Source organism: Dryas octopetala, chromosome 6 (genome assembly GCF_963921425.1).
Source record: "Dryas octopetala chromosome 6, drDryOcto1.1, whole genome shotgun sequence".
NCBI lineage: Eukaryota > Viridiplantae > Streptophyta > Magnoliopsida > Rosales > Rosaceae > Dryas > Dryas octopetala.
The window spans coordinates 17579440-17651528 of record NC_141371.1 but is presented as its reverse complement, the minus strand read 5'-3'; the positions used below and the strand labels follow the sequence as shown (position 1 = coordinate 17651528).

The following is a 72089-nucleotide window of genomic DNA, read 5'->3' as shown; positions in this document are numbered from 1 at the left end:
AATCATCCATCTGCATGACCACAAGGTCTGTTTCTCCTTCTCACGACCCAAGCTTAATGTGCACTTGTTTGGCCATGCCGGTTGTTGGCAAAGCTTCAGAATTCACAACTTTCATACGCCCAACATCCTTCTCAAGCCTTAGACCCAACCTTTGGGCTTCTCCTTTTGAGAAGAAGTTGTGGGTGACACTTATGTCAACCATTACACTTCGAGCGACTTTGTCATTTATTGTTGCCTGCACGAACATGAGGCCTTTGTCCAAGGCTTCTCAGAATTGCCCATTTGCTTCTTCATGGCCCTTAAGAATCCCAAAGCTCTCATGTGACCAGGCTCCATTTCCTGTTCTTACTCCTCATTTGTTTGATGAGTGTGCATTTTGCATCACTTTATGATACTAATTCCTTAACCTAGAGTTTTAGAACTCGATATTTTGTGTTTCTTGTCTTGTTTTTGTATTTTTAGGTCAAATGAAGCAGAAATAGGAAAAGGAAGCAAATGGAGCCTTTTTGGGACATTTCCTGGTCAAACTAGGAAAACGAGTGAAATCCTGGTCAAACTAAGAAAACTGCAGAAATCCTAGTCAAATGAGGATTCCTAGTCACACTAGGAAACATCAAGCCCAGAACCATCATTGCGGAGCCAGAAATGAGAAATCCTGATTAAAAAAGGAAATCATGGTTGAACTAGGAAACCTAACCCTACTAGGGAAAGGAGTCCTAATGACACTAGGAGACCCCAGGGGCAATATGGTCATTACGAGAAGTCAAAATGGATAAGGAATCTTTCATTTACAAAGAATCCTAGTTGCACTAGGAGATGTTGGTCAAAGTCAACTCTACAAAGTGGACATCCATGAAAATGAATAGAGGGAAGAAATGAATTCAAATTCAAATAGAAATGAGAGGCAAAATGAAAAGTCAAAGTCAATGGTCAAGGGTCAAAGATAACAAGTCAACAAGTCAAATGGGTCATGGGCCTATGGGATGCCGAAGTCAGATGGGCCATGCATGCATGCATGCGCCTAATCCTAGCAGCCCAAGCCCTATGCGCATGGTCCAAGGTGGCAGCCCATGCATGCACATGCATGCCATGCAAACTCCATCAGCCATGAAGCCCAATACGCAAGCCCAAGACCAGCAGCCCATGAAGTGGAACCCTAGCCCACCTTGTGCAAGTCACTTCAGCCCAACATGCGAGCCCAATGCACCATCAAAGCCCAAGACCAGTAGCCCATGCGCAAGGAAGGAACCCTAGCTAGGCTAGGCGTGTCACTTAAGCCTAAAAGGCTTAGCCTTGCCGCAAGCTCATGGTGCTCCTAACCCTAGCTGCTGCCGCAAGTCATATTCTCCTTGCCTCTCAAGGATTGCACCTCTATATATACATCATATACTTCAGAACCCTAGACCTCTTCCTCCTAGTTTATTTTTCAGTTTTTATTAGGTTTAAATTTCAGAAAGTTAGAGTGAGAGAGAGCCGAAATTCAAAGGGAGTTAGAGAGAGAAGGTGGCATGACAAGTGAGAAAGAAAAGAAACCAGCCCTTGCCGCAAGCCCTAGCTCACCTTGCCGTGATTTCCTCCTGCTTGCTAGGTGCTTTCTTCTTCTTCTTTCCTTGCCGCAGCCACCCTTGTGTTGAATCTCTGATTTTTGTTTTCCTTTTCTTCTAGAATTCTGATTTTATGCTTAGTTTATGCTTTTGAATTTATTTAGTTTGTGTTTCTGAATTGTGCGTCAATATGAATTGGGATTTTGTTATTAGTTCCTTTTTTCTTTTATTTAATTTAATTATGTAGGTTTATTTATTCTATCTTGCATGTTAGTTGTAGATTGATTAATGGATTTGCATGCTTTAACAAATCGTTTATCCGTCTCTTGGTCTGTTAGTTTGATGTTTGCAGGTATTAAATTTTCATTATCTATTTGAACCCGTCATTAGTTGTTTGCATCCTTTGACTGGCCACCTTAGGGTAATTGCATCTAGTTTATTCGTTAGGTTTAGCTGTGAAATAGTCAAAGACACTAAACCACAAGTAACAAGGGAATAAGGGATTATTCTTGGTAATGGGGTTGGGCGACCTCTATAAGGAAATAGTCAAAACTTATATGTTGTGCATGTTTGACGTTTTCACGGATCTTAATGACTCTTACATGGGTAACAGCTGCCTTAGCTTGAACTAGGGAACATGTAAGTTAATTGATTAAGGAAGGCCCAAGAAGCTCTTAGTTTATGCCTTAGGAGAACAATTGCGAGAAAGTAACTAGCCAAACCTTTTTAGCAGTCAAACTTTAATACTTTGTGTTCAAATTAATTATCATTAGCCTTGGATGGTTATTGCATGTTTATCTGATTTGAAACTGAAAACTTAACATTACAAGATAGAATAAAGGGTGTGTGCGTGTGGTGATGTGTGCGTGTGTTTCCATCTCTTAAAACCCCTCATTTAGTTATTCTAGTGATTATTTGAATTGATTTGTTGTTTATTAACCATTCCCTGTGGGATCGACCTCGTGCTTGTATTTTTTGCTACTGATGCGATTCGTGCACTTGCGAGTATACTTGGAATGAAATAGATGTTTATTTTGTTCTAAGAAAACATTCAACACTGTTTCCTACGAATTACTAAAAGCTTGTAAATCATTTAATGCAGATTTATGAGGGCATTCGGCCACTAAATGTGGTCCATTACATAAAAAGCATGCGAGAGGTTTGGGTTTGAAGCCGGTTGAATTCTGTGGTCAGGATTGTATTGTGTCCCAAAAATTTGAGTTTCTTCTTTCAATCCCTCCTGAGGTTGAGCTTCTTGTCTCTGCTCCCCCACTTTTACTTTGGCTATGCTTGAAGGACTTGTTCCTCTCACTAGTGAAGGTTTGATTTTTCCTATCAGAGGAGTCATTGAAAGTATAGTTCATCAAGCGCTTAGCAGCAGTCTAAGCGGAAGCCAAATCTTAAATTTTTTTGTCTTTGGAGCTCTGTCCTAGCCCACGACTTCAGCCCTTCATGGAAGTAAAAGAGCTTATCTTTCTCGGACATGTCTCGAATATCCAACATCAAAGCAGCAAACTTCTTCACATAGTCCTTGACCATACCGGTTTGCTTGAGTTCTCTCAGTTGTCAGTGAGCGATGTATTCGACATTTTCATTGTAGAACTGGGCCCTGAGCTCTTTGCGCAACTCTCCCATGTGTTTATCGTGCACCTCCCATTTGGAACGTCATCATATTTCATTCTTCACCATAATTTTGCATCGCTAGTAAGATACATTGTGGCCATGCTCACTTTGCTCTCTTCTGAGTCTGCCTTCACTACTTGGAAGTATTGCACCATGTCAAACAGGAAATTCTCGAGCTCTTTTGCATCACTTGCCCACCCCACCGCGTGCGCGCGCGCGAGTAGATTTGGTGCTCAGACACCTTCACTCTTCGATATTTTATCCCTGGTAAGGCTGCGAGTTGGTTCCCCACTGCTTGCATAGTGAGGTTAAGCTTGGTGTTCATTTCTTAAATCTCTGCCTTGATTGCTCCAATCGTGCCTTGGAAGTCTTATGTTAGCTCATTAATAACTTTTGAAAGATCCTGAATAATATAATTCATCGGGTCAATAATAGTTGGGCCTGCTGCGCCCATGAGACTCTTTCCCTTCTCCAAAGCTACTACCTTGTCCGCCAAGTTTTCTAATGCTCCGACCTTGCTCACGAGCTTGGGTAGATTATAGCTTTGTATCTCAGCGGAGAGCTCGCCAAAACTATTTGGGGGTTTTGTAAGCTTACCCAATCGACTATCGATCTAATGAAAATGTTGCGTATTCGTGATTTGGGACATTGTTTTTTATTGTTGTGTAACCTATCTTTAATACCAACTGTCACGGGTCGGCTTTTCACAATACAAGATGGACCGTGCGACACTTGCTAACCTTCTCCTAGGTAGCAAGTCAGCTAACTGAGTACCTCGAAGGCAAAGATCAACACGATAAATTAGATTTGTGCAAGGACCAAGCAAGCAACAAATAACAATCACACAACGAAATAAAACGGAAAGTCTTACAGTGCAATAGATGATTGAATAATATGCTTCTTATATTGATAGAAAGAGAGTACAAGGGCTCATGTGCATGCTCTTACCTATGCTAGTGAGCTAGCTCAACATTCCATCAACTAGTCACCCCCTTGTAAAGAACATTTTGAGCCATTTTTATGATTACACCAAGAAACATCAAAATGTACGATGAGTCATAATTCTTCCTAAAAGAAAAATAACTAATTTGCTAATTACTGAAATACCCTTGCACACAAGTAAGCGGCCAAAGGCTTGACTAATGACCTTGGACAAGCTTGGTTGTGGCAATATAAAAGCAGCCTCTAACACAAAGCATGATGAGCAAGCAAATGAGTAGCCTTATTACAAGATTGAGACACAAACTTACAAACTTACAACAGAATATGCATCGATTCTAACAAAATACAGTTAAAACCAACCCTCAAAGAAAACTCAATCCCGCGCAAGATTTTCAATACTTCAGCTTGTTGTGGAGAGGTAATGCCAGTGAGAGGAAGGGTCATAGCCACCTCAACCTCCCTCATCCAATTACAGACGATAGCACTAACACCACCAGCCCAGAAACAGGATCATAAGAACTATCAACATTCAAATTGTAACACCCCTTAGGAAGGACGCGCTAAACCTCCACATACAACTTGTTGAACTGTGCGCTTGGGGAGACTTGAGCAGCCTTATAGTCACCATGATACCACATAGCCACCTCACACACATGTTCTAGCGGCATAGAAGTCTTGTGATGCACAAAGACATTCTTTTCAAACCACAACCGCGCAAGAGTCGCCTTTGGATGACGGTCTCTCCGTCGCTTTCGCATAACATGCACTATTTCATAAGCCACAATAACATTATCCGTAATAAGGCAATGAAGAACAAATGCACTTTGCATTTCAAAAATAACATAAGGCAAAACCAACTTCAATCGATTTGCAAATGGTCTTGGAGATGATTTTGTAAGCCACATTGCACAAGGCAATCGGTCAGAACTAGGAAACCAACTGCGACTTATCAACCTTCGGAACCAGAGCAATAATAATATGATTATGGGAACGCACACTACCCTCGTCATTCAATTCTGCTAAACAAGAACGCACTACATCCGACCCCACAATAAACCAAAACAGTTGATAAAACCCTACAAGCAACCCATCAATGCCCGGGGCCTTCCAAGCCGGCATAGATATAAGAGCCTTAAAGACCTTTTCACTAGAATATGGTCGAAGAAGTGACTAATTCATCGCATAGGTAATATGAGCTTCTAACAAATTCACCACCTCCTCCACACCATGCCCCTCCTGAGCTAGCAAAAACATTCTTAAAATAGGAGCAAAAAACTTGAGCTACCCTTTGTGGGCACTGCTGCAAAACACCCTCATCATCCATAATGCCATAAATTTGATTCCTCTTCCTATGCGATTTAGCCTTTACATGAAAAAACTTTGTGTTTTAGTCGCCATGTTTTAACCAAGAAACTCTAGCACGTTGCTTTCAAATAATTTCCTGATGCTCTAATAGCCGATCAATGGTACCATCCAACTCATCTTGGCGAGCCAATACTGCATTAGATGAGAGCAGAACTTGGATTCAATCAAGCTCACATTTCAACTCCTTAATTTTCCGTGGAATATTCTGAACCACATGAGAATTCCAAATTCCTCAAAAATTGAGTGCACAACCTTAGTTTATGCAGCAAAAAAAAAAATCACTCTAGGTAGCCAACCAAGTTTCCTAAACCACATTATCAAAACCACCCTCTTTCAGTTAACAAGCTTCAAAATGAAAACGAACGGAGGGCCGTCGAGTTGCAGGTGAAGCAAATAGAAACTTACATTCCAATAAGATGGGACGATGATTCGAGCAAGAGAAACTCCACATTTGAAACCCCTCTATCCAAATGTTCCCATAAATTAACATTGGGACACGTACCACGCCTCCAGGTAAAGGCATGACCCTGAGAAGAAATACCCACAAAACCACAGTCATCAAGAGCACACTAGAAGTTGTTCATGAGATACACTGACCTCATAGAATCCCCATCTTCTCAGATACATAACAGTTTCGTTGAAATGGCACATACAAAGCCAAGGCCCAGAAAAATATGAGGATAGGTGGCGCAAAAACTCCCAAGAATGAAATCTAAAACTTCTAAGTGGGTTGCCATAAAAAACCAGTAAACTGAAAAGGAGGGAAATTAGGCAGGACAACATGACAGTCAATATGACCCCGAGATGAAGAATGAATTCGGACCTCCTAATCCATATGCCAAAGCAGTACAAATCCCCCACCAAAGCCCACATGGTCCACCACATACCATTGATAACTCGTCAATGATCTCAACTTATGTTCCAATTGTAATCGAGTAGCCTTAGTCTCAACAAGGAAGACAAGACTAGGGCACTTCTCTCTCAGCAAAGAGCTGAGAGCCTGGAAAGTAAGAGGGTTCCCAAGCCCTTTCACATTCCAAGACAACGCATTCATGATGAGTGATGGGGTTGCAATGTAATCCTCGTCACCGGAACTTGAGTAGAATCAAGCATAGAACCCGAGACCTGTTGTCGCTTTGAATTCCCAGACCTTCCAATCACATCATCCCGAGGCTGCTTAACAACCCCTTCCTTTCACCCTTTTCCCCTAGTAGCAGAAGAATTAGTAGTAATACCCCGACCCTGCTTACACCGACCAGACTCAACCTAAGGCACAACTTCCTGAGAAACCTGCATTGTAATAACCTGGAAAATAATAAGAATAATAATAAATAAATGAACTTTTTTTTTTTTGGTAGTAGACTATTCCTTGAATGCGTTTCACAAATTTTGTGGACTTATATTTTGCTTGAAAACCTTAAGGCCTAAACTATTTTTCTTTATAAAGCCCAACTATTACCTTAGGTAGAAACAAACTCATATTACCCACCAACAACCCAAGGATCCTTTAGCAGCCCAACCCACATTTAAGAAGAAAAAAATAATGAGGAAGAGAAACATGAATGTAAACAACAAATCAAATAAGAACCTTTTTACACAAACTAAGGTCTTAACTAGCTAGATGGTTAGATATATAAGTAAATTAGGGGTGAGTCATGCCCCTAGTACTCCTAAAACAATAATTAGTGAGAGAAGATAAAAGAGACTCATCTAAGATAAATAGTAGTTGTAAAAGGTAACTTAGAGAGCAAACATAAATCTAAAAAAAAAGAGAAAGCAAGAGTAAGTGAAAGACAAAAGAGAAAGACATAAGAGAAAGAGAGAGTGAGAGAAAGAGAAGTGAAGGCTCTGTCAACATCAATAAGTAACTTCAACTCATCTTAGATGAATACTTGAAGTTTTAATTCCAACATAGAAGATTAAACACACTAACCCTTTATAGACTTTCTCTTCTATTTGTAGGTTATGATACACTAATAATCTAAGTTGACAGTGGGAAGAGAAGGTGAACTTAAGGAACCTATGGAAATATAGGTGTCCTTATCAAATTTTTCTGAAAAAATTTTGTTTTAAAATTTTGATTTCACACCTTGGTTTAATGTTGTAAAATTAAAAAATAGGTCGTATATAACCTTATTATAGCCTTAGAACATGTTTTGAGGTTTTTAATTGAAAGAAAGTGAAAAACAAAGAGACTTAAAAAATATGAATTTTTTTTTCAAAAAATTCACAATTTTCATATGGCCTACTTTCAAGCCTTATAACTTGAGTTCTAGAACACCGTTTTTAAATCTTTTTATATGGTTGTAAAGATCGTGTTACTAGCTTTAAAACAAGTATAAATTTATAGGATTTTATGAATATTTGATAAGGTAAAACTAGTAGAAGTTGGACCAAAAATTTGCCACAAACTAGAAACAAAGTGCTGGTGGTTGAAGATAACCTCTTCCAGCCAACTCCCAGTCGCACCACCGGCGTGTGTCAGCGTGTGTGGTGGTTCTCCGACGACTCTAGCCACTCATTTTTGCTTCTCTTAACTCTAATTTTTGAATTATGTTCAATGGTATAATTTTTGGAAACATCCAAAACCCAAAGGAAAGAGTGTGACTTACACTTTCTTCACATAGTGGAAAAGTATAGTTTTGCACTAATTAAATTGTTTCTAAAATAGCATTTTACTTGTTAAATAGTTCCAAACACATAGGAGAATCAACCTAGAGCATTTACGAGTTTGAACTTCTTCAACGAGATTGAGGTAAGTCGTACCCAATGATTGGCCTATATAATATATTTGTATGTATGAGAATATTGGATGAATTTTTACAATTAAACAATAGTATAGTTATATACTGTTATTAATTGATCTTATACTATTCTATTATGAGACAATAATAACTTAATTTCATGGTATTTGTTCTAAGTTATATATGAATATATACAATTTTATGTGAGTATTATTTCACACTAAACACTTGTTTTGTATAATTCATACCATGATATACATGTACATCAATAAAGGTAGATGTGCATGGGTGGTGTAACTAAAACCTATTAATTAAGACACTAAGGGAAAGATGATGTCTTAGTGGTCTTATTGTTAATGGTACTAAGGGAAAATGGATGGCTTAGTGACCACTGAAAATGAGAAGAAAGATGAATTAAACGAATCAATTGAGATTAAAGGAATAATAGGTGTTGATATATATATATAAGGTATTCGAGACCAAAGTGGTAAAATGCACGGTATAAGACGTGCAGGCTTGTTCGCCTTATATATAAGTTAACAAGGTTAAAGAATGAGTGTATTCATACATGCATATATTCTCATGCATTTTAATTAATTAATTTCATGTATGATATTTATAATTGGCCATGAGGAACTAAAAGTCCCTATTGAGCCCTAAAAAGCTCATGTTATTAACAATTGATGCAGATGCTAATCCTAATACTCAAGAGATGGATTATACAAGTGATGCCTAGGAAATGCTAGAATTATGATGTTTTTTGCTTGGAATAAATTATGTAATCTATTCTAGAAAAAAAAAATTTATGTAATTTATTAGGGTGTAGCTTAAACTACACATATTCTGATCTCAGTTATAACATAGTTTATCCATTCTCCGTTGGAGAATTTAATAATTTTTTAGTTTAATTTTAAAGAATAGAAAAAATATTATTATGTCATAATTGAAGAAATATTTACTTTACTTCAAATATGGCATAATTCACACTTCAATTATATTTTTAAAATCACTTCAAAAATTGGGGTGTGGCATGCACATCCACTAGCCCGACATTAGGAGGGGAAACAAAGGAAGCATGATGACCTCGATGACATGCAGTGCGCTCAATTGTAGGCCCCAAATTAAAAGGATCAATGTCCAACACCACAGCATTAGGTTGCGGCCCAAGCGCAAGGCGAGATATTTTAGGAGTTTTAGGCACCACAGTAGACGACAAAGGAAAAGGAGACTTCAGAGATGGCGAACCCGAATCCTCTGATAATGGTTGGTTCACCTCCACCCCATGCTCAATTGAATGACGGTTATGAAAAAAAACCTCAGCCAGGGTTCGAGCAATCCCAACACTAACTGGACCATCTGGAACCCTCATTCTCCTGGAACCCTCACCAACTTTGAACGAAAAACCAAACCTTCGCCCACCACCACTATAATTACCTCGATGCAGACTCTCTGACGATAATCAAGAACTATAAGAAGCATTAGAAGGAACAATCGGCGATTCGTCAAAGAGTGAGCAATCCTCTCCAATATGATCAAATAGTTCACACAAAAAAAAGTAACTCAAAAGACATTCATAATGAATATCAACCTTAGTGGCAGCCCTACCAAGGAGAACAACTATCAGAAACCTCCGCAAGGGCTTAGTAACATCAATCCCCACCCGAATACGAAGGTAGTCCCCTGAACAATCGATGCCCCATTTCTGTTCAATCCTGGCATTTAATAATGACCTAAGACAGGTTTTCAAAGCCATCCATACACTCCAGTAGCAAGAGCGCTTTATCAAAAGTCCAAGAACCACCTAATAGCACTCACCGACGCTCCTCTGTCGAAGAAAACACAAACAGAAACAAGTCCTCCTTAAAGGCTCCAAAGACATCGCATCATATTCGTAAACGCCACTTTATTACTATATCTTTTGGTAAGCAAACAACCCACCAAAAACACACAACCGGGAGAAACCTCAGTTGCCACTCCTATGTTTTGGTAAGGTGGAATTGGGTTCAAAGGTTTGCTGCCACTCCTATGTTTTGGTAAGGTTTGGGATCAATTTTACCTCTTTAATCTGGAGATAGGCAAGGTTATTAGCCTCCATTAGCTTCAGTTTGTGTGATAGCAGAGAGAGAAAGAGAATGGAGAGAGAGAGAGTGAGAGAGAGATATATATATATATATATAAGGAGAGGGGATGAGGGAGGTGAACTGTCGTTGGCAAGGGAAGACGTGGCTGGGGTTGTTACGCTGGAAAGATGGGTCACCGGTGGTGGTCTGGAGACTGAGTGAAATTTTCATTTTTTTAGGGCTCGAAATTTTATCACATTTCTCTTATTTTTCGAAAAAATTTCGACAAAATTTCGATGTACCTGCAAGTATGTTTTTGTTGAATTTGGGCGAAATTTCGATAGCTATGACTATTGATAGTTTGATACCTCACTGATTGCTCCCATCCTCATTTTCATCCACAAACTCAAATCTCTTTTTCTGTCTTCTCTTTGTCTTCTCCCCTGCGCGCAAGATCTCTATCTTTTCTCTAGTTCTCTGTCTTCTCTCTTAGTTCTCTCTCTCTCTTTCTTTTCTCTCTATCTTCTCCCTCTACCGCAGCCCCTTGCCTTCTCCCCCAGCGTGACCCTCTGCAAGATTTGTAACCTCCTCCCCTGGTGAGACCCCTTGCAAGGTTTGTAAAGTGTAAGTGCATCAGTGCATGAGCTTGATTGATTGATGCCTAATATTGCGATTCTTTGATCATATGAATCAAGAAATGAGGAATCTACTATATATGGCCATATGGACATATCCGCATATGGCTATTTTAGATAATGGGAAATATAATGTCTCTCCATATATATATATATGGTAAGAGGAGTGCTCTAAAGCTAACCAGTTAGCAAGTTAATACGAAGCTAACCATGCTTTTGGGCCCACCACATCACTAATCTCATAATCCGAACCATCAATTATTTAGGCCATACTTCAAAGATCATCATTGCAAAAAATCAACTAAATCGAAAATCATGTAGTCATCTAATTGAGATCAAATAAATAGACGATCAGTATTTTCGATAAAAGCATAGAAATAGTTGTTATTATAATCAAATGGCTAAATGACTTCCGATTTTGAAGATCTTTTACATGAATGATCTTTGAAGCATGGCCTAAACAATAAACGGTTTGGATTTTGAAATTACATTGTACAGTGGGACCAACAGGGTAGTTAGTTTTGTATTAACTTACTAACTAACTAGTTTTAGAACATTCTTGTATATGGTAATATTAATTGATATAGATATGTGATATGCGTGTTCTGCAACTTCTGCTTTTATTTGATATTGATAATATAATATAGTTAATTTCATATTGATATAGATATTATTTGCTACTTGCTACTACAGATGGGATCTGAAACATCTCCCATCTTATTCATTTTTATCCACCAAGATCTGAGGCCTCTCTGACTCTCTATTTTTCATTTTTTCGTTTTTTTTTATTTGCTTATTTGTAAAAGCTTATGAGATTAACTAGTTTACTTCTAATTTTGCTACTACTTATACTCATATTCACTACTACAAAAATGGTCATTCTTGGCGGACAATACTGGCGGATTAAAGTTGTGGGACAGAATACGGGTATCAATTTATTTTTTTTAAATGATATTAAAAGTAAAATACTTGTAAATATTTACTTATAATTGTTTTTTTTTAATCTTTTATGGATGTAGGGCACTATCACTTTTCGTGACGAGGATTTGGTAAAAAAGCCCGTGATTAAGACCATGACTTTGCACATTGCTGAACATGCTTATAAAGAATATAGTGCATATTTGAAAGGGAAGTACTACACTGGCAGGACAGATTAGCGGCGGTTGAGATGTCCCAATAATGTAGATCCTGTGCAATGGGCGAAGATGGTGGAACATTGGGATAACCCAAAAACTCAGGTGACAATCTTTAATCAAATATTTAATAATACTAGTATGTGCAATTATAACTAATTTATATTATGTTTGACCTTTTAGGAGATAGCTGTGAAAAATAAAGCTAATCGTTCTCAACAAACGATGAGCCATACATCAGGATCGTGGACATTTGAACGTCTTCGTGAAGATTATGTGAGTATAATTAATTTTTTTCATCTTATTGAGTTACAATTTTATTTAATTAAGGCACATAAATATATTCTAAATTATTTTTTTTAATGGTTTAAATTTTTAGAAGAAGAAGCATGGAGTTAAACCCGATCCCATTACTTTCTTTCGTGTCACCCACACGTGCAAAGACAATAGTTGGATTGATGTGCCATTGGAGGAGAGAGGGGTAAATATTATGCTAGTTTTTTTTTTTTTTCCATAATGTGTATTTTATGTTCTTAAATTTTACTTACAAATTTATCTAAATATTTGTTTATTAGATGTCCATGGAGAATTCTGTTGACTCACGGATTGAGTCTGGAGCGAATGACACTTCTGAACTTCACACAGAAGTGTATGTTGAGGAGATGGGTCCTGAGAGGAAAAATAGAGTTCGGCTCTATGGACATAGGGTGACACCTGAAATGGTGCCTTATGCTAGGGCTCAATCTAGTACTTCTTCTCGGAGATCATCGAAGACAAGAGAAGCACTTTTGGAGGCACAGTGCCTTGAATGGCAGAAGAAGCATGAGGCTGTGCAGGCTAAGCAGGATGCCCAAGAGGAGGCAATTGAGCTGTTAAAGACTCAGCTACAGCAGCAGCAACAGCAGCAGCAACAACAGATGATGATGTTTATGCAGCAGCAACAACAAGTGATGATGCAAACACAGACACACCCGCAGAGCTCGCATCTACAACAGCCTTATGGCCAGAGTCAGCCTCCACATTCTCCCTATGGAATGTTCTCGATGCATCCTATGTACCAGATGTCGTTTATGCCTCAGTCACCTTTGCAGATGCCTATGTATCGGCCAGAGGTACCTTCTCAGCCATCTCCTGATGGGTCACATCATTCTACGGGTGTTGGATTTTCCGGATTGCTTTCTGGTAATTTAGGTGATGATGAATTTATGAGACAGTTTGGTCCGCAGGGAGGATCAGGGTCACATTCAGCTTCCGGTTCAGGTTCTGCTGCGGGACTTGAGTAGATTATTTTTGTTTGCCTACTTTATCTTATCTCTATTGATGGAACAATATTATTTGACATGTATTGTTAATTGAAAGATTTTATCTTTATTAGTGTATAATTATTATTTGAAATGTTTTATATTAATTATTTCAAATATAATTTCATTTATTTTTTTTTAATATATATTCAATAATTTTGGCGGTTGTATCTGCCAGGAAAGGATTTTTTAATATATTTTATTACTTTTCCTAGCGGATACACTATCAACACCGGCGGATATATCCGCCAGAAAAGTATTTTTTTTAATATATTTTATTACTTTTCCTAGCGGATATACTATCAATGCCGGCGGTTATATCAGCCAGGGTTAGTTAATGCCGGCGGATATATCCGACGTGAATAAGTTAATGCCCGTGGATATATCCGCTAGGAAAAGTTTAATGCTTTGTGTTTTGCCTACGGTTTTAATGCTGGCGGAAACTCTATCCGCCACTGCTTCATAATCCTGGCGGATTTAGCTATTTTTCCGCCAGAAAATTGTTTTTCCTGGCGATTTAATTTTGCCAGGAATAAGTGCTTTTGTAGTAGTGATTGATTACCTTTTTTATTGTCTGAGTTACCAAACCTTTTCTTTTGTTCAATTTTGTACTTAACTAAAATGTCAAATGTCTCACCACAATAAATTGGACCATAATTTCATGCTTTTATTTAAAATCATCTCATTGCCTCTGCATAGATATGTGATATGTCAATAAATTCCAGTAGACCAATTTCATGTATGAAAAATTGAAAATTGAGAAAAGAGTTGAAATTAATTAAGAACAATATAATAATCAATTTAATAGTTTTAAATTAATATCCATTTAGTCTACTAGGTTTTAAACCCAACTTTGGAGTTTAAATTTAATAGTCAATTTAATAGTTTTAAGTTTTTAACTTCTAGCCTTCTAGGTACCCAAATATATTTGGATTTAAATTTGAAAATAGTTATTGGCTGTGATTGTGTATATTTGGAAATAAGTACCCAAATACTTATTGTGATTGTGTATTTGTGTATATTTGGGGAAAGTTTAAATGTTTAATATGATTTTGGGTTAAATTTGGGTTGATTTTGCATATTTGATTGTGATTGTGTATATTTGACTGTGGTGGAGATATTAGATTGTGATTGTGTATTTGTATATGTCTTTTGTTATTAGGTACTAATATGGCCAGCAGAGGAAGAGCACGTGATTCAGCTTGGGAGCATGCATTTCCAAATTCGGTTAGTAAACAAGGTTCAGTATGCAAATATTGTAACCTTGTAATGAAGGGTGGTGGAATACGTGACAAGACTGAAATACCACCTTGTAGGTATGGATCCTAGAAGCAATGTGCAACGCTGCACTATAAGAGGTGAAACAACACATTGCAAACACCTTGGGATATAAACAACAACAAAAGAACAAGAAAGCACAACAAATAGAAGAGATTCAAGCAGAACTTCGCGGAGAAAGTCACATAAATTTAAGTGACAGTGACGATGAAGACGATGATGATCATAATGATAATATAGGACCTGAAGAGTGAAGAAATTTTCGAGCTGCAATTCGACAATCCAAAGCAGCACAATGGGATAAGGAACACTTACATAAAGTCCCGAATAGGGGACAAAGTTCTGGGTCTAATAGTGGTTCACAATTGCGAAGATGATCAAGTGTGTGGGAATCACAACCAACAATCCTAGTAGCACCAAGCCTTTACAAGTCATCTAAAGCATGCCAAAAAAGTGCTAAAAATCTCTTTTCTGGAGGGTTAATCAAAGAAAAGATGCAGGGCTTGATAGCCAAGTTCTTCATCTACGAAAATGTTCCTCCTTCAAAAACAGCATCTCATCATTTCAAAAACTTGGTGATAGGATGTCAGCAGGCAGGAAAAGGAGTGGAACCTCCATCACCCTATCAGATACGGAACGTATATTTGGAAAAGGAGTTTACTGAAATGCAAGAGCATATCAACAACTTGAAGAAGGATTGGGCAACTTATGGTTGCACAATCATGTCCGATGATTGGACAGGTCCAATTACCAAGTTGTTTATTATAAACTTCATGGCATACTCAAGAGGTAAGACTATATTCCTTAAGTCTGTTTATTCTTCAAATTGCATAAAGGATGCAAGACATATATATATATATATGGGCTACTGAAGGATGTAATGGAGGAGGTTGGACCTGACAATGTTGTTCAAGTTGTCACCGACAATGGTTCCACATATGTCGCAGTAGAGAAGAAGTTGATGAAAAAATATAATGTGTACTGGACGTCGTGTGCGGCACATTGCATTGATCTCGTGTTCGAAGAGATTGGAAGAACCAGTTGGTTGCTAAGGTGATAAAAAAGGCTCAAAAGATCACAAATTTTATTTACAACCATAACTGGTTGTTGGCAAAGATGCGTGAGATTTGTGGTGGAGATATTATTCGTCTTAGTCCCACCCGATTTGCTACCCACTATCTTGCATTGGATAGTTTGTATCGAAAGATGATAGGGTTGAAGCAATTGTTCACTTGTACTGATTGGGGCAATAGCAACTTCCGGCAAGGAGAAGCAAGACAACAGGTGGAATCCATAGTACTTGATCACTTATTTTGGCAACAGATGCTTAAGATTTGCGGTTTGTTAGAACCTCTCTACCTAGTTTTAAATGTTGTCGATACAAAGGTGTATCCTACTATGAGATCCGTTTATGAGTTGATATGTCGTGTGAAGGACGAATTATTACTTAAACACGGTGCACGTTGGGTGGTAAAAATCATCGATGATCAATGGTTTAAAACATTACAACACGATTTGCATGCAGCAATAACCCAAATATGTTTAAATTAAATTTAGTTCCGCATGTTTTTTCATTGATCTAAGTTATCTAACCTTAAATTATTGTTACTAAATATGTATTTCAATATTTACTTGATGCAGCCCACTATTTGAATCATCGCTACCAATATAAAGAAGGCGTGGAAAATGATGGTGAACTTATTCGGGCTGTGCACAATGTATATAAAACATTGGATCCTAATTCAACAGAAGTTGCCCAATTTGGAAATGAGGTGAAAATAACTTGACATAATGCTTTATAGAGTTTGATTGTCTTCTTCCCATAATTGTATAAAATATTAATACTTTAAACTTTAAAGAATTCGATTGTGTTAACTCTTAAGTTTTATATTTTGATGGATATTGTATGATTTGTATCTAGCTAACATATTTCTAAGATGCGAAGAGAATGTTCAAAGAGCGAGCTGCAATTGCCGCTAGATAAAAAATGTCTCCTAGTGAGTATACACCGTACTTTATTAGTTGGATCAGGTGAATGGTTAAACTTACACTCATAATTTTATACAATTCAGGTGAATGGTGGATCATGTATGGGATTGATGCGCCTACTGTAAGAAAATTAGCCATCAAAGTTCTTTCACAAACGGCGTCATCATCCTCTTGTGAAAGAAACTGGAGCACTTTCGCTCTCATATAGTAGGTTAGAAAAGATGGTCTATAGCTACTATAATATGAAGCTTGCAATTCGAGACAAACAAGCTGAAGAGGATTGCGTTGACAACTATGATCCACTGGATATGTTTGAAAATTGTATGGGGGATGATGATGCAGAGGGAAATCAGCTTTATTAGTGAATCAGGCCCATCCATCTAGATGATGACGCAAACAATCCAGATCCTGATGTTGCAGCTCAAGCACGCCAGGAAGGTATCAATGTGGACAGAGTTCTTAATGAAGAGGTGGGCCCTACTGAGAGTTTTGAGGAACTTATGCGAAGTCCAATAAATCGCAATGAAAATGTTCCCAGTAATCCTTCCAGATCAAGCAACTCTGACACAGGATCAGACACACCTACCAATAATGGAAGTAGAGGTGGTGGTGAGGGTGGTGGTAGAAATGAAGATAACACTGAAGATGATCAATACGATACCATCCGATTTACTGGCGAAGAAAACTATACCTATGCAACACAAGATGAGGATCATGGGAGTAGGAGTGCAGGACGGGGAATTGGTGTCATTGGAAATTACTACAATCGCAGAAAAAAAGGTAATGTGAATATGATACTAGAAGAAGAGGATTCGTTATCCACTACTTTTGGTTCTATGGGGGTAAGAGATAATAATTACAATTATGGGCAAAACCCTCCAATAGTCTACCCACCATATCCTTTTTATTTAGGTGAGTCTAGCAGTATCTCTTCAAATGAGTACGGATATGGGCAAATCCCACCACAAATACCACCTTCTGATCCATACGGTTAGCATGTTGGGAGTTATATGCGAAGTTATGCTGGAGATGTATTTTGGGGTGATTATTCTTCGCAGTTCACCTACTCTGGACATGATAATACCGAAGACAGCAAAAATTTTGAACGTGCTAGAAACCCTATGTAGTATTTAATACTTATTTAATTCATGATTTAATATTGTAATATAAATAAATTTGAGGTGTTATTTATATAATTATTAATTAGTGACCTATTTTTTTAACAGTATTTACCTCTAGCGCGCATTATATTTACCTTATATCACATTAAACCTATTATATAATTTGGTTCCTTCAATGTTTTTTATAATATAGTAGATAATATGTTAAATAAGTATATGATCAAGTCTTATTCAAAATTTTCTTATTTTGATAGCAATTTTTGTCGTTTTTGTCTAATTTTGTCGGAATCAAAATTTTAATCGAAATTTCCGTAAAAATTTCCATCAAATTTCTATCAAAAATTTTCGCGAAACCGAAATTTTACTTCTTGGTTGTTGGTGTTTAATGAAGCATTCTTAACTTAAAAAAAATAAATAAATAAATAACTGAGTGAGTGAGGGTAAAAATGGAATTCCAAGTCCATCTGATTTATGTTACTGGCTGTAAAAGGTTGAACAAGTTACTTGGCTGCTTTGTGAAACTTGATAACAGCCCTTAGATCAAAACTTGATCTAACGGCTCACATAGCTCCACATCACAATGCTCCATCGGTGGAGCGCTTAATTGTAGAATTTTCCTGGTGACAATCCTTGTGCTTTCCCATTGATTTCAAAAAGTGTTATATCAATCTTGATGATGCAAACGAGATGCAGGTTCATACTTTGTTCCAAAACCTTAAATCTTAACTAAAGCAAAATTTACAGTCACCCATCAGAAGTCGTACAAAAAAATCTGAAACAAACAGAAAATAACTCCTCAACAGAAAGAGATAATAGCAAGCTATCACAATTTCGACTTCTTTCCACTCAATCACGAATTGACTTTTCTTATATATATGTTGTTCCACTCGACCAGTGTACAACTACAAAAATAACAAATGGAGCCACAGGTACAATACTCCAGGAATTAAATGATATATAGGAAGAAAAGAACAAATGAATGCAAAACTTGACTGACACACATCAAACCATAAAGGGAGATTGCACAATTCACCCCAAATTGGTCACTAGAATAAACATGGTTGTTGAGTGTGTTCCTGAAAGAATGTCCATCGAGGTTACCTTCTGACACCTCAAACCTTGTCTTATGCAGCAATTGGAGGTTCCTGCATATGCGGGAGGAGATAAACAAGCATAAGTTCAATTCACTTCTGGATTAAGATTATTATACATTCACCTAAGATAAAGAAATAATAGTGCATTTAAGACAGGCCCCTTTCATTGAGGGATTCCTCAAATAATTTTATTTAAGGGATCTCTCATAGGATCCACTCCATATAGTATTTCAACAATCCAAACCGTCTATTTTTTAAGTCTATATTCAAATATTATCCTTGCAAAAGATTAGACAAATCAGAATCCATTAAGCTATCGAACTTTGATCACATAAATAGACAAACAAAATATTTTAGATAAACACTTGAAATGGCCACCATTTAATCAACGGTTAAATGGTTTCTGATTAACCTAATTTTTTGCAAGGACGATCATTCAAGAGAGATAAAAAAAAATTGACAGTTTCGATCATTAAAAAACAATGTGGAGTGAACCCTACAAGGGATCCCTTAAATAAGCTTATTTAAGGGATCCCTCAATGAAAGGGGCCTAGCATTTAAGAATATTTCTCTTGCATAAAATAATTACTTAAAGATTTCAATTGCTTAATGATCTGTTTTCAAATGGACAATTTTCTGAAATTCCTAGCACATTTTAGACAATAATTAAAACAGATAAACAGGGTAATTCAATTTCTTAAAGTCAACCCACAGATAAACAGGGTAATTCAATCTCAGGGCCCTTTTTGGGGTGGGATACACTTGTATATTATTATTAGGTATTCACTTGAAAGTGCAAACACATTATTACCAAGAAAAGAAAACATAGGACAACGATACAAAATTACTAGCTCTCATATGTGCAATAAAGAAAAAATTGATAGTGAAGTAAACCCACCTTTGCAGTCAAGTTTGACACAGCCAGATGGAACTTTTCTCTGGTTTTGGTACCTGCAACCTGCCCTGCCTTTGCCACCTTACTAAAAGCACCATTTAACCAAGCTGCTCCGGCAGTCACGTACCTGTCAGCAAGAAATGAGAGTTCATCAACTAACATTCTTTTCTTTATCATATACTAATAGACACGATTAAGCTGGAATAAAATCACTCTTGAGAGGTCAATGGCTCTGCTTCTCCCCTAATTACAAATTTCTCTCACATCTTTTTACTTTTATGTTATTCTTTTTTAGGGTAGATACATGGATACAGAAACCAAGGACATGGAAACATCAAACAAGTACTTATATAGGCAGCACTAACCCATGGCTGGGAGAGGGCCGCGCGGAGATGATATTTCCATCATCTATCAACAGTAACTAAGAAAAAACAAGAAAATCAGAAATTGAAGAGCAACCTACAAACTGAAGCTCTAAAGAATCCGAAGAACTAAAGCCCTATGAGCATGAGTGCTACTTGGGTTAAAGATCCTGCTATATGAATGCACATAATGTAATATATACTACAGAAGTGGCCTTTGTTATGAGTATTTTTTATGTCTGACGAATGTGCTATGGATTCCTAAACAATCTAAGATGCAGCCTAGTACCTCAATATAAACTTCTCACAAATATGTCCCATGGATGCCCCATGGAAATAGACTACCAAGCAAACACAGGGGCAATGTTTACCACTGTCCTGGACTCCTAGCCTTATTCAAAAACAATTTATTTTGTGCATTCAGCATCATTCTTATTGAAGGTACGCAACAGTTTACAAGATAAACAGCATTAGAGTGTAAACTAGATTGACACATCATATTTTTCCAGGGTGATATCAATACCTGCTTGTTTTGACAGCTGACCCTGTATCATTTAATTTTCTCTCTGCTGCAAATATTGCTGCCATTGTTTTATCTGAGACTTGAAGTCTTTGATCAACAGACTTCACTTTCTCATTAACCACCGAAAAGCCTACTGTCAATTTCTCTGTAAGCCCCACCCTCTTGTCAAAGGAACTGACCTTCTCAGTTGCACTTGCTGTCAACCGATGCTTTTCATCAAATGCTTTAGCCTTGTTCACAGCATCTTGTCCAATCGCTGAACCTTTTGCAAACATAGTGGACACTACATCTTGTGCTTTATTAACATACACCCTTCCATTGCTAGGCGAGCTAGTTTTATCCTGCAAACAGAGATGCATTACCCTTAACCCCATAAAGTTGGAAATTTTCAAGGTAAAAATCACCAAGGAAATTACTAAAGGCCTTGGGAAAATAAAGGTTTCAGAACAGATCATTTAAGTATCTACTCATCTCAGGTATATCATTACAGTAATATTCATGATGAACCAACTTGAAAGAGTCACAATCCATTAAATAGATGTCCTAGTAGGGTATTTTATATTGCAGAAGGATATGTAAATTGGGAAAACCGTAATCCATTTCAATCGATCATTCAGAAACTGAAATTCACCAAGGAATCCAAACAGTTACATACCCGACCCTTGCATATGAACATATTTTCCACACTTTTTCCCATTTCCAGGCATACTCTAACACATCCACTGAAAAGTACTTAATTCACTATATAGGAAATGTTTTTAACTATTTAAGATTCATAACAACGTGAGATATGTGGTGGTGTCATTGGCTACCTCAGCATTTGGTGAAACATTTTCAACAGGAGCAGCACAAATGGCATTTTCCACCATCCTTACTTCCTGCATGAATTGCACCAATGAAATACACAGTTTTGGCTACAGGAAAGAAACAAGATTGCAGACACTTTTATATGAAACTTACTTGCATCTCATTTTTGGGTACATAATTTTCAACAGGAGATATAGTCACGATCTGATCTACAATTGTTGCTCCCTGAAACCCAAAACATACATGTTTCATTACCTAGAGTTACACAGAGGAAGATACATGTTCATTGAAAAGGACTCAGCAAAACAAGTTCAAAACCATTAAGAAAATTTTAATCAAAGAAAACACTAATTCAGATAATGTCATGGCAGATAATACGATAAGGCACAATAAATTGAACACACCACAACCTTAGATAAAACATCTATAAACAGAGTTATACCATTTGAATAGTGAAGTTTGCATACAATCAACAATAAACACAGCAACTTCCTTTCTTAGAACTGTTTTTTTTATATATAAAAATATCACTATTTATTGTCACTTTATTCACCAAGAAGCAGATAATGGCAGCTTATTTTGCTTCTTTATACTTAATATTTAAGATGATAATACTCAAAATCTATTGTTTTCCAACCTTATCATATAGAGAAAAAAGATGTGCGAGATAACAAATTTATATAGGATGCAAGCTCCAAAGTAACACTAATATGTCATTAAACAGTATGTACAAGACGAAAAATGTTGAATGTTTGTATAACCCGATCTCATAGCTCTAAAGTATTATGTAGATAACATTTAATTTGAAATATAATAGAGGCAGCAGGAAAGAAATTTCATTGCAAGACTGCACATTAACTCATTAACGTAGTTTCAAAGTTTCTGATACAACAATATCTTCCTTTTGGAGTTAAATACATCTCAATATTATTTTATTTTAGGTATTATTGAATGAACAATTTTTCCCTCTCGTACTTTTATTTCTTTTCAAAGCAAACTCACATCGAGCATATAACTCAAAGCACAAAAAGCCTGCCTTCAAGTTAAAGAAAAGTGTCCAATTAGAGGCATGCTTCCAATAAATTGCTTCTTCATGTTACATTCACCAACTGAATTTATCAAGTTAAATTAACTGAAAACCTTTAAGGAAAAGAAAGAACCAAACATTGCTAATAAAGAAATATAATTGTTAGGCATCAACTTCATTTCCAGTAAAGTGGAAACAAATTTAAGGAAATACCGATAACAACAGCGCGATTTCAAGAGCTTTGGGATCCTTGAAAGTAACAAATGCAGTCTTTGATTCCGCAGGCTCACTGCACAAACAAACAATTCAAGAAACAAGATTAACAATCCCAAAAAACACTTACCCATGATTTGGCTGCACAATAAATGTATTAAAGATGATAAAATTTTGGAAAAACTCGGCTACACAATATCTCGGCTTAGTTTAGTGAAACCTTTCAAGTTAAAAAAAAAATAAAAAATAAAACTCTTGCACCAAAAAAAAAATAATAATAAATAAACCCCAGTGAATCCTCTTTTCTCTTATTTTCTTAAATTTTCTCAGCAACAAAACAGGGGGTCAAAATATACTAAAACAATATGTCAATCTAAGCATGCATGTATGTATGTATGTATGTATGTAAGTGCATATCTTGCTCAGTTAAGTTGACTCTTCCTTTTTACTTTTTGACCTTTTTTCTTTGAAAATTACCAGGGAAAATAAGAAAATTTTCTTCTCCTTGTTTTCTTTTCTCACATTTTCTCAGAAGCCAAACAGAATGAAAAATGTAAAGAAAAATTATAAAAATTATAAAATAAAAAAAAAAAAAAAAAACACCAAAGAAAAAGAGAAAAAGCGTACCGTTGGATCTGAATGCGTTCGATTTCTCCAGAGAATGAGAAGAACTCGTGAATCTCTCTCTCACTAGCTAGATCTGACAGTTGCGTTACTTGGACTGTCCTCGTCTGCCAGAATAAAAAAAAAAAATTAATACAAAAAATTCAAATAAATAAATATATACATAAAAATTATAAGTTTGGTTAATTTGAAGACCTGCTGCTGCATTGTGATTGTGAGCAGCAAAAGGAAGAGTGTTTGTTTGTTCAAAGTCTTAGAGAAAGTGTGGTAGTGAATGGTGATGGTGAGACAGATAGTGTTGTGTGGTGGGTACAAAGGCTACAGAGCTGAGCTGGGAAACAAAGAAATTTCCAAGTGCCAGCCACCAAAAAAGAGAGAGAATTTTAGGAGGACCAAGGCAGCATGAGAGATGATGAGGAATGTGTTGTGAGTCTTGTGAGTCTTGTGAGTCTTGTGACTTGTGATTCATTCAACTTTAACAATCATAATTTATAATTAAATAACCCTGGTCAGACTTGACTCTATCTTCAAGTTTCTCTTTTTGGGAGTTTCCTATTTTACCCTTAATGTTCTGCATATTACATTACATGATGTGGGATCCTATGCTTTGTATAAGAACTAAGGAGAATAAATAGAGGTGAATACTATTTTGTTTAGTGGTGGCACTTAATTAGAAGTGAATAGTTCTCTTTAGTTAACTAGCAACATCTCTTGCCTAAAACAAGAAAACTAATAGCGCCAATTACTATTTGGCTTAGTGGTTGGCACTATACTTCTTCTTTATTGTTGTTACAAGGGAAACGGGAGGAGGGATTCGAACTCTAATATTAGGTGTAAAGATAAATGCTCTCAACTACTTAAGCTACAAGTTTTCAAATTCAATCTCCCTTTTCATTTGGGATGTTATTATTTACTCAATTATTTAATAAATTGCGCAACTTAAGTTTTTTTCTTTTTTTTTTTTTTAAACCGAAAGTAAGTTTTATTGGAGCTAAAGGAATACAAAAATTATATGGCTTGATCAATTTAAACATGGGTAAGCAACCAAGATGGAGCCTCACCATACCAAAACGACACCACATTATAATTCAAAGCGTATTGAGCTAAGTAATATGCCACTCTATTACAATCACAAGACACATAATTGCAAGTTGAGTGAGAAAAATGACCCCGAACTTTCTTCACCTCCTCCATAAGGTGTCCATCGAAATTATAAATTTGATCCAATACTAGAAGACCATAAAGAACAACCATTAATTTAAAAAAAAAAAAAACAAAAAAACAAAAATGTAGCAACCATGTACCCAAGACCTAGTCTTAGTCACCAACCTCATACCACACTATGCGTACCTTAGCTTTCTTTCTCTCTCTCTCTCTCTGCACCTCCTCTCTGTCGGACGGAAAATGATGCCGACAGAGAGAAGGAGAGAGAGAGAGAGGAGAAAGAAAGAAAGAGAGGGAGAGAAAGACATGGAAAGAGAATCTAGAATTTCATAATGGGATGGGTTGAACTAATTATCTTATGAACAATTTTTTTTTTTTTTTGCTAGGTGAAAATTCTCATTATGTATTTAACATGTTAATAGATTCAAGATCGAATCGGTTTATTAGATACGAAACTTGAAGATATGAGTAAATTTTATTAGTAATGAGAAAAAAATATATGTTAATTATGAAATATCTGTTACAATATCTTGTAGATATATATCTTAGAGAAATCTCTAATGATTCAAGTCATATAGAGAGTATTTATATGAAGGTTGTGATCCAAAGCCAACCTAATTAGTACATAATACTATGCCTAATTTCAGAGTTGGAGTACTATAGAGTTGTCTTTCCTTAATTATTTAACAATATATAACAAAGTTAAGGAAAGAAAAGCAGCTGATTTATCACTTGCAGATGTATGAATCTGTAGAAGGCGTACTACTAAAGTTTGAGACTTCAGAGAGAGAGAGATATTAACAGTAATATTATTCCTTTCTTGGTCAATGTCGTTTCGATTGGCCAAACAAGAAAATGCGTTGGCAGACATTTGTTTTGGAGTCTGCTCGCCGAATAGCGGACTTGAGATTTGGACTGGACTTACTCAACTGCCAAGTTTCTTTTATATTATTTATTGGTAACTCTTAAATCAATTTTTAACACCCTATACAATACAAGGATTTATTATGTTTTTACCATCCATATTTTCAGTTGATTTTCACTTTTTCACTCGTATGTTTATTTTTTTCATTTTATCACTTACAATTATTCTTCAGTCCCACTTTACCTTTGTCTGTCAATTCCTTCACCCAAGTTGTCAAAAATGTTGAAGTGGCAGGGGCATTTTTGTCATCAATATTGACAGATTAGTTGACAGAATGAACGAAAAAAGATAAAGTGAGATACGGAAAATAGTTGTAGATAAAGTGAGACAAATAAATATAAGGGTAGTAAAAGAAAATTAACTAAAACTATGAGTGGTAAAAATATAATTAAACCTACAATATAACTTTAAATTTAATATGAAAAAGCTTTGTGCACAGCCTTAAGTCAAGTCTGAAGCTAGTTCCTTATCAGCTGTGCCTTGTGCATACTTGCCTTGAAAATAACACCAACTTGTTGAAGCATCTCTCCAAGGAGAGTATAAGCCGGATGAGATATCACTTTATTATTCTGAAATTGCCATTTTGCATGTTTGATGAGTATGTATCTCCATATTTTAGTTTCGTTCTAGTTTAATTTTAGGGAATTTTTTTCATTCAGGACATATACTTTGATGTCAATCGTAACTTAGGACATATATTTAGAAGTGTATTGATGTAAGACAGTTGAATATTGTTGGGTTGATTCAATTTAATTTCCAGCAATATATTTCTTTTGAATCTCAGTTATATTTGTCTATATAGTCGTTGCTGTCCTATATTCAGTGTTGTTGATTGATTCTAATTTTCTGTTATTCCACTTCTTTATCCATTATCTATAAAATTATTGGTTGCTACTTTTAAGGACCACTAATTGAGATATTATCAAGCCATCAATTGCTATTTTTTGGGTTAGTGGATGTGACTTATTTCAATCCAACAAGAAGACTCTTTGGCTGGACTTTTATATATTCTTGCTGAGCTACTCATGAAGATAACACAGAGTTCCTTTTTCCTCCCATCCTCCACGTTACTTTCATTCAGATTTGGTGTGTAGTTGCTCAAGCTAAGTTCGACTCGACTAGATATTGGGTGTGCACCCTTATCTAAGAGTGGGCTGTCGAATCTTGGAAACCGGACGCCATCACCGTGCTACATCGGTTCAAGAACCTGAGGGGGCGAAATCGGTTTTAAGGGCAACGGACTACCGTGCTTCAACCACCATCCGATAAATTGTTCTATTAAGATTAATTTTTGAGTTTACTGATCCTTGTATTGCGTTCCTAATATTCATATTTGCAACAATCTTAAAACCGACCTCGACTATAGAACGCAACATCATAACTCAAGTTCCTAACATCACCAAATTGGAAGCATTTGATGGAACCAACTACAAAAGATGGAGTGGCAAGCTATTGTTAATCCTTCAAACAATGAATGTTGATTTTGTGCTGACACAAACAAAGTCTGATGATGAGGAATATGGTGCTGAAAAATGGCACAAGGCTGAACATCTCTGTAAGAACTATATTCTCAACGGTATGGCCAATGAGTTCTATGATCTTTATTATAATTATTCTTCTGCTAATATATAAAGATATATGGGATGCTCTTAAAAAAAAATATATTGTTGAAGACGCTGGCACCAAGAAATTTTCTATTGATAATTTTTTGGATTTTAATATGGTTGATGAAAAATATGTTTCTGCCCAAATCCTTGAGTATCAGCGTCTTATCAATGATGTATTATCTTGAAGGTTCTACTATAGATGAAACCTTTCAAGCTAGGGCTCTCATCAAAAAATTACCCCCATCTTGGAAGGAATATAAAAGTTCCCTTAAACATAAAAGAAAAGAATTGACCCTTCAAGAACTCATTGTCCATATCCGAATTGAGGAAACCAACCGAACTCGTGAAATCAAGGAAAAAGCCAAATAAAGCACTACAAAAGCCAACCTCGTGGAATCCAAAACCAATAAGTCTTTCAATTCAAGAAATGGTCCCAACAAGAAATTTGAGCCAAACTTCAAGAAACAAGGAACCTCTGATTTCAAAAAAAGAAAGAAAGAAAGGAAACTGTTTTGTATGTGGAAAAGCAAGTCACCATGCAAGTGAGTGCTGACATCGAAAGACCTAAGATTATACAAAGTCATAAGCTAACATTGTAGAGTCTGAAGAAGAAGTGATTGCAGCTGTTGTTTCAGAGGTCAATTTGGTTTCCAATGGCAAGGATTGGGTGGTGGACACTGGAGCTACCAAACATATTTGTGTTGATCAGAGTCTATTCTCTTCCTATGAACTAATTAAAAATGGAGAGCACATCTTCATGGGGAATTCTCAAACATCACTAGTGGCTGGTAAGGGTGAAGTTATGTTGAAGCTCACCTCCGGTAAGATCCTCCAACTCAATGATGTTCATCATGTGCCTGAAATTAGGACGAATTTGATTTCTGGTTCTTTGTTTAATAAGGTGGGTCTTAAATTGGTATTTGATTCTGACAAATTGTACTCACAAAAAATGAGGAATTTGTGGGTAAGGGCTATTGTAGTAATGGTTTGTTTGTACTAAATGTTCTCTTTGTTATGAATAAAAATGCTAGTACTTCTTCTGCTTACTTGACTGAATCTTTAAGCATGTGGGATAATAGATTAGAACATGCAAATACACAGACAATTAAAAGGATCCATAATGTAGGCCTAATCTCTGACTTTTCTGATTCTAGCTAGTTTTGGTAAATGTGAAACTTATGTTGAATCAAAAATTATTAAAAAGCCTTTCAAAGCTGTAGAGAGAGAATCTGTTTTGTTGAGTTTAATTCATTCTGATTTGGGTGATTTTAAAAGTAACATAACTAGAGGAGGAAAAAAAATATTATATCACATTTGTAGATGATTTTTCTGAATACACCAAACTGTATCTGTTAAGATCACAAGATGAAACATTTGAGATGTTCATCAAATATAAAACTGAAGTAGAAAATCAATTAGATAAAAAAAATTAAAAGGTTAAGGTCCGATAGAGGTGGGGAATATGAATCTGCAATTTTTACAAAATTTTGTGAAGATAATGGAATAATACGTGAAACTACTGCACCTTATTCACCTGAACAAAATGGAATAGCTGAACGGAAAAATAGAACACTTAAATAAATGATGAATTCTTTGTTGATTGGTTCAGGTTTACCAACAAACTTGTGGGGGGAAGCTATTCTAAGTGCTTGTCATATCTTAAATAGATTGATAAGTAAAAAATCTAATATAACACCCTATGAGCTGTGGAAAGGTTACACACCTGGTCTAAAATATTTAAAAGTGTGGAGGTGTCCTGCAAAGGTTAGAATACTTGAGATTAAAAGGAAAAGAATTGGCTCTAAAACTAATGATTGTGTGTTTATAGGTTATGTTGTTAATAGTGCTGCTTATAGATTTTTAGTCATTAAATCAGAGCTATATGATTCCAATACAATTGTAGAGCCTCGAGATGCCGAATTTTTTGAAAATATTTTTCCAATGAAAACTAAACTTGACAATAAGGAAAAATTAGTTGAAGGTTCAACTAGTCAAAGTTGTGACCAAAATAAAAAACCTAAAATTAGACAGAGTAAAAGGGCCAGGAAAGGAAAAAGTTTTGGTGATGATTTTCTTACTGCTTTCTTGGTTGAAGATGACCCAATAACTTTTCAAGAAGCTATTTCATCCAATGATGCTAATTTGTGAAGAGAAGCAATAAAAGATGAATTAGACTCTCATCAATTTTTGCAAAGTTTGGGAAATTGTCAGTTTACCTCTTGGTGCAAAACCTATTGGTAGTAAATGAGTTTTTAAAAAGAAATTAAAACCTGATGGCTCCATAGATAAATATAAGGCTAGACTAGTGGCAAAAAAAGAAAGACATAGATTATTTTGATACTTTTTCACATGTGTCAAGAATTACCACAATAAGAGTGCTGCTAGCTATTGCATCTATACATAAACTTATAATTCACCAAATGGATGTTAAACCGTTTTTTTAAATGGTGAGTTAGATGAAGAATTTTATATGGAGATACCTGAAGGGTATGATATTCCTAGAAGAGATAATAAAGTTTGTAAATTAGTTAAATCTTTATATGGGCTGAAACAAGCACCTAATTAAGCAATGGAATGAAAAGTTTAATTCAGTTCTTCTCTCTGATGGCTTTATTTTGAATAATGGTGATACATGTGTGTATAGTAAAACATGTGATAATGCATATGTTATTTTTTGTTTATATGTTGATGATATTTAATCATGGGAACTAATTTGGATGTTGTGATTTCAACTAAACAATTTTTATCTTCTAAGTTCAATATGAAAGACCTAGCTTGGTGAGGCAAATGTAATTTTGGGAATTAAAATAGTAAGGCTAAATCAAGGTATTGCTTTGTCCCAATCACATTATGTAAAGGCAGTTTTAAAGAAATTCGGTCATCTTGAAAGTGAAACTCTAAGAACTCCTTATGACTCTAGTATACAATTGAAAAAGAATAGAGGTGACAGTGTATCTCCATCTGAATATGCTAAGGCCATAGGGAGTCTATTATATTTAATGAATTGCACAAGACCTGACATTGCCTATGTAGTCCACAGATTAAGTAGATATACTCATAATCCTAGTTGGGATCATTGGGCTGCTGTGTGTAGGGTGTTTAGATACCTTAAAGGGACAATTAATTTTGGTCTTACTTTTCCTGGTTATCTTCCTGTGTTGGAAGGTTTTTGTGATGCTAACTGGATCTCTGATAATGATGAACTAAATTCCACAAGTGGCTATGTGTTTTCTTTAGGTGGTGGAGTTGTATCTTGGAGATCAGTTAAGCAAACCATTAAAGCTCGGTCTACTATGGAAGCCAAGTTTATTGCTATGGATATGGCAGGAAGTGAAGCATATTGGTTAAGAAGTCTTTTAGTAGACATACCCATATGGACTAAACCTTGTCCAGCAATTGTTCTTCATTATGATAACCAAGCTGCTATATCAATAGCGAAAAACAAGATCTATAATGGGAAGAGCAGACATATACGCTTGAGGCATAAATTAATAAGGTAGCTGCTTAAAGATGGTGTGATTTCTCTAGACTTTGTGAGGTCAAAAGAGAATCTAGCTGACCCGTTAAAAAAGGGACTTGCAAGGAAGCTAATTGAAGAGACATCGAGGGGAATGGGACTTAAGCCACTTGAATGAACCATCTGTGGCAGCAACCCAACCTTTGTGAATGGAGATCCCATGAATTAGGTTCAATGGGTACTAACAAGCCACTTAAATGGTAAGTATATGCACTACTTATTTGTCCATTCCTATGGTGTATATGATATATAAAGATAGTGCAAACTGTAATATGAGTAAGGTTGAGTAATATACTCTTAATGGATCCATAGCCTTATTTTGGTGGTGTGTGATGTTGCAGTACACACTTGATGGAATCCACCTATTCAAGTGTGAAGGTGGGGCTGCCTTCTATGAGAAATTGGCTAATTCTCTAGAGCACTTGTGAAAATCTAGGATAAGATGCATGGCCTAAACACATCAAACCGAGAACTTAGTTGAGTTTTAAATTTATTGTGTGTGTGGTATGATTAGTGGTTTACATCAAAAGAAATTGGGTTCAAGAAATTTATTTCACCCATTTTTTGTAGATCCTGTCTGCTTACACTAAGTGTTGATTCAAGTCCAAAAGACATCAACATTAATGCACGTCAATTTAGTTATTCAATTCACATCAAATTTGAATCATGTGGGGGATTGTTGAATATTGTTTAGTTGATTCAAATTAATTTCCAGCAATATATTTCTTTTGAATCTTAGGTATATTTGTCTAGTCGTTGCTTTCCTATATTCAGTGTTGTTGACTAATTCTAATTTTCTGTTATACCACTTCGTTATCCATTATCTATAAAATTATTGGTTGCTACTTTTAAGGGCCACTAACTGAGATATTATCAAGCCATCAGTTGCTATTTTTGGGGGTTAGTGGATGTGACTTATTTCAATCCAACGGGAAGACTCTTTAGCTGGACTTCTATATATTCTTTTTGAGCTACTCATAAAGATAATACTTAGAGTTCCTTTTTCTTCCCATCCTCCACATTACTTTCATTCAGATTTGGTGTGTAATTGCTCAAGCTAAGTTCGACTCGACTAGATATTGGGTGTGCACCCTTATCTAAGAGTAGGTTGTCGAATCTTGGAAACCGGACGCCATCACCGTGCTACATCGGTTCAAGAACCTGAGGGGGCGAAATTGGTTTTAAGGACAACAAACTAATGTGCTTCAGCCACCATCTGATAAGTTGGTTTATTGAGATTAATTTTTGAGTTTACTGATCCTTGTATTGTGTTCCTAGTATTCATATTTGCAACACCCCCTTCACCCGACCACCTCCCGCCTTACCCAGCCCCGACCCAGCCCTCCCTCCAGCTCCCCCCTCACTCGACCCAGCCCTCCCTCCCCATCCCCATCCCCCTCCCCCCTCCCCCTCCCCCCTCTCTGTTTGTCTCTGTCTCTTTCTCCTTCTTTGTCGCACCCACCTCCCCATGCCGCCACCCCCTCATCCCCTCCACTCTCTTCCCCAAAAAAAAAAAAAAAGGAGGGAGTGCAAATCACACCCCTTCCTCAGGGCCCTCACTGGCGATAGCTAGCTCACCTTCCCATCTCTCTCTCTCTCTCTCTCTCTCTCTCTCTCTCTCCATCTCTCCCTATATTTGTCTCTTTGTCTCTTTGTCTTCACTATAACCCCACTTAGCTCAGCACCCAAAAGAAAAAGAGATCCAAATGAATCACCAAGGTCCAAGTAGATCTAAATAATTATCTAAACCCACTAAAAACCCATTGAATCAAACAACCCCAAAACCCAAAAAAAGAGCAATTAATAAATGAAAACAACACGTACTGGGGTTGAGAAAGGTGAGTGCGGCACTATTGTCGAAGTTGCAGCTCTCATCTCATCCGACTGGGTTTGAGAGAGAGAAAGAGACAGAGAAAAAAGGAGAGATATAGAGAGAAAGAGAGGAATAGAGGGAGAAATGGAGAAAGAGAAGGGGGAGGTGGGGCCGCCGGTGACAGGTAGGGACACCGGTGGTGAGTTAGGGCTGAGAAGAAAGGTGTGCCATCTCCTTCTTTTTTTTTTTTTTTTTAATATATTAAGGTGAATTATCAATTTTAGCCCTTAAAAATAGGTCAAGTGCCTCGTATTTGATTTTTTTTAACGTCTGTGATGACGGAATCCACCAAATGTCTGTAACGCTCCGAACCTCGGGCTCATAAACATACTAGAACCTTGTCATTTAAACCTCTTTTTCAAATGATGAGCCATGCACTTAACATAATAAATAAATACATTTAATAAATCACAGTGTGAGCCCAAAAACACTATGTAAACCACTGTATTACAAATAATTGATAAAACTAAATGGGTCTCACTGCCTCGTCTTCTCCTCACTGCCTCCTCAGCCTACTTAACCTGTAAAACACAAACCCTACACCACAACCATGGTGTACCGGGTTATACAACAAACCCGGTAAGCTCAAAAGCTTGTATGAGTGAAATGACTTAAACAACTAACCTCAATAATTTCTTCAATTTCCATACTAAAAAAAATTCACAATAATATCTATAATTACTCAATCACATAATATTTCATTCACCAATGATTCAACACATTAAGATAAATCAAATTCCTCAATTTCACATAAAGATCCCACCAATAAAAACGTAATAGTCATTTCAACAATTCAAGCTTAATCATCCACCATTAACCTCAAATATAATTTATATGCCTATACCATATCTCAAACTGATTCACGATAATCCAAACCACACATCATATTCCATAATATCATGGCAAATCATCAACATTCTCATCCTCAAGATTCAAGCCCAAACTTTACCAAGTCCTAGCCAAACCAAATCCTAACAAACAAATGCATACACACAAGAAAAGCAACAAATCAAACTATATATCTAATTTCACTCACAGTTCAACCACGTGAAAAGACCGAATTGCCCTTCTTGGCTCCTTTTCTCGGATATCAAATCTGGCAGCATGATGACATCGAGAATAAGATTTCCCGAGCCTGTGTACTTGTTAAGACCAAACAACCACATCAAATACAATCGGAAACACAAATGGACCATTAAACGACCGAAACGAACGGCAATCGCCACGCGTGGTGGCTGCCCGACTTAGAACAGCACACAAAACACACAAAAACTGACCCACAAGCTTCGTGTGACTGGCCAGAGGCCAAAAACCAACAATTGGAGTCATCAGCACGACCACCCAGGGCGGGACCCGCGGTGGTCCGCAGTGGTCAACTTGCACAAAACAACGAACTTAAAATCCGCCTAAACAAAATGCACAGGCAAGAAGAAGACGTCGAGATGATTGACTTTTATACCTAGGTTGACGGCCAAAAGTCGCTGGAAAAGCCAGAAAATCGTCGAAGCAGCTGCGGCTGTTTGGGCTTCAATTGCCGTCGTGGGACATCGGGTGGACGATCAGAGCACACTACCATGCTCGGCTCGACGAGAGGAAGAAGATGAGGGTGGTCGTCAGCCTCGAATCCACCGGAAAAGTCAAGTTGCCGCCGGAGGCAGTCGGGTCTGCTCAAGTTTGCACGTCGTTGTCGCTTCTTTCTAGGTGATCAGTGTACATGGGCAGAGAAAGAAGGAGGAGACGACTCCATTGCCGCTGGTCTTGTCGAAATCTGTCGCCGGAGGGCCGAGAAATCGAAAAGAGAGAGTGATCGGAGAGGGAGTGAGAAGAGAGAGAATCAGGGGAGAGAGAAAGAGAGAGAGGAGAGAGAAATGTGAGTTTAAAAACTGATTTTGGGTTTTAAAAATCATTAAAAGAAATTTTACAAAATTGCCCCTCATTTTGAACGTTTGTAAAACCCAAACCGTAACTCCGATTTACGCGTGCTTCGTGTCTACGAATTTGTGGATTTGAGACTTTCCAACAAGCCCAAAGTCAAAATTAAAAGCCCACTAACTTTAAAAGTCAACTTTTGGGTCAAGCCCAATTTAAAACAAAAATTTAAAATTAAACCAAAACATTTTTTATTTTCCCAATAAATTTCCAAAATGATCAAAATATTTAAAATAAATCTTTGAAAAATACGGAGTCTCACAATGTCCTACTTTAATACATTGTTCAAGTATATGTCCTACTTTAATACACTTCTAAATATGTGTCCTAAGTTACGATTGACACTTAAGTATGTGTCTTAAAGAAAAAAAAATTCCCTTAATTTTATTTAGGGCTAGTTACAAATAAATTAATAGATAGTTTTATAATAGTAAACAATTCAAAACCCTCTACTTAGAGCTTGGTTATTTCTAAACCTCCACCCTTAAGTAAATTAATTCAAACCCTCTATTAAGGATTTAATCTCTCCCAAAACCTCCTAGTCAACTAATACCCAGCTAGATTTGACCCTTTTTTTTAAATATTCTGATAATACCTAACTAATACCCAGTTATGAATGTAGTTCGTAATTTTTCATTTCTCTCATTCACATTTTCACTCTCTCTCATTTGTGCGCGCTCTTTCTCTCTCTCTGATATCTGTGCGCTTTCTCTCCCAGTGCGGCTGTCGCCGACACGTGCTCCATCATCCGGCAACTGTTGCTAGCGAGACCGGTCCTGATTTTCTCGTCTCTTCTCCATCTTCCTCCTCTGCCCTCTACATGCTATGAAACCAAGCGTTGACGCCGATCGGGTCTAAGAAGATAGGAATAGTGCCCCTCTTTATTTATTTACTTCCTTTTGGTTAGGGGAGTTCGTATCTGGTGTATTTATTAAACTAGACCTTTCATGAAATGAAAAAATAAAATTGAATTGCATCCATAATTCCTTTTTAGTTTAAATTGTTTGGAGAGTTATAATCCGGACGTTTTAGACTCCTAAGCTAATGCTACTAATCTTTAATAAGAAAAAAAAATTGTTGCTATATTATATACACACCTCTCACTCCTATCTTAATTTGTGAAATTATAAATTTGGTCCAATACTAGAAGACCATAAAGAACAACCATTAATTAAAAAAAAACAAAAATGTAGTAACCATGTACCCAAGACCTAGTCTCAGTCACCAGCCTCCTACCACATTGTGCGTACCTTAGTTCTCTCTCTCTCTCTCTTCCTCCTCCTCCTCCTCTTTGCTGGCCTCCTTTTCCGTCTGACAGAGAGGAGGAGAGAAAAAAAGAGAGGGAGGGAGAGAAAGACATGTAAAGAGAATCCAGAATTTCATAATGGGATGGGTTGAACTAATTATCTTATGAACAATTTTTTTTTTTTGCTAGGTGAAAATTTTGTTCAAATTTTAATAGTCTCATTATGTATTTAACATGTTAGAAGATTCAAGATCAAATCAGTTTATTAGATATGAAACTTGAAGATATGAGTAAATTTTATTAGTAATGGGAAAAAATATTTGTTAATTATGAAATATTTGTTACGTAAAATGTCTTGTAGATATATATCTTAGAGAAATCTCTAATGATTCAAGTCATATGGAGAGTATTTATATGAAGGTTGTGATCCAAAGCCAAGCTAACTAGTACATAATACTTACTCTCAAGACTTGATTTCAAAGTTGGAGTACTCTATCAGTTAAAGAGGCACGAAGCACGAATGGCCCGGCCCATTTAAAGTCGGCCCATTCGTGCTTCGTGTCGTGCTTGGGCCAGCTCATTTAATAATCAGGTCGGGCTGGGCTGGCCCAATTATTTTAAACCTTAAGCCCAGCCCAGCCCATGGCCCGCCCAATAATGGGTTGTGCCGGGCCGAGCCAGACCGGCCCGATTAATTATTTTAAGTTTCTATTATTGTTTAATAAATCAAATAGTCTTTGATGTTATTCCATTTTCTATCAAATTTTTAAATTTTCTACTGCTTTCATTCCATTTTCTATTCAATTTCACCACCAAAATGAAAATTAAAAATTAAAACAAGGCTAATAGTAAATTTAAAAAAAAAATTGAAAATACTAGTATAAACGGGCTTAGGCCGGTCCAACACAAAACGGGCTCGGGCCGGGCCGACCCAACGGGATAGAGAACATTGGCCCAACCTGGCCCATACGTATGGGCCGGGCTCAACTCGGCCCACTTATTAACGAGTCGGGCCGAGCCCGTGCCGGATTCGGGCTGGCCCGGCTCATTGGACACCTCTAGGTGGTAAAGTGAAATTAACTAAAATTATGAGTGGTAAAAATATAATTAAGCCTACAATACAACTTTAAATTTAATATGAGAAAGCTTTATGCACAGCCTCAAGTCAAGTCGGATGCTAGTTTCTTATCACTTGTGTCTTGTGCATATGTGCCTTGAAAATAACACCAACTCATGCAGTTTAAAGCCTCGACGTACCAGAAGCAGTCTGCACGATAATTTTTTAAAAAATAACATGACATTTTTTATGTTTTATTTTATAAAACATTCTTGTTGAAGCATCTCTCCAAGGAGAGTATAAGCCGGATGAGATATCATTTTATTATTCGGAAATTTGCCATTTTGCATGGTTGATGAGTCCGTATTGTAAGAACTTATATGGACATATGATATATTACTAAAGATTAGCAGTAGTTATATATGATGTCTTTATTGGTTAAGTAATAGAGAATATATAATGGATATTCCTGTAGGCTATAATTTTATTGTGATTATAAGTATTATGGTATGAGGAGACCTAATAATCTAATCTTTAGAAAAGTACTTTGTTTATTAAGTTCTTTTAAGTTTTAAATAAATCTACTCTCAATTCAGTTTTCATTCAATTCAGCTTTATGTTTCTTTTTTTAAAATAAATAAACTTGAGCTTTTGTTTTCAACTTCATAATTTCTATTGTGTTATTGTTTCGCTGCATATGTCATCATACTTGTTCGATGACTTTAAGGTATTGCAATAGTGTTGCTTATATGCAACACATGAAGAGCTTCTTGCAGCTGTTGTTTTTCTTGTTTTGTGCACATATAAAGATAATGAAAACAAGAGTTGCATAACAGCCATTGAGGTACATTCAGCATATTGGATTACTTAGCTGAGTCTTATTATTTTTGCCGAATTGCACAAATGTCATCCAGACTTTGAGGCTTGTGTGCAAATGCCGTCCAGAAAAAAAAAATGTCTAATTTGCCATCCAATCTTTAAATGTAGCAAATGTGCCACTCCCGTTCAATTCCGTCCACAAGCTCGTTAAATATCATTACATGACTCTCATGTGCAGGGGCTATTTAGTGATTTCATCTCAAAAGCTGACTCACCTCTATGCCCCAGCCATCCTAACGTACAATTTCAGATCAACAAGATTGCTCTAAAGCTTATTAGGGCAAAGAAAGAATGGCTAATCGATTCGCTTGTGAGGGTTGTTGAATAATTGATTGTCTAGACATGGTAGCTGACAAGATGGACCATCAATATAGGTTTTCTGGAAAGCCTCCAGTCTATGGTAAGTGTATGTTCCCTTTTTTCGACAATGATATGGGTTTTGGGTGTTGTCTGGTTATGGACAATGATATGGGTGTTGAAGAGATTTTGGGTGAAAATGGGCTTTGAATAATGATATGTGGTCATGTGGGCAATAAAAGTCACTTTCTTAGTCTTGAATTTTTCTTAGATGTGGGGGTCAGTGGTCCTATGTGTTCCCTTTTTTTCCACAATGATATGGGTGGGTGTTGTTTGGTTGTGGACAATGATATGGGTGTTGAAGGGATTTTAGGTGAAAATGGGTTTTGACTAATGATATGTGGTTGTATGGGCAATAAAAGTCACTTTCTCTTATTCTTGAATTTTTATTAGATGTGTGTGTCAGTGGTCCTAGAAAGTGCTTGGACTTAGTATTAGATTCTTTCTGTATTGCTCAGCTTTAAGACAAAGTCTTTAATTTTTGTATCAGCCCATGTGCAATTCTTGATATTTATGTTAAAAAAAAGTGATATTTTTTCGTACTTTATCAATATTTATAATAGTTTGATGATATTTCTTGTACTTAGAACTATATTTCTTGTACTTAGTACTGTATTTATAATCTGGTATGATGAGTGTGTATTATTTTGTGAAATTAGTATTGTATTTTATGAAATGAGTACTTTATCAATAGCCTAATTAGGGATAATTTGTGATTATGGGCAGAGGGTCCATTTTCTGATTTGTTTACTTTGGAAATGCATTATGAGTGTCAATTGTTAGACTTAGGGGATGATTATTTGTTTTATTCTGGTGGTAAGGTGGCTTGGAATGATAGGTTAAATGGAGATCTTATGTCCCCCTTGGACTTAGATGATGTAGCAACAAAACTTGGGTATACTGAAACTGTGAGTTATTATTATAAAGTATCAGGCTCAATGGTTGAAAATGGGAAGGAGACTAACTTGGTTAGAATAAGTAGTAATAAGGAGTTCATGAGCATGATTACCACATTGCCCCCAAGTAGGGTTGTTGTGGTATATTTTTCAACTGCTATTGTGAGGGGCTTCTATAAAGAGTCAGCCTCCTTCTGAAGGAAACCAAGTCCCACAGACTGAAACACATACTGGAAGAAGGCTTGGTGGTTGTAGATGTAAGAGAAGAAGAGTCAGAGAGTGACTTTGTGGATTCAGATTATGAGCAAACTGTTGAAGAAACTGTTGTAGAGCTGAATGAAGATGACTTGGTTTATGATAATAATGTTGAAGTGGCAACAAGGGAAGACATCCAAAGAGAAATTCCCCCAGATGACCCATTATCAAGTGATGCTGACACAGATGATCTTAGAAGCTTAGATAGCTCCTCAGATGATGATGATTTTCAATCTGTTAGGAGGAGGAAGAAGAAGAAATTGCCAAAGTTTAAGCAGATCTTAGGACTGTTCAACTTGAATTAGGGCAAGAATATGCTTCAGCTGCTGACTTCAAGGCAGCTGTGAAAGAGGATTTCATAAACAAGGGCAGGCTTTACAAATTCACCATCCATGACTAGTTTAAGGTGAGGGCTGTGTGCAAGGCTAAAGGGTGTCCATGGGTTATTTATGCATCAGTTCTTGACAAAAGTTCTAGGAACAACCCTTTGGTTGTTAAGACTTACATTCAACCTCATACATGCAATAGAGATGAAAACAAGACTACCATAAGTGGCACATGTTGGCTGTTGACAAAAGTTTTAGGAACAACCCTTTGGTTGTTAAAACTTACATTCAGCCTCATACGCAAATAGAGATGAAAACAAGACTACCATAAGTGGCACTTAGTTGGCTGAAAGATATGTTGATGATATGAGAATGAATTCGAAGATGGATGTGGGAGAAATGAAACAAAAAGTTAGGAAGGACTAAATGGCAGAGATATCAAGGTTTACAGCATACAGAGCTAAAAGGGTTGTCAATCTGAAGCTGATAGGCAGTTATCAAGCTCAATATCTCAAGCTTTATAAAGAGCTTAGAAAATGTAACCCTAGTAGTACAATTAAGATGCAAACAGATCTGGTGTCTCCAAATAAAGCAAGGTTTGCAAGGTTGTATGTGTGTTTTGGGGCTCTAAAAGAGGGGTTTTTAGCTGGTTGTAGGGCATTGGTGGGACTAGATGGGTGCCATGTAAAAGAGCTTCATCCTGGGCAGCTTCTATCTGCTGTGGGAATAGATGGGAACAATGGAATGTATCCCATAGCATTTGCAATAGCTGAAGTTGAGAATAGAGACTCTTGGAGTTGGTTTTTAGATTGGTTGATCCAAGATCTTAACATGGGGAATGAGAATGGATGGGTTATTATCAGTGACAAGCAAAAGGGTTTAGGATTAGCTATTGAGTCCATGTTGCCTAGTGCAGAATATAGGCATTGTGTAAGGCATCACTACAACAACTTCAAGGTGCTTCACCAAGTATTGGAGCTTAAGCAGCTGTTATGGTTTGCTGCAAGGGCTACTACTATGCCCTGGTTTAACACAGAGATGAGAAAGATGCAGAAGTTTGATGATCATGCATACAATTGGCTTATGAAGACCAATCCAAGCCACTGGAGTAGATCACACTTCAAAGATCATAAAGTGTGATATTTTATTGAACAACCTTTGTGAGTTTTTTAATTCAGCAATTTTTGATGTTAGGAATAAGCCTATTCTGGGTATGCTAGAAAGACTCAGAATATATTTGATGTTAAGGATGGCAAAGTAGAGGGCTGCTGTGGATAAGTGGAATGGTGATCTTGGGCCAAGAATTAGGAAGATATTGAAAGAATAGAGAAGACATCAGCTTGTGTTTAGCCTATTTAGTGGGACCAAATTTGTATCAAGTGGTTCATTTCACTCAGAGGTAGTTCAAAGTTGATTTGACAAAAATGACATGCTCTTGTAGAAGGTGGGATCTCACTGGAATCTCATGTGGACATGCTATTGTATGCATTGCCAAAAAGAATGATGACCCAGAGAATTATGTAAGCAAATGGTATAAGAAACCAGCATGGAAGGGTGCTTATGGTCCATTCATTGCTCCAATTTCTAATGAAGATGAGTGGGAGAAGCAGCCTGATATACCTGAACTAATCCCTCCCAAGTACCACAAACAACTAGGGAGGCCCCAAAAATCAAGAAATAAAGAGCCTGGTCAGACTCCAGCCCCTCCAGCACCTAATTGAACACACTTGCCAAGATTAGGAACCATCCGTATTAAATGCAAGTATTGTGGTGAAGAAGGGCACAACAAAAGGTCCTGTGGTAAAGGGAAGACAAGAAACAACACTCAGGTACTATTTTTCAATCTTTTAATTTCTGGTTTTTTCAATCTATTAATTTATGTTTTTTTTTTTTTTTTTTTTCAATCTTTACATATTCTCTGGTCTATGTTTTGCAGGGTCAAGTGAATGTGTCAGATCTTGGTGGCAGGTCTACCTCAAATATACCAACTGCACCAGCTTCAAGCAGCCAAGATGGTCATGTAGCCTTAAGCAGCCAGCCATTTAATCTAGTCTCAAGTGCACCGGTTGTTACAGCAACAAATGCTGGCAAGAACATTAGGTACAAGTTCCCTGCTAAAAAAACGAAGGTTTGGAAGTATTGATGATGTGATGATGTGATGGACATGGTCTAGGATTTTTTGATGGTTATGATTTTGTGATGGAGATGTTTTTGTGGTTGAGATGATTTTGGGATGGATATGATTTTGTGAGGATTTGGTAGTCAGGTTGGAGTCATTTTGGTTCAATTTCTTGTTACTCCAGTGCAGAACAATGCTCATTGCCCTGTAATTTGGTATATGTAATTAATTTGCTTGCTGATGGTTGATTGGCACTTGATAAATAGAGTGCTTGTTTCCTTTAATTTCAACTTATTCCCAATTTATTAATACTTAAGGATATAACAATTGAAATAAATGAAATATAAGAAAACAACGATGTAGGAATAAGGTCATGCTTACACTTCCAAGTGGTCTGTCATTGTCAAGCTTTAAAAGCTCTTATAAAGGTAGCCTACATCCATACATTTTTTTGTCATTCATACACTTGATAGAGATAAAACAGGGGATTCATATCACCCTTAACCCATACAAACTAATAAAGCCCATATGCCCCAGGAATCACAAAATCAAGACCCCACGAATCACAAAATTAGAAAGAAACTCACAAACTACAAAATAAAAAACCCCAAGAACTACATGCATTGAACCCATATCACCATCCAGGAAGCCAGCAAAGCACACCATAGTAGCTTCTCCCTCCATTTTCTTGATGCAATTTCATTATCTTTGGTCTTCACTTTTCGCCTCAAGCTAGCAATTAGGGCCCTCTCACTATCTGAAATTTCTTCATCTTCCCATTAAATCAAAACAAAAAAATGAGTAAATCATTTCAAATACCCAAATTTCACATCAGTAGAAAGATACACGAACAAACATCCCAATTCTTGCAGCCGAAAAATAGCTTCCCCTAATTTTCTTCAGTCCTCGCAGTCCTCCTTGAATCGAGATTTCCGCAGTGACACAATGGCCTCCTTTGATTCCCAGCGCTCCCTATCCCCCCAGATGCGGATGAAGACTCCATCACTTTCTAGTGGGCAAGCTTCTTACTGAAATGGGTAAACTACTTTCTGAATAAGTTATGTTATTTTGTGGTGAATGCATAATTCATTTGCTTAAATAGATATGAATTTTAGAGTTTTTTTTGGAGGGAATCTCATTTGGGTTCTTTGGTTTGGCGCCATTATTGGCTGGGTTGGCTGAGGCATAGGGGGTGAGTCAGCTTTTGAGATGAAATCACAAAATAGCCCTTGCACATGAGAGTCAGGTGATGATATTTAACGGGCTTGTGGACGGAATTGAATGGGAGTGGCACATTTGCTACATTTTTAAAGATTGGATGGCAAATTAGGAAATTTTTTTATTTGGACGGCATTTGCATACAAGCCTCAAAGTCTAGATGGCATTTGTGCAATTCGACCTATTGTTTTTATGACATACGGTTATCAAAAATAATAAGAAATAATGTGTCTTTATAATAAAGATGTAAGGGCTTCATTTTTTAAGCATACAGAAGGTTTGATATAGACCATAAAGTTGAACACAAATGTGTGGGAGTTTCAAAAATATTTTCAAATCATTTATATTTCTGTCATAAGATTTTGTCATGACTATTAGACTACCTATTTTGATTAAGCATAAAGACTTCTTGAAGGAGCATTAAGGGGTTTTATAAAAGAACCATAAAACTAAGTTCACATTGGGAACTCCGGTATTTGTATGTTTGAGAAAAGGTTCAACATGGGCAGATAAGTGTGCAATACGTTGACACAGAGTACAAAGTTGCAGATCCTCTCACTAAAGCTCTTCATGTTTCAGTTTTTTTTTTTAATAAGCATGCTAAAAGCATAGGATTAGCTGAGAATCTTGATGTCTTAGAATAGTGGGAGTAGTTTTACCTTATTGAGAATTTTGTGTTTGCCTTATTATGTTTTGAGCTCATACTTAAGGATTATACAATGCATCGTTGTGGCTGGACTGGGCACCACAACGCTTCCGCTGCGCCACTTTAATTAACCTTTTGATCTCTAAATGTATCCAACGTAAAATATAATCGCGACTTCAAGTATCGTTAGTTACTACGTCTTCCACACCATTTCTTACGTATCCATGAAAATGAGAAATAAATTATGATTGTGAGCTAAGGGGTCACCCTCAAGCTCCTATCATTTCCTTAGCAATGTGTGATGTATTCAGGTCTATCTCGACTCCAACTACCCAGACTTCCATCACAAGATACTTATGTCTCCAAAATGGTCTAGCTCCTCATTACCATCCATAAGTTATCGTCAATCCATCGAGTACTCACATGCCCCAAGTTAAGAAAGCTAGATTAGTGGAATTACAACAATCTCAAGCTTACTCTTTTAACTAAAAACATCACTTCCTATGTCATCACTTGTGATGTCCCTCCTCTTCTAATATCAACCCTTACTTAAACCAATACTTGGATCTCTTGCTTCCCATATGCCTTCCACCTTCTAATTTCTCCTATCATCCCTTTAAGTCACGTCTCTCTATACTCAAATTCCTTCATTGTCCTCACTAGACTTTCAAAATAAAAACAATTCATTTATCCCTTGATCGTTATTATGATATCTTTATTCTAATACACAAGCATCTATCCTTCGCCATCTTTATTGTAAACCATCAAAGTTTAACTAAGCTTCACTGTGTCACATCTTTGATTCTTAATCTCTAGGGAAATCTACAATTCTAATAACGTTAAATTCCATAAAATTCCAACTTGATTTCCTCGAATGGGCTTCAAACGAAGTACTGAAACATTTAACAATGCACTTTCAACTATGCAGTTACTAATTATAAAAAAAGAAATACTCACGAGTACGACCCAAATTGTAATACAAGCATATCGCAAACGTAACACTCACGTTAATCGTATTAAATCTACCCCCATAAACTTACCACAATCTACCTTGAGGTCGGCCAGGTTGAGGAGGCATGTCCACACAAGCTGAGGAAAACCTTTCCATACCTCGAAGGATGCACACAAGGTGCCGAGTCTACAGAAATTTAAAACTTAATGCTCTGATACCAAGTTGACAGGACCGCCCCCGGATTCCACCCTGAAACCCGGAGAGGTCCTGCGGGAATCCAAAATCAAGGAAAATCCTGCCGAAAATTCGGCAGAACCTCCCCTGAAAATGGACTAACCCAGAAATTTCAAACCTGTTAAAAAGCATTTCTAAATCATCAACCACAACCAAATAGGGTCTCAGACCCAACAATTTCACAGAAATCCAACTTAAAATTGTAGAGTGGTTATCAGAGCTGCTATTCTATTACAAGGAATTTTTATAATTTAAGAAAAGGAACTTCCACAAAATGGAAGTGATGCCTACAAGATCCGAGAATGGAAAATGGATGCTATGCCTCGATCTCCACCAAAGCTACTACCTGGGGGACAATTTAAGACAAAACAAGAAAACGGTGAGATAGGCTCAGTGAGTGGACAATTATATGGAAATGAAATTCAAAGATTAAATATCTTTTCAGAAAAACCCTTTTACACACGTTTAACTCTAAAACCTTACGATGTCCTTTGAAATCCCCCAGTTTTTAAAACCATTTCCCAATAAAATAAAATTTGAAGCTGAAAATCAAACTTTGAAAATCTAAGTTCTCAAACTGAAATTGATACTGTCAATCTATAAATAAATAACTTGAACTGAAAACTTTCTTCTCAAACATTCTTAATATACTGAAAATCAATAAAACTGTTCAACTGAAACTGTCTTACTTAAAAACCTTTGCTGCCATAATCTCATCACTTAAAATACTTAACAACTGAAAACACACACCAGTCAGTTACCCGGAGAATCTGTCATACATGCGCAGAGCCGAGAGTCTGTCATACGCATGCAGAGCCATAAATTCTGTCTTACATGCGCAGAGCCGAGAATCTGTCATACGCACGCAGAGCCGGAAATTTTGTCGTACGTGCACGCAGAGCCACCCCCAAAGGGTCAAGCATCACGACACACGGCCCAAAGCCTATGTCTGTGCAGCAATGGGTCCCAAAGACCTATCTGATCTGAAAATCTGGAAGGGCACTGAAGTGGGTGGTTTGAAAACCATTTTTTTTCCATAACCCCATCGTAAATATATAAAAATAAAACTCAATCCTTTCGTATCCTTTTAAACTTTCTTTAAACCAAACCAAATTCATAAATCCTTGAGACTTTGAGTATGCATTCGTTCAACTCACAATATCTAAATTCATAAATTCATGAAACTTTGAATACAAAAACCATATATATCAATTTAAACTTAGGAAATAAGATTTTTACAAACCAAATTCTAACTCAAAATCTTTTAGCTTAAAATTCAAACTCAATATAGCCAAGAAATAGAATTTAGTCATCAACTTATAAAACAATTCAGAAAAATTAAAAGTTAGTCCACTCACAATGAGAAAATCTAATGTCGATCTTCCGCCGAATTGTCGCGAACCCCGATCGTCTCGCCTAGAGATGAAGTGATTGGTGCCAAAAGTGGCCGGAATTCGACGAGTCAATGGTGAGGCAGCAGCTGGGGTTTCTGGCTGATCTCTGTGCGCGCGAGGCTGAGGTGACCAAGGCTCGCTGCTGGGTGATTTCTGTGCCGGCGTGAGGAGTCGACCGGTGAGCTTGGGTCGTCGGGAAGGTGGCCGGAATTAGGTTGGGCTGGGCTGAGCTGGTCGCGCACAGAGAAAAGGAGGAGAGAGAGAACTCGGGGTGAGAGAAGGCCGGGAGGTGGTCGGCGCCTGGGGGGGGAAGCTCGCCGGAGCCAGAGGTCGGGTCGGCCAGTGGTGGTCGACGGCGAGGTGAGTGGGGGTGGCTGGGGTTGGTGCGCGAGGCGTGCGGGAGTGGCGAGGGAGAGATATAAAGGGGAGAGGGAGAAGTCACTAGAAAATTCTAGAGAGAGAGAGAGAAAAATCAGAAAATTTTTCTGATTTTGGGTATTTAAAACCCACTTTTATAAATTTACAAAATTGCCCCTCACTTCACATGTCCGTATCTTTCAAACCGTAACTCGAAATGATGCGTGCTACGTGTCTATGAACTCGTGGGTTCGAAACCTATCCAACAGAACCAAAGTCAAAATCGAAAACTCATTTATTTTAAAAGTCAACTTTGGGTCAAGCTTAAATTAAAACAAAAATAGATAAATCAAAACTTTCAATCAAAACCCTTTTTATTTTCCAAATAAAACTCAAAATCTTTAAAATACAATCCAACATCTTTTATAAACCTCTTAAAAACATAGTTAAATAAAAATTTAAATTTCTAGTGAAAATTTGGGTCGGGTCGTTACACATATCATATATATATTACTAAGGATTAACAGTAATTATATGTGATGCCTTTATTGGTTAAGTAATAGAGAATATATAATGGATATTCCTGTGGGCTATAATCTTATTGTGATTATAAGTATTATGGCATGAAGAGACCTAATAATCAAATCTTTCTAAATTAGTCTGATATGAATACGGGTTGCTTGTCTTTTAAGTGGTGTAATCTTTGTATGGCATGGACTCCTTAATGGGTTAGGGCTTTACTATAAACACCTATATAAGCAAGGTCCATGCTCTCACAATTTTATGCCATATAAGTCTAGCCCCATTGAAAGACACAACACTAAGGTAATTGGAGAGAGTAGAAGACCTTGTTCTATTTTCACTTAATTGATTAGTTGTGATGGCTTCATTAGGTATTTGTTTCTGACTTGATTAATAAACTGACTTGATGTTCATGTGTTTGTATTTCGATAATTGTGTGTGCGATTCTTGTATGAACTTACACGTATCTCCATATCTCAGTTTTGTTCTTGTTTAATTTTATTTAAGGCTAGTTATAAATGAATTAATGGATAGTTTTACAATTATATATAGTTAATTTACTATATTTTTTAATTTGAAGTTAGTCATCCATTGACTAAAATAGACAACACAAATTACAAACATTGAAAACCAAACATAAAAGAAGTATCTAATTGTAGGGGTGGGAATGAGTTGGTTTTACCCAACAATCGACCCATTATCAACCCATTTCTTTGGCTGATAAGCAACCTTTTGAAGCATGTGTGGTCCATGCCATATGATGATGTGACATGGTTGACCATTGAGTTTGACCAAAAGTCAACCTTGATAAAAAAAATTATCCAAAAGATTATGTCCAAGATTCTTTAAAGATTCCTTCCAAATTCTAGATTCTTCTAGAAGATTCTCTCAAGATTCATTTTTCCATTTTTAGCTCAAAATTGCCCAATTAGGCTTATTTTTTCATCATTACTTCATTTGACCTACAAAACACAAAAAAAAATTAACAAGACACAAAATGTCGAGTTCTTGCACTTTAGGTTAGGGAGATAGTATTATAAAATGATGCAAAATGAACACTCATCAATAAAACATAAAGGAGTCATACATCAAAACCTTTAAAATAAATAACAAGGGTTTTAAAACAAAACAAGAAGTAATGAGCCATTCTATCCTTAATAATTCTAATTCCTCAGATTTCTCAACTCAAAGTAGTAAGAATAGAGAAATGGTTACACATTCATCCATAAAGGGATCTTCCTCTTCTTTGCTTGAGTAGTCAATTGTTGGTGGAGTAGGAATGCTCTTCCTAGGTGAATTATCTAGTCCTCCACACCTGAAGCCCTCTGAATCTGATAGCTCTATGAACATGACCATTGTTCCTTCCTAGTTGTCTCCTTGAAATCTTAAACACTGTGTAGGGGTGAGTATCACCAAGGTAGCTTATCACACACTCAACTAGTCCAAAACCATTGCATTCATTTCAAAATATGTTCAAATAATAACATAGATTTTAACATAAACACAAGTCTTTCCCAAAGTGGCTCAAAGTAGTAGGCACAAAGATGGCATCTAGGTATTCTCTTTATTTCTAAAATAAAGACTCAGCATATACCAATTTGATTTACAATAGAAGTCATACATTATGTCATATATATACATATTATAACATCATAACATCTCGGATTAAACATGGCATTATATTAAGGGAAAATTTTAGCAAAAGGACTATAACTATACCCCTATTTTTAGTTGAGGATTCCATTTTCACTTTGCTTCAATGAAGGACTATTATTTTTCAAGTGTTTTAATCAAGGATATTTTGTCACTTCCGTAAAAAAATTCTGTTAAAATTGATCACGTGACTAATTCATAAGGACCAAAAAGTAATTTCTCTTAAAAAAATATTAAAAAATAAAAATAATGAATTTTAAAAAGTAAAAAAAAAAAAAAAAAAAAAATCTCCCACCACCGCCACTCCCTGTAACATGCCGACCCGATCCCCTACCTTTAGTAGTAGTTTCTGCCCTTGTAGTGGTCCACACAACTGATCCCCTATTTCGAAGCACAAAGAAATCATAAACCTTATACAAGACCTCATGCATCTTAGGGTTTCCTAGGGTTTTAAGGCTATGTAAGGTTGCATCCGAGATTTCAAACTCATAACTAACCATTTACTGACTTTACACAAGTTCCAAATCAACTACTAGAACACATTTGAGGTTTGAAAACACAATAATAATCATACAAGAAAAATAAATATGTTGCAGACTAGTTTTTAGTTAAATAGTGAGGGGTTTGACAACCCAAATCTTGTTTTAAAACGAGATAGATTCCCTTCTGCCTCTAGGGCATCCTTATTGTAACTTGCCAAAACTGGTTTTACAAGCCACAAAGTTTTGAAATTGAAAAATCAACTTTTGCACCAAAACAGGAAGTTTAAAAGTCCAAAAGAGCAGTGCATGTTCTGTGATTTTTATAAAATTCTAAAAAACTAATTTATATAAGATATTTTCCAAAAAGCTAGTTAACATCTTAATACATATGCATAAAAATTTGTAAGGCATTTGGAGTTGTGAAAATGGGGTTTCCGAAGAGCCAAAGTTCACACCAGAAATTGAATTTTCTGCGTAAACACTGTTGGTATGGTAAAAATCTCATTTTTGTGTATACTGAACCAAATTGAGTGAAATCAATTGGAAAATGTCTGAAATCATGTATATAAACCACTGTAGAAATTTCAGAACCAAATTCTAAGTGTATCAAAATTCATACATGAAAACCTAAAGCTTTTTCAATGAAATTATGCAAAAAACTGGCAGCTTATAGATGCAACTTACAAAAATCATTATAAATCCATAATAGGTCAGATTCAAGTGATCTTAGCTTTTTAGAAAGATATGAAAGTCTAATTTTATACCTCAAAAAAGTTTAACTAAATTCGTTGTGAATTAAGTTCAATTAACACATAACTCGAAAATATGGCAGCAAGGTCAGAGACTTGAATCTAGCCAAATAAGAATTGAAACATGGTATTCTTTGGATTTTCTTGGAATGCAACTAAACATAACCAACTTACCATCATTCTAAACTAGTAACTAATACTCAAGAACTTAAAAGAATTGGTTTTGAGACTTCTTACCAAGTTCTTCCTTCAAAGGTAGTGACTACACCTTCTTTCCTTCCTTGGGTTCTAATTCTTCTAGAGTCCTTTCAAACTCTCTCTCTCTCCATCTCTCTCTCTCTCTCTCTCTCTCTCTCTCTCTCTCTCTCTCTCTCTTTCTTTAAACTTAGAATTAAAGTGTAAAGAGGATGTTTGAACATGGTTTAGTTTTATAAAATATAATTAAATTATATTTTAATTATAATTTTGTGTTTTTTTTTGTTGGTTGTGTTTTTTTTTTATAATTTTAAACATATAAATAAAATAATTAAAATATACTTTGATTATATTGCCCCTAACTTTTGTTGATAATTTTAACAAAAATTCATTTTGGTATTTATTAGACACAAAATAAAAATTTAGGTATTCAATTGGGACAAATAAAAGTTTAAGTACCACATTAAAACTAGGGTTTCGTTGTAATTTTTGAAACATTAGAAGTCTACATGAAAACACTGAAAACCTCAGTGTTTGTGAATAAACCCCAAATCCCAAGAACAGCGCCAGGAGAGAGACGAACGCAGAGACACACCCAAACTCAGAGAGATTTTCTCACAGAGAAAAATTGATTTCGAGCTTCTTTGTTCTGGGCGTGTCTCAAAAATTGATCTGTCTTCAAAAAACAGCTGAAGCGAATTGCAGCATGAGCATCGAGCAGATTCCTCAGACATAAGACATAAGCCTACTTGCCAACTGAGAATTGAATCCCCCTATAATGCTTTGTTCACTTCAAAAATTAGCCAAATCTCGTGCTAACTACCTCTCCTCACTCGTCATCATCAACAACGGCGTCGTTTTGACTGGTTCAAGGCCATCATCATCGTCCACATTCCCAGCAAAGGAGGTAGTCCTCTCATTCAAAGAATGGTTCAACACCCAAAACGACGTCGTCCTCGACCGAATCTCCCAAATCCTCAAAACCACCACAGACGACGACGGAGAAATCGGCATGCCGTTTCACCACCACCACCGCTCCTCCGCCGACTCGGAGCTCTCCCATCTCAACCTCCGCCTCAACGAGGCCTTCGTCCTGGAGGTCCTCCGCCACGTCAGCAACCGCCAGGACGTTCTCTCCTCCCTCAAGTTCTTCGACTGGGCCGGCCGCCAGCCCGGGTTCCACCACACGCGCGCCACGTTCAATGCCATTTTCAAGATTTTGTCGCGGGCGAAGCTCATGTCGCTGATGCTCGACTTTCTTTCCAATTATCAGAAACAACGGTACTCGTACAGGGTTCGATTCCACGATACTCTGGTCATGGGTTACGCGGTAGCGGGCAAGCCCGACATTGCGCTCCAACTGTTTGGTAAAATGCGGTTTCAGGGTCTTGACTTGGATGCCTTTGCTTATCATGTGCTTTTGAATGCTCTAGTGGAGGAGAATTGTTTCGATGCTGTTCAGGTCATTGCCAAGCAAATTGCTTTGAGGGGTTTCGAGAATGAGGTCACACATTCGGTTATGGTCAAGTGGTACTGCAAGAAAAACCTGTTAGATGAGGCGGAAGGGTATCTGCGGAAATTGATGGCGGATGGGCAGACCGTCAATGGGGATTCCGTGAGTGTTCTTGTGGATGCCCTTTGTAAGCATAAGAAGTTCCAGCATGCCGGGAAGTTGGTGGAGGAGTTTCGAGACTCGGGGGTGGTTATGATGGAGAGTGCTTATGGTGTGTGGATTCGTGATCTAGTTCAGGCTGGGAAGTTGGATGCGGCGTTGGAGTTTTTGCAAAGCAAGAAGTCATTGGAAGGGTATGTTCCCCATGTGTTTAGGTACAATGCTTTGATATGCAGGCTTTTGAGGGAGGACCGGCTTGAGGAGGTTTGTGATTTGTTGATAGAGATGAAGGAGGGTCAGATTTCCCCTGATAATGTCACCATGAATGCTGTCTTGTGCTTCTTTTGCAAAGCGGGAATGGTTGGTATTGCGCTGGAGTTGTATTATTCGAGGTCTGAGTTCGGGCTCTCCCCTAATAGTATGTTTTACAACTATTTAATTAATACTTTATGTGGGGATAACAGCATTGACGAAGCGTATGAGGTGTTGAAGTATTCTACTGAACAAGGTTATTTTCCGGGTAGGAAAACGTTTTCTATACTGGCAGATGCTTTGTGCAGAGAGGGAAAGCTTGATAAGATGAAGCAGTTAGTTATTTTTGCATCAGAGCAGAACTTTTTGCCGAGTTCCTCCACATACAATAAGTTTATTACAACTCTTTGCAGAACTAAGAGGGTAGAAGATGGTTATTTGATGCATGGGGAACTCAACAGAACAAATAAATTTGCTAAAAAGAGTACATACTATAGCTTGATACATGGTTTAATTAGGTTAAATATGGGGGATATTGCTGCCAGACTTCTTATTGAAATGCAAGAAAAGGGTCACTCACCGACTCCTGCATTGTTCAAAGATGTAATTTGCTGTCTATGTGAGATGGAAAATCCAGACAAGCAATTTTTCAATTTGTTGGAGATGCAGCTGTCTTGTAGGGAGCCCTGTTGTCAGATATACAACTTTTTCATGTATGGAGCTGGGCATGCCAAAAGGCCCGAGCTGGCTAGAGAAGTATTTGAGATGATGCAGCGAAGTGGGATTGAGCCCAATCTGAGATCTGACGTTCTTTTGTTGCAGAGCTATTTGAAGAGTGGACGAATTTCAGATGCTTTGAATTTCTTCAATGATCTGCACCAGAGAAGAAAGATGGGGAGAAGACTATACAGTGCCATGATTGTTGGTCTATGCAAAGCCAAAAGGGCGGATATTGCACTTAACTTCTTGAAGGAAATGAGAGAGAAGGGAGTGGTTCCAAGTGATGATTGTTATGAGTTTCTTATACAGTTGCTGTGCTGCAATAAAGAATATGATACAGCGGTCAATCTCATTAATGACTTGGAGAAAGTTGGTCGCCATATTACATCCTTTATTGGTAACATACTTCTGTTGCATTCTTTGAAAACACAAGAGCTCTACAAGGCTTGGGTTCGTCTAAGAGAGGTGCAAAACGAGACGTCTGATAGTTCAATGCTTGGTTTGCTTATTGGTGTATTTTCTGGCGGAATTAGGGTGAACCAACATATTGACAACTTGGAAGAAGTACTTGAAAAGTGCTTTCCTCTAGACGTATACACATACAATATTTTGCTGAGAAGATTAAGTAATAGCAGGATGATGGACCATGCTTGTGCATTGTTCTATAGGATGTCCCAGAAAGGGTATGAGCCTAATCGATGGACTTATGACATCTTAGTACATGGTTTTCTTAAACATGGGAGGACATCTGAGGCGGATAGATGGCTAGAAGCAATGTACCAGAAAGGGTTTAGTCCAACTGAGTCTACGATGCTATTCATTTAATTGGCATTCAATGAAGTCACTAGAGGAGTGTCTGACATTTACTAGATATCAAACATCCGCAAGGTTTTTCTCTATTCTCAGGTGAGGATATCTTAGCTTTTTTCTCCATTCTCTTTTACTTGTAAGTTGCACACATATATATACATTCTGTATTGGGTGCTTACTTTGTTTATATTGTAATATACACTTAGGGGTTTGTTATATTATATACTTATATGGTATATTGTTTAAATTTGAAAATGTAAATGATCTTGTGTTATGTGGGAATTCTATGATGAATTTAGGGACTTAATATTTTTTCTTCTCTTTCCTTCTTAATTATGAATTTATGTTGACAAGTTATATTTATATAAGACCCCTGCTTTTAGTTCATGGTATAATGATGTCTGTTTGAAAATTTTGAAGCATTTCAAAATTTTCAAGAATGAGTCTGGCAAGACATTTACTGAATTTTGTTCTTAAGCTTAATTTATTCTTTTGAGTAAAAAATTATGTAGGGGTGAAATGAAAGGGTGATGCTTGAAGTTCAACAAAAATACTTTAATAAGCCATTTTAAGCAATTATAGATATTTGAAATGAGTTATAAATAGCTTTATGAAAGAATATTGTTTGCGAACAGTCTTAAAAAACAATGCAGAATGTATTTTTACATTAATCTATCCATATATGCATGAAGATTCATATATAAAAGCTGGTCCACAAAAGTGATACCAATCAGGTGCTTTATTTTTATTTTCAGATTTTTCTTCACAATTTGTACTGTTGGTAGATCATAGTAGATTACTAAGAAAGATTTTGGTAGAAATTTGTTATGAATGTAAGACCAACTCTGCTCTTACATTTACCAATCAATACAGGATGCAGAAGTGATATTGTGATATGTAGCTGAGTAATGCAGGAGCCAAGTTCAAAGTATTTTAAATCAGTCCATCCAAGTTCCAAGCAGCACATGAAGTCTTTTTTTATTTAATGAATGCAATTTACACATGAAGAGTCTCTTTATGTCACCTGTTCAAGGCATTAAGTGTTATGAGTTATGTCTCTTAGAATTCCTAGGCGTATTAATGTGGGTCTTATTGTTCATGTATCAATGGCTCTATAAAAGGGCTGGTTTGTAACCTTTTAAGAGAAGTTAATGGTGAAAGAAATTAGATTTTTCTGCTTGTGTGTGAAGCATGAATTGACTTGGAGTGATTCCAAGCCACCTTAGGTGAGATGCCGAAGGCCGGTGTGATGCCGGAATTTTTCAGGGAATTAGGAGACCATGGAAGGGTGTTCTTATGCTTTGAACTTACTGCCACAATAGTGAAATATAGACAAGAAGCATTAATTGGTAGACCCGAAGTCCAGATTACAAAACCTTGACAAATTTAAATGATGATGATGAATAAAACATTTTATCAGAAATTTTCTGGTCTGTTAATTTTCCTGCAATGGGAACTTTTGGTGTGAAGCCAAGTTTTTGGGTGTGAAACATTGACATTGATTCAGGCTGTTTTGGGGAGTATCCCAACTTACTACTTATCACTTTTTAAAATACCAAAGGGGGTAGCTAAAAGGGTGGAGAAACTAATGAGAAACTTCCTGTGGAAAGGAGTTGGGGAAGGGAGAAAGTTTAATCTGGTTAGATGGGATATTGTTTCTCAGTCAAAGCAATCAGGGGGATTGGGCATAGGGAATCTGGAAGCAAAAAATATGGCCTTATTGGGGAAATGGCTTTGGAGATATCCTTTGGAAAGAGAATCCTTATGGCATGAAGTGATTAGAAGTAAATATGGAAACCACGAGAATGGTTGGGATTCAAAAGAGGTAAGGAAAGGGTCAAGTCGCAGCCCTTGGAAAGATATATCAAAAGGCTTTAATAAGTTTATAGGGTGCTGTAAGCTGGTTGTAGGGAACGGCGAAAGGGCTAGATTTTGGGAGGATGTTTGGGGAGGAGAGGAGGCTTTTAAAACCTGTTTTCCAAGGCTGTATAATCTGTCAGATCATCATGGCTTAACAGTGGCAGAAATGGCAGGGGGAGTTAATTTTCAGCCAATTTGGAACCTGGGCTTTCGAAGGAATTTAAATGACTTAGAAGTGGAGGAGTTGTCATCCTTGCTCTTAGTGCTTGAGAAAGTTCATTTGTCGTCCACTAGAGATTCAAGAATTTGGAAATTGGACTCAAAAGGGTTTTTCTCTTCAAAGTCTTTTTTTACCTTTCTTTGTGGGCATGGCGATGGTAGTCTTTTTCTACCGGCAGGCTTGATTTGGAAAGCAAAAGTTCCTCCAAAAGTCAGAGTTTTGGCTTGGTTAGTAGCTCTTGGAAAGATAAATACTTGTGATATTCTACAAAAAAGGAGGCCAAATGTTTGTTTATCTCCAAGCAGGTGTGTTATGTGTAAGATCCAAGGGGAGAGTGTTGATCATGTTTTCCTTCAGTGTTCTGTAGCAGCAAAGCTGTGGTCAAATTTATTCAAAGATGCAGGGGTAATGTGGGTAATGCCAGAAGGGTGCTATTCTTTGTTGAGTGAAAAGTTCTTTGGTTTTGGTGGGATCAAGAAGGCCAAGGTGTTTTGGAATTGCAGAATGCTGGCCATTTTCTGGGTTATTTGGATGGAGAGGAATCGAAGAATTTTTGAGGATTATAGAGGTGCAGATGTTGAAGAATTGTGGGATAGAGTAGTGTTTTGGTCATCCCTTTGGGCATCTGTTACTAGTGACTTCAGGGGGGTATATCTATTCGATATAATTTTAGATTGGAGGGCAGCACTTAGATAAATGGATTAGGCGTTATGAGACCTAATTTTATGTTTTTTCGTTTTTTGATCTTTTCTCTCAATAATGGACATCTTGTCCATTGTGTGTATTGTTCTGAGTTTTGATCAATAAAAAGTTTCTCTCTTTTCAAAAAAAAAAATCCAGCTACTTTATCTTTCTATAATCTGAGGTTAATCTTTCTTGTCTTTGAGCTTTCATTATGCATCTATCAAGTAAGTGTTCCTTGATATATTATTCCCTTTCCCTGCAAACTTTCTTTCTTTCTTTGTTTCTTCAATCTCAATCTATTGCTGCTTCGGGTCTTGTGTTGTTGTTAGGTTTCTATATGTGTTTTTCTCTCTACTTTTATATTCGTCAAGGGTTGAGGGGTGATTGTTGTTATGTTAAGATAGGTGGATATCTTGTCCACTACCTTTATATTTTGTAATTATGTTTTGTTTTAATAATCTTGTTTCTCATAAAAAAAAAAAATAGTAGTTGAGAAGTATTGGGTGTGGGAGAAGCATGATTAGGCACAATTGGGAATGTTTGTGTAGAATGGGAATACCTGCTGAATGTGTAAGACCCAAATGGTTTAATTTGATTTATGAACATGCATGTTGATGTCAGAACAAATTTAACTCTTTTTTATTTTTTTCAAAAGTTTTGGAACTTAGATGAATGGATTTCTATTAGGTTTCCAGGAGTCCAAATTGGCTTTGCCTTAGTGCAGCCTTGAGACCGCATTGGGTTTCTTGATTGAAAAGCACTACTTTGAGTGAACAAGTTTATTGTCTATGATTTCAGTAATCTAAATGTATGTCACTGTGTTAATTGTTGTCAGTCAGTAAGTGAAATTGGTAAGAATGCACATTTTATATAATATTGACAAGTAATATTATCACCACTTTTTATTGCTGTACTTAAGGTCTTGAATCAGCTATGTATTTCTATATGGCCCTTGTCTAGAGTGGTCTTGATACGTGTTATCCGAGTCTTTAGATTAGACAATGGTAATTTGGGTCAGAGAATCTCTTGCATGTTATGAGTTTGGCCCTTTAGGTGGCCAAACAATCAGAACGTGGAGGTGTCATTGTATTACCATTTTGAAGCTATTTCACCTTACAGGGTGATTTGAGGATTGAAATAACTTGGCCTGTCAGCTAATTGTGGGTGCTAAGAAAAACATTGTTGTTTATGGTGACCAAGCTATGCTTCTCCAATGTTGCTTCCACTGAGAAATATAATAAAATTAGGATTATTTTCAGACCACCCTACTTTGATCCTAAAACTAAGTGGCAATTTGTATTTGATGCTGATTTATACTTTTATGTTGGCATTAGTCATCGTAGTTGGTTGTGTGCTCATTGTGCAACATTAGGATGTACTCTTCCCCTATTCTTCAATTAAAAAATGTATTTGGGCTCCATTTGGACATTGGGGACAGGAAGTAAAAGAAATTGTTCGCTTAAGAAATAAGGTGGCCTTGCTTAAGCATTGTACACTTTCCTTTCCCTTGTCCTTTTCAAGACTTGCTCTGCAAACAAAAGAAAAAGTGTCCTGTGGAGGTCTAATCACCCCAGTGTGCATTTAATCTTGTTAGAGTCACAGGAGCTTTGCAGAGCAAGTTGTGAGTCTATTTTACTTGCTGCAATTTTTAAATACTTAAGTACCTACAAGAGTATCACCCTAGTGTGAATTTTCATACTTTTTCAGTATTCTTTCTATATTATATTAGTGAAACATCTTATGTCCAATTCTTTGATTCTTTTTGAGCTTGACCTACTAGAGTATCAATTGCAGGTAATTCAGAAATTACTTGATTTCTAATGTTTGCATAATCATTTTCAGAGGCTAGGAGGAGAAAATGGCTGCAGAATAACCCAGAATTGTCCATTAATGATAACCCTGTAGTTTGACACCTCCATTGTACCTTGGTGGGCATGGATAAAGAGATACCATTTACAGTTCTCAATCGTAGATCAATCTAAGATGGTGTCTCTTAAATGTTTAGGAAGAAAACTGGTCTCTCTGAAGAAAGAAACAATTAAATAAAAAAAGATTGATCAAGTGCCAAATTTCAATATATACCAAGTCCAATTAACACTTTTCAATAGTGTGTTTAGTCGTGAACAGGTGTATTGTGCTTAATTTCATTTGAGTTCAAGTGGTTCATAGTCCAAATTGAAAATATGGCCAACCGTATTCTTCACAGACCAAAAATTAAATTGAATAAATGATATTTCCACAGTTTATAATGCAAAAGAAAAAATGGGAAAAATGAAAAAAGAAGAAAAAGAAAAGAGAGGCTGATGTAGAAAGAGTTGGATGAGATTTCTATAAAGAGCTGAGTTCATACTCATTGTCTAATAGGAAATCCACCAACCTTTTGCCACAAAAACAAAACTCACATGGTTCATGGAGAACAGGCCAAACTATTACACATCACTATCTACTCAAAATGAATAGAATTAGCTTTTTTTTTTTTTTGGCCACTACACTCATCCATTGAATACTTGTAAACCACTAGCACCACTTAAATGGCATGCCCAAAAAGTGAAAATCCCTTCCGTGGCCTCCAAGTCATGACTGCATTAATATGAGTCAATGTGCCAAGTATATGCTACTTCCGAACCACAGCTCTATATGCTCCTCTTATGTGCAGAAAAATGCTAACCATGTCAACCCAAAGTTTTGAAACTGAATGCAAAGAGATTCATGATTCTTGGGGACGGCTAAGCCAGTTGATTCGGGCTTTGGCTCATCGAAATCGGTTAGAAAGGCGACAGATCAGAGAAACTTACAAGGCAATCTATGGAGAGGACTTGGTAAGTAGGCTCCAAAAGGCAGAACTAGTGACTGGGGTTTCTCCAAAGTTATGTGCAGCCTTGTGGATGTGGATGATTGAGCAGCATGAAGGTGATGCAATTGTGGTGAGGGAGGCCCTGCAAGGTGATCATACAAACTATAAAGCTCTTGTAGAGGTTTTTGTGGGTCGAAAATCAAGTCAAATCCTTGTCATCAAACAAGCATATCACACCAGATTTAGGAGACACTGTGACCAAGATATCATGAATATTGAGCCTCCCCATCCTTACCAAAAGGTAATTACTATATTGACCTCGTTATATATGCATGTTTTCTTTCACCGTAATGTTAGACTCACCCACTAAATTTATTAAGTGGACCAAGATTTTGAATAAATTAAATATTATCACATCATTTTGGAAACAAATTTGGTAAGTTCAGCAGGGCCAAAGGCAGAGAACTGTACATGGCTGTTACACTGGGTTATTGCCCAAGGCAGGCTTTGCCCCAATTTTTTTCATCCCATATAATTTTTGGTTATTGACAGTTTACTTATTATTGAAGTCCAATTGAGTCCATTGCCTTGGTCTAACCCAACCCTTTTTGTGATAAGAGGTGATGGTGATCACCTATGAAAGTTAAGATATTCAGTAAAAACAAAAAAAACAACATATATATTAGCCCACCATTCCAAAAATTTCTGGCTTTAGTATACCCTCGAGCAGTAGTACTCTTTCTTTCAAGATTAATTAATTAATTATCTTCAAGCATATATATGAAGCCAAAAAATAAACAAACTTGCAGTGATTAATTGATGAATTAATGTATGTAAAATCTAAATGTAACAGATATTGGTTGCATTGGCTGCATCACATAAGGCACACCATGCAGATGTTAGCCAACACATCGCTAAGTCAGATGCAAGGAGGCTTTATGAAACAGGGGAGGGGAGTTCAGGCCGGCCCATAGAAGAAACTGTTGTATTAGAAATACTTAGTAAACGAAGTATTCCACAGCTAAAGCTTACATTCTCTTGCTATAAACACATCTATGGACATGACTATACAAAGGTAACATGCTTAGTTTCAAGAGTTTCAGTTGTAAACTTAACATACATGGTTAACTCATAACTTAAGTTATTGTCTAGCATCAGTTTCCAAATTGAAAAAAAGATAAATCAAATGATGGCTTAATTTGTATTTTGCAGTCCCTAAAGACCAGAAACTCTGGTGAATTTGAAAATGCACTGAAAATGGTGGTAAAATGCATCCACAATCCACCAAACTACTTCGCTAAGGTAATCCTTTTTTCTTCTATGACATTTTTTTTGTTTTTTGATTTGGGGGAGGGCGGATTGAACTTAGTTGCAAAGTAGGCAATTCTACGGCCCAACAATTGCAGTGATAATGGCACTTTAATTTTAGCTCGAGTATAGAAAAACTATAATATATCTAGTTTGGAGTGTATGAGGGTAAAATTAGAGTTTCTTTTATTACTATCCTCAGTGGCAGATCCAGAAATTTTTATTCGTGGGGACAAAATAAGAAGAAACTTTCATATAAATTTTTCTTGAGAGAAAAAAACTCTTAGACATTTCCAATTGCCCTTACTTTAGTTTCTTTCAGACATTTTATCAAGCATCTTGTCCCCACATTTAAGGAAAACATTAAAAAACGAGTTGAGATGATAGAGAAATATATGAGTAGATAAAATTGTAAGAGCAGGCAACTGCCCACACTGGACCCTTAATTTGTCCACCCCTGACTACCCTAATTCTTTGCAAAAATCATTTTTAAATAAACAGTCCGGATCATTAAAATAGAATGTACATGGAGTGACTCTCATAATAAAGTAAGGAAAACCTTATTAGAAACTCCCCATGCATGTATACATTATTATTGTTTTTGATTGTGCAAGTTTGTTGAAAAAATTTGGAATTAAAAAAAAGGCTCACATTTCAGTTTGGCATGCACATGGTTGACAGATATTGTATGCAAACATTAAAGGGTCTACAGCTGATAGAGGAGCGTTGGCACGTGTAATAGTGAGCAGGGCTGAAGTAGACATGGATGAAATTCAAAGGGTGTTTAAGAAAAAGCATGGGATTGAACTGAGAGATGCAATTTGTGAGAACATCCCAGCTGGTGACTATAGAGACTTTCTTGTTGCCTTGGCCTGAAATTCATCTGGCACCACATGTTACAGCTACATATACATATGGGGTTTTGGGTGTCCAAAATTCGGGAGTTAAAATAAAATAGGACAAATTGGCCTGCCAATGGATCCAACAGAAACGTATGAAGATCGACAGAAAAACTGAATACATATATAATCATCAGGTGATAATTTCTGCAACAACTTAGATTGGGATTTGTTTATTAAATACCCATTTCTTCTAGTTTTCTTCTTATGTACATTTTATACTTTAACGAACACAAAACATTATGTATTGCAAAGTGTAATAGTCGGATATTCCAACTACGGAGGAGGTTAAGCCTCATACCAGGTCCTTGCAAACCCAGAAGCACTGTGAACCACTTGGACCATAAAACCTCTACCAATACAACAAACTATCACTGCACCACCACCACCACCACAATCAACCAACCTGCAACAACTACCACACCAACAAACTTTCACACCCAGCTCTAAAGACCAGAAGAATCTACATGATAAACGACATAAATTTCACATGAAGGATATGTAATAGATAACATATAGACTGACATCCATCTTTGTCAAAAATGCAGTAGTTTCAAAGTTCATTGTGATAATGAGGAGGATCTGAAAAAACTTTGAATTTTCAAAGATGCAAATCAACTCATGTTATCAATGCCAACAAAGCAGGATCTACATTATCCTTAGACAATAAATCAACTATCAATTCCGTCGTTGATGCATCTGCAGAGAAACCCCTCTCCACCATTTCTTGAACAAGTCCCGTCACCCTTAACGCCTCATTGTTATTTACAACTCCTTGGATAATTGTGTTATACGTGCAATCATTTGGAGAACAGCCTTTCTCTTTCATTTATGCAAGCAACTTCTCTGCTTCATTTATTAGGCCCCCATTACAAAATCCACTAATCATTATATTATATGTCCACACAGCAGGTTCAAATCCCTTTGATGATAAACTACAAAAGAGATCCCTTGCAGATTCAATTTTATTAGCTATGCACAAACCTTCAATAAGAATATTGTATATCACAATATTCATATCAAACTTCTTGCATTCCATCTCTCTAAATAATTCTATTGCCATAGAAAGTTGTTGGTTTTTACAAAGGCCATCTAGTAAAACAGCATAAGTTTGAACATTTGGAAGTTGGCCACAAGCTTGCATCTTAGAGAGCAAGTTTTGAGCATCTTGTAATCTCCCCACTTTGCAAAAACCGTCCATAAGAGTGTTATAAGTAATGGTATTTGGAACCACTCCCTTACGATACATTTCCTCAAAAAGCATCATGGCCTCTTCCCAATATTCGTTTATCAAAATGTTATAACTACGAGCATTGACAGTCACCCTTGCTAAGCATTAAATCGAAAACTCTTTTTGCCTTGTCCATTTCTCCTCGCAAGCGGTAACCATCCATAAGCGAATTGTACGTAACTGTATTAGGTTCAATATCTCTTTCAATCATCATTCCAACCACGCTTTTTGCTTCCACAACCATCCCCTCCTTACAAAGTGTATCTACTAAGACACTGAAGGTGCATACATCAGGAAAGATTTTTTTACTCACCATTTCCTTCAACAATCTCGTAGCTTCTTCCCACTCGCCTAATTTGCAAACTCCATCAATCAAAGAGGTATAGGTAATGACGTTAGCAGCAATACCATGCAGATGTAACAGATATTGGTCCAATTGTTGAAGAAACAAGAGGTATAGGTATAGGTATTATATATGAAGCCAAAAAATAAACAAACTTGCAGTGATTAATTGATGAATTAATGTATGTAAAATCTAAATGTAACAGATATTGGTTGCATTGGCTGCATCACATAAGGCACACCATGCAGATGTTAGCCAACACATCGCTAAGTCAGATGCAAGGAGGCTTTATGAAACAGGGGAGGGGAGTTCAGGCCGGCTCATAGAAGAAACTGTTGTATTAGAAATACTTAGTAAACGAAGTATTCCACAGCTAAAGCTTACATTCTCTTGCTATAAACACATCTATGGACATGACTATACAAAGGTAACATGCTTAGTTTCTAGAGTTTCAGTTGTAAACTTAACATACATGGTTAGCTCATAACTTAAGTTATTGTCTAGCATCAGTTTCCAAATTGAAAAAAGATAAATCAAACGATGGCTTAATTTGTATTTTGCAGTCCCTAAAGACCAGAAACTCTGGTGAATTTGAAAATACATTGAAAATGGTGGTAAAATGCATCCACAATCCACCAAACTACTTCGGTAAGGTAATCCTTTTTTCTTCTATGGCGTGTGTGTATATAATTCTTGGGTAGTGATAATGACAATTTAATTTTAGTTCGAGTATAAAGAAACTATAATATATCTAGTTTGGAGTGTATGTGGCTGAAATTATAGTGTCTTTTATCGTTACCCTATGTGGCGGACCTAAAATTTTTTATTCGTGGAGACAAGATAAGAGGAAACATATATAATTTTTTTCTTAGGAGAAAAAAACTTGCAGACATTTCCAATTGCCCTTACTTTAGTTTCTTTCAAACATTTTATCAAGCATCTTGTCCCCACATTTAAGGAAAACTTTAAAAAAACAAGTTGAGATAATAGAGAAATATATATATATATGGATAAAATTGTAAGAGGGGGCAGCCCATGCTGGACCCTAGCTTAATGGGTCCGCCCTTGACTACCCTAATTCTTTGCAAAGATCATTTTAAATAAGGGAAAATTATACCAAAAGGACTATTACCTCATTTTTCGATCAGTTAAGGATCTTGTTTTCACTTTGATTCAATCAAGGACTATAATTAACGAAGTCGTTCAATTAAGGACCATAATCAGGTAATGGATGGGCCTAATGGGCGGTACAATGTCGTTCATGGGCCTTGGGGCCATTTGGTCTACCTGAAGTCCATTTAGTTCCAATTGTGCACCATTCTACTCGTTCTAACCTATTTGCCTTGAAAATCCTAGAAACACAAAAACAAAGTAAAACCTACAAAGATATCGATTTCTAGCAAGCTACGTGAGATAATAATTGTATAAAAAGATGGTGTAAAATACGTCCAACAGTGGATGCAAATGCTGGATGCATCTGCACATTTTTAGGTTGCAGATACATCTTTTTAGCTTGTAGATGTCGTCTCTTAGTTAGAGCAGAAGTGCATATACATATGTTGTCTACCATACTGGCACCTTTTCACAATTAGTAAATTAGAAAAATCCCCTTCAAATTCATATTTTTTACACTAAAATCCATATCTTTATTTTTTCATGTGGTAACCCCCTTTGACCACTTGCCAACTCATCCCACTTTCCATTTTTAGATTTTTAGTCATAATTTCTTAAATTTTAAACTTTGTAAATTTCTCATATGCCCTCAATCCTATTTAAGACATTTTTTCCTTACTTGACTTTTTATTTGTTGTAACATATAATTTATTGTTCTTTAAATGCTAATGATTCATTAATTGTTGGACTTTTTTTTTTTTCAAATGTCAATCATGAATTAGGTTAATAATTATAAACAAATAAATAACCTACAAATAATTCTCATAAATAAAAAATGAACCTACGGAAAAAGTTCTATATAAATATAATAAATATGTCAAAAAAGCATAAAACCAACAAAAAAAGAAGAAGCTTTTGGAGTAAAAAATCTTAATTTTAAAAATTACAAATAATTGCTAATGTCCAATAGTAACTATATAGGAAGATAGTTACTGTTCGACAGTAATAATTGGCACAATAGCTCTAGATCATCGGTTCAGCAAAATCTAGATCTAGAGGCTCGTGCCTACTTCCAGATTGGCGGTCAAAAAACTCCGATCTGGACCTTCAAGGCTTTAGCAATGGCTTATAGTGAAAAGGAGAGAGAGAGAGAGAGATAGAGAGAGAGAGAGAGAGAGAGAGAGAGAGAGAGAGAGAGAAATGGATGGAATCAGCATAGTACCTCCAAATCAGCGATTCAACACATTCGGATCTAGAGGCCGGTGTGTTCTTTCAGATCGATGGTCAACAAACTCCGATCTGGACCTCAAGGCTCCAACAATGGCTTATAGTGAAGAGAATAGATAGAGAGAGAAATGGACAGAGATAAAGAGCTAAGCAAAGTAGAAAGAGAAAGGCTACCACAGAAAAGAGAGGAGAGGGAGAACGAGCAGTAGGGTTGTGGTCTCGTCGGCCTTACTCGCCGGACGGTGAGGGTTTGATAGGAGAAGGAAGAGAGAGAGAGGCGATCAAAGAAGGAGAAGGGGATGGAGAGAGAGAACCACTAATTTTTTTAAAAGGTGGGTTTAAAGCTATTTAAGTGGACTTTTTTATGATATGGGTAAAGTAGGTAGGTTTAATTATCATTGAGAGTCCAAAAGTGGACTCATATTAATCATTATCTGTAAAAAGTGTCATATATTAATTATTTTAATGAATTCCTTAAGTTTAGGGAAATTTTTGATGGGAGAACTAATGCAATTAAATAATGGCATATTGTGTAAATAAACTAATCTAATATGTATTATAAATACAATAGTGCTAGAGATTCCAACTTTTTTTCCCAACTTACATGACATTTTATACATTGAAAATTTAAAAACAAAAAAGAAAAGGAAATACCATGTCCAGAAATGTAATGACACATAAGGTGGGAAATAAATGTTGTGAAAAAAAGTTGGGACTCTTAGCATTATTGTTATAAATATATATCAAATTTGGCTTACAATTTCAAAGTTTGGCCTTAGGCCATCCACAGTGGTTGAGTGAGTATGAAAGTCATTTGAGAGTCATAAGTGGCCTAAAAAGTGATTTTGTGATTTGAATAGTGCTGAGAATGATAGTCATATGTGTTGAAGTTGTAGTGGTGCTGAGAGTTATAGTTGAGAGTCATATCTGTGTACCTAATTAAGTTAAAGTCCAATTGAGATTATTTGATTGTTACGTTATAATTTATAACTTAAATAGTTATATAAATTATACCATTGATTTTATTTTAAAGAGATTTTTAATATAAAAATCAATATTGAATATATTTGGACTTATAATTTTATTACCCAAATTATAAATTCTATATTTTATCTTCACCTAGTATTTCAAGTTGTTTGATATTTTTTAATATTTGAAATGCATAAAAATGGTAAACACAACACAACACAATTCATTTTATTTTATGATACCAACGACAACAAACATATAAAGGAAACCACACTAATGAACGACGAAAACTAGCCGTTACAAATTTTTTGTGATTTTTCAGATTTTTTATGGATTTTTTTTACAATTTTTTATATTTTGGAGCGTCTAGATGACGCCACGTCACGAGCGCGCACAGCAGCTGGTGCCATTTCAAAAAAATTAACCGCTGGTGTCCTTCACTCGCACCTAAGGGAGTGACAGGCTGGTGTTGTCATGTTGGGCCCTATCTTGTCGGCCACTACTCGGTTTTTTGCTCTCACTTTTTCTCCCATGTGGGTGGGCCCCACCACCCATTACCCTCAGCTCAACTAGCTCTCACGCAGACCCATGCATTGCCCTCACTTATCACTCTTAAATGGGTTCACTCTTAATTCTTCAACCAACTATAAGAGTGCGTAAACTCATACAACACTCTCACTCTCACCACTGCTGATGAAAAAATTATAGGGTATAATCGATATACCTGATATAACTAATCCAACATGTAAGGGCATTATTTTACGATGTGTTTATATTAGTAGAGTATACTATTAATAACATTTACTCATATTATAACACATAAACTGGTTATACCACGTGTCAATATATCGGTTATATAAAATAATTTCTCTTTCTGATGGCCTTACCTATTAATTAAAAAGATGTACGGTTAGACTCTATAAAAAATTAATATGAGGGACTAATATCTCATTAACCCTTTCACAATTCACAATCTTTAGCTGATGTGTTCATAATGTATTAGCATATATATAAGCTTAATCTTGATGACGAAGAAACTATTACCACACTACACAAAGACGAAAACTTAGAATAGCAACCTAAATAAGGAATCATAAGAAGGAAACCCAGAAGAAACCTTTAGGCTACCCTGTCAATCGCTTTTTCAGCATGCATAAGAAAGGACAAAAGAGGCCTTCATTTGGCCAATAAATTGATCTACAACATTTCCTTTAATTGAAAGCCTAAGAGAAAACACATACACAAGCCTCGATCTCCAATGGAAATTACCAACAAGCCTGCAGCAAAGGATGAGCCGTCTTATGAGGATTTTGAACCGTTTTGCCAGTGGCACAAAGATGAAGGACTTAACATTCTTGAGGTCCATCTACCAGGTACTAAGTATGCATGTCTTTTTTTTTTTTTTTTTGTTAATAAATTATTGTCTATGAAATTTGAATTCAAAATCACCTCAGAAAAAAGAAGATTACATGTTATCTACTATACCAAATCATTAACTTATTATTATAGCATGGCACGCATAATATTTTTGTTTTATTTGTACATCGATGCATGTAGGTTTCAAAAGACAAGAAGTTAGAGTCCAAATCAACAATCTGGGCATACTAACCATTAGTGGAAAGCAAGCTATGGATCATCAAACTACATCTACATGCAGCCGCTTTCGCAAAGAGATCAAAGTTTCTAAAGATTGTGATACAAATGCAATTCGTGCCAAGTTTTCCCATGCAATTCTTTACATAACTATGCCTAAGAAAGTTCCTAATAACCTTTCAACACATGAATTAGCTGAGCATTCTAAAGAGGCAGCTCCATCAAGCACTAGAGAGAAGATTAAAACAGCTGAAAATGCTACTTCGTCAATTAATGGCTGTTTACTTGGTTTAAGAAGCACAGTTTTGAGGCCAAAGTTAAGCAAAGAGATCGCTTTGAAAATGGTGGTTGTTGCTCTGGCAATGGCTCTTGGAGGTTATGCAATATATAAAGTTTTAAATTCAGCTACCATCGACCCAAAAATGAATTAACATATGTTGTACATTACATCATATTGCAATATTGGTCTCTGTACTACTTATGAGGCATATGTAGACTTTTGGATATAACATGAAAAGATACAAACCATCTATTGGCCGGGCTGTGGTATTTTCTTTATAATTAATGTTGGAAAAGTCCTAATTTCAAATCTCCCTCTCCCAAATACTTAAAAAAATGGCATATAACCAATTTTGTCTCCGTAGTTTGGCCCTTGTTTCACTTGACCGGGTTCCTATAGTTAATTTTTTTTCAATCAAGTCTCCGTAGTTTACATTTTGTTACAATTAAGTTCAAAATTTGTCTAAATTTTACACAGAAATCATTACTTTTGTCAAAGCGGGAGTGCAATTGTTGGAATTTTATGATTATTTTGCCCCTAATAAGTTAAATTAAAAAAGGCTAACATTGCACATGAAAATTCCATCTAAAATTTGGATCGGATTATAATTTTGGACTTGATTGTTATAAAAAGTAAACTATATATGACAATTTGATTGAAAAAAATTGTTAATATAAGGACCCAGGTGAAATAAGAGACAAATTGGTCATTTTCCAAAGAGAAAAAGAGAGGATATAGCATAAAAAGATTGATGAGGAAGGAGAGGTTTGATGAGGAAGGTTTAAGCTTAGACATATAACTCATTTGTTTAGGAAGGAGAGGTTTGATGAGGAAGAGGTGCAGCTGAAAACCAAAGAGATGAAAGGAGTGTTGATGAGCCTTTATGAAGAGTATGGTCCAAAAGTAGATGGTGGCATACAGATGAGAGGTAATGTGGATTCTAATTCACACAATACTAGTGCTGCAACTTATATGGTAGAAGATGAGGAGGGTAGGGATAATGGGAGGGATGATATTTTGGATGATTGGAGAAAGGTGGTGGAAGAGAGCAATGAGGCAGTGGTGGCACATGAAGTGGATACATACTTGATGGATCCTTTAGAATACACAACCCAAAGTTTTGACATTTTATTGTGGTGGAAGCTCAACGGTCCCAAGTACCCTGTGTTGGCAGCAATTGCAAGTGATGTTCTTGCAATTCAAGTATCAACAGTGGCATCAGAGAGTAGTTTTAGCACTGGGGGTAGAGTCATAAATTCATTTAGGAGTTCATTAACTCCTTCATCAGTGGAGGCCTTGATTTGTATGCAAAATTGGTTGAGTGGGGATGATATTTCCAGCTTGGAGGATGAACCTTGCATTGAAGAACTTGAATTTTATGAAGGTGTAGAATCAGGTAATGTTTTGTAAATATAATTACTTGCTTTGCTTTGTTGCTTGCTTTTAAAGTTTGCATTGAATTAATGAATTTTAATTATGTTGTATTCCATTTTGTGTAGAACATGCAAGTGAAGTCAAGGCAAAGGGAAAGGGAAAGGGAAAATAGCATGTTTGAGCTCATCACGCCAGTCTCTGACAGCAGGGTTCACAATTTGCTTCTCCTCTGCATCGTTGAGCACTACAGAAAGGGACAGCAGTGAGCAGAGCCTCTTCAACAAAAGCTCCAGCCATTTTGTCTTCTTAATTTGCAAATGATTTCAAAGAAGTATTCTCTAACTTTTTCAAATAGCAGAAGGGGGGAGTTTGTGAAAGTGTTTTAGGATTATATAGCTCGATCAAGTACACTGACTTGGGCTGTTAGTTGTAGATGACTAAAAAATGTTTTATATGGTGGTTATGTGCTTGTTCTAGGAAGCTTATTGCCTTATTGGCCTAATTTTTAATTACTTTCAGTATTTTCTTGTTTGACTAACACTTAAACCAAGACCTTGCAGCTGGCCATCACTGCTGTCCATTTTATGTTGCTTACTTTTACGTTCTAAAACAGAGATGCAGATGTCTTCCTGTTGTTTTCATTATCATGCTTTATATACTTGGGTTTTATATACTTGGGTCTAAGTTGCTGTTGTGTTTTACTGTTTTACTCTTTCTTTTGTCATTGTTGTAGTTTCTTTGGCATTGATATATATATATATATATATTTCTTTTTGGTTGTTAAATATTGTTTTTTGACAAAAAAAAAAAAGAATTTTAAAATGTTGGTATATACCGAAACCATACCGAACCATACCGAATTCATAGAACACTGGTATGGTATGATACCAGTTTTAAAAATGTCCATACCGTACCGAATAAAAATTTCGGTATGGTATCGGTATGGGGCTCATACCGTACCATACCGTACCGTGCCCACCCATAAATTACAAGCTTCATTCTACACCCTGTAACGGTATTGGACCAGTGACACCATTGGCAATGAGATAAAAAACGAGACGAGAAAGAATCTTCGAGAGCTGCAAGAAGTGCTCCGCTATTATTAAAAAAAAAAAAACTAGCACTAAGCGATTGGCACCATTGCCAAGTGCTCGGCATCGGGTATCCATTAAAACAAATGTTGGCACATCCGCAGTAGAGAACAACTATGTATATATATTATTTCTCTGTAGGACATATATCCATTCTTTAATTAAAGAACGAACTCATATATTTTATGTTTTTTTTTTCACCTTTTGATCTTATTCTTGGGAGAGTTTAATACATTAGGGTAAAAGTCGTTAGTTCAGACTCGTTCCTCGGTTTGAACTCTCATGGTTTTGAGCTCCAGTTGCTCTGGATTTTTGGCTTTAACTTTCGATTTGGGATACCGCCCAAAACTCGAGAGTTACAATGCCACATCACAATTCTGAATAAAATCTAATATCTCGGAGTGAAGCATGACTTACGTCCTAATCGCAGATTAATAAAATTATTCTACAATTAAGACGTGAAAAAAATAAAATAAAATAATTGAAGAAACTAAATAAAGTGAATATGAAAATAGACTTTATTTAGCAAACCACTATTCCAAACAAAACAAAATATGAAAATAGTCTTCATCTTCTTATATATTACAATTTATTGATAAACAAACAAAACATAATACTCCAACAAATTCTCTAAATTTCCCTTGGGTATTCCACATCATTGGTCATATTTTTGTCACATGCACGATCTTAATTTCTTGAACACGGGTTCCTTCTTGGTCCGTTCCTATGTGTTTGGGTCATCCTTCTTATCCTTTGAAGTTAAAAAGAGGCTAAAACTTGTGATTCCTTCTCAAGTTTCTTCCCTCCCCTTTTTGTCCCTCTCTCTCTCTCTCTCTCTCTCTCTCTCTCTCTCTGTTTTTTTTTTGGTTGCTTGCTTAAGGGTGAGCTCTTCACACCACAGCCCTTTATTTATAAGCCAACCTCTTGGTTGGAGTAACCTATTGTTGGCTCAAATCTGGTTATGTTAATTGGCTCTCAGCATTGCCTAGAGGTGACTCATCCCTCTAAGAAGAATCAAAACCATTGATCAAAGCTTATGAGTCAAAACTTATGTATATATGCAATTAAGGGAATAGACGTTGGTATTATCTTCAAAATCCATTCATTTTTTTTTTTTAGTTGGGCTTTTAATCTTTTGTAAAACAATTGGGCTACAGCCCAAACTTAGAAATTTAATCCAATTTCTAAGCCCATAAATGTTATTATTATTATTATAGTCCGTAATTTGTAGCACCCATTTATAGAGAAAACTTTGTTGCCGCACCCAACCATAATCAGACACACCAGCTGCACCCAATTCAAAGCCTACTAATAATTTAGGCTTATTAATTACATTAATTTACATGTATGCCATTAGAACCCAACCATTACCGCGTCCAAGCAAGTCTACAGGACAACTGGAAGCCCAACCCCTACCCTTCTGACGCGCGCTGACACATGTTGACACGTGCCGACGCACGCTGACATCACTGTAACTGAATTTTGGTGAAACTGTTTTTTTTTTTTCTGGAATTGAAGTTTTTGCTAAAACTCAATATTTCGCAAAAACTAAAATCAAACACTGAAATTGAATTTCATTACACTAAAACTGAATTTCAAGAATTCAGTTACACTGAAACTGAATTTCAAGAATTCAGTTACATTGAAACTGAATTTCAAGAATTCAATTACACTGACTCGTCGGAAATGGCTGCCGGAAAAGGCAGATCGCCGGCGAAGAAGCCGCGGCCTTTGTGGCTTCGATCTGCCGCCGTGGCTGATCGGATGGAGAATCCGAGCACACCATCGTGCTCAGGACGTCGAGAGGAAGAAAACTTGGGTGGTCCGGCATTCCAACTCCGCGAAAAAGGTAGATCGCCGGCGGAGAAGCCGCGACC

General features: G+C 36.5%; 4 protein-coding genes across 5 annotated transcripts; 3 read left to right on the top strand and 1 right to left on the bottom strand.

Moving 5' to 3' along the window:
• Positions 1 to 18571: 18571 nt before the first annotated feature.
• Positions 18572 to 23735, bottom strand: LOC147282953 (RNA binding (RRM/RBD/RNP motifs) family protein). The gene is made up of 8 exons (XM_086249058.1): positions 23476 to 23735; positions 23284 to 23387; positions 22657 to 22732; positions 21570 to 21641; positions 21422 to 21487; positions 20610 to 20950; positions 19728 to 19851; positions 18572 to 18880 (listed from the first exon to the last, which is right to left on the bottom strand). Exons 1-8 carry the CDS (start codon positions 23485 to 23487, stop codon positions 18860 to 18862), a joined length of 816 nt encoding a protein of 271 aa, XP_086105184.1. The 5' UTR covers positions 23488 to 23735; the 3' UTR covers positions 18572 to 18859.
• A 15184-nt stretch (positions 23736 to 38919) lies between these two features.
• Positions 38920 to 41643, top strand: LOC147282952 (uncharacterized). Its single transcript, XM_086248955.1, has 2 exons — positions 38920 to 41140; positions 41248 to 41643. The coding sequence occupies exon 1, from the start codon at positions 39738 to 39740 to the stop codon at positions 40449 to 40451; it is 714 nt and encodes a 237-aa protein (XP_086105081.1). The 5' UTR covers positions 38920 to 39737; the 3' UTR covers positions 40452 to 41140; positions 41248 to 41643.
• An 8707-nt stretch (positions 41644 to 50350) lies between these two features.
• LOC147282951 (pentatricopeptide repeat-containing protein At1g71210, mitochondrial-like) lies at positions 50351 to 57965 on the top strand. 2 transcript variants are annotated; one of them, XM_086247361.1, is made up of 2 exons: positions 50351 to 53322; positions 57833 to 57965. In XM_086247361.1, the coding sequence occupies exon 1, from the start codon at positions 50611 to 50613 to the stop codon at positions 53239 to 53241; it is 2631 nt and encodes an 876-aa protein (XP_086103487.1). In that variant the 5' UTR covers positions 50351 to 50610; the 3' UTR covers positions 53242 to 53322; positions 57833 to 57965. The 2 variants fall into 2 exon arrangements, with proteins under 2 accessions (XP_086103487.1, XP_086103486.1); XM_086247360.1 differs by lacking the exon at positions 57833 to 57965 and adding an exon at positions 54100 to 54399.
• A 239-nt stretch (positions 57966 to 58204) lies between these two features.
• Positions 58205 to 61030, top strand: LOC147282950 (annexin D8-like). The gene is made up of 4 exons (XM_086248988.1): positions 58205 to 59085; positions 59638 to 59859; positions 59997 to 60086; positions 60774 to 61030. The coding sequence occupies exons 1-4, from the start codon at positions 58639 to 58641 to the stop codon at positions 60966 to 60968; spliced, it is 954 nt and encodes a 317-aa protein (XP_086105114.1). The 5' UTR covers positions 58205 to 58638; the 3' UTR covers positions 60969 to 61030.
• The last annotated feature ends 11059 nt before the right edge of the window (positions 61031 to 72089 follow it).

What these genes read in the sequence shown, in the direction of transcription:
- LOC147282953 (XM_086249058.1), bottom strand. An exon ending in GAACGCATTCAGATCCAACG is followed by an intron (nt 22,733 to 23,283) that starts GTACGCTTTTTC and finishes TTGTTTGTGCAG; the next exon opens with TGAGCCTGCGGAATCAAAGA. An exon ending in TCAGCTGTCAAAACAAGCAG is followed by an intron (nt 19,852 to 20,609) that starts GTATTGATATCA and finishes TCTTGCTGACAG; the next exon opens with GTACGTGACTGCCGGAGCAG.
- LOC147282952 (XM_086248955.1), top strand. Translation starts at nt 39,738, where the DNA reads ATGGCAGAGATATCAAGGTTTACAGCATACAGAGCTAAAAGGGTTGTC.
- LOC147282951 (XM_086247361.1), top strand. Translation starts at nt 50,611, where the DNA reads ATGCTTTGTTCACTTCAAAAATTAGCCAAATCTCGTGCTAACTACCTC.
- LOC147282950 (XM_086248988.1), top strand. Translation starts at nt 58,639, where the DNA reads ATGTGCAGAAAAATGCTAACCATGTCAACCCAAAGTTTTGAAACTGAA. An exon ending in CTCCCCATCCTTACCAAAAG is followed by an intron (nt 59,086 to 59,637) that starts GTAATTACTATA and finishes TAAATGTAACAG; the next exon opens with ATATTGGTTGCATTGGCTGC. An exon ending in CACCAAACTACTTCGCTAAG is followed by an intron (nt 60,087 to 60,773) that starts GTAATCCTTTTT and finishes CATGGTTGACAG; the next exon opens with ATATTGTATGCAAACATTAA.